A 72,089-nucleotide genomic window follows, 5' to 3' on the forward strand; every position below is an offset into this window, starting at 1 on the left:
TGAAAACATATCTTGAACCTTGGTGGGATGTGCCAACACAATGCCCCGAAGGGATTTGGGATTATGGGATTTGTGGTCCACAAACATGCTCAATGAACAATGGGCATGCTCATTTACTTACAGAGCATGCATACCACCCTTTTTTCATCCTTGCAGTCTACAAGCTGCATAAGTATGAAGACCCCCTTCCCAACAATCACAGTGTGAAGGCCCCCTAACCATACAGCATGGCAGGGCCCCCAGGAACTGTGGGGTCCATAGCACGTACTACATGTGATACTAGGATAAAACACTTCCGACCAGCCCAGAAATGCTTCTGCGTTATCTAGCCAACATTCAGGGACATTGCTGTGTGGACAATGGCTCAGCTTAGTATGGCAGCAATGGCTTTGGTTGGAGCCCACTTGCTGGCATCTGAAGCAAGGACCCCAAGCCCCCCTCCAACCCCCACAGAATGCTCCATGCAGCTCACATCCGTGATTCCAGAGCCTTGGTCAAAATTCCAATTGGGACCCCCCAGCGAAAGCTCTTGAAACTGCTGGTTAGGATCAGACCTCCTTGGTGAAGGGCTGCTGGTGTGGTTGATTTTTCAAATCGCTGGTGGTTATCCATCTCTGCAGGCAAGCCAGCACTTCCATTCCTTCAATTTTGTCTCTCCAAATAGCTTCTTCATATTTTATGCAGGAAGTGTTTGGCCTGGATGGAATGTCTGGGTCTATTAAATGGCAGCCAGTTTCAGAAAGCGGTGAGAACACTCCTCCACCCAGTAACACATGAAAAATGTATGTGTGGGGGTGGGGAGACAACCTCAGATGTGAGCCGGAGGCATTTCTGGTCTTGGGTTGTTGATTTGGGAATAAACTGGATTCCGATGTTGCAGATATCGCACAGCGATCCCACTAGCCTTGGCTTTATGCTGACTCATCATTGACAATTATATGACATTTTTGGTCTTAGAGTGATTATGCTTTTGAATTTCCTATGTATATATATTTTAATGCTGGATATTGGAGAATTGCCTTAGACCTGGATGGCCCAGGCTAGCCCAATCTCACCTGTTCTCATAAGAACACAAGAAGAGCCTTGCTGAAACAGACCAACAGTCCATCTAGTTCTGCATCCTGTCTCACACAGTCCTAGAGACCCAGGCTCAGATGGGGCCTTATAGGCCACCTACTTCAATCTTGGTTTAATGTAGGAAATCCATAGTTAGAACATCTCTACTTGAGGGTTGTCCTATGGACTCCACACTCCAAAGCAGCAATTTTCTCTATGGAAACTGATCTCTGGAGATGAGCTATAATTCCAGGAGATGCCCAGGTGCCATCCCTAGAACCTTGCAAGGTGACCTTGAGCCAGTCATGCTCTCTGAGCCTAACCTGCTTTAGAGGGTGGTTAGGAAGATGTAATGGAGGAGGGGATAAAGTTAGAAGCCACTGTGGGTTCTTGTTAGGGAGAAGAGTGGACTGCAAATGAAGTACAAAGTTCCTTGTTTCCTAGATTCTCAACTGGAGAGTCCTTTTAGCTAGGCAAAGCGTGTCAGGTGGGCTAGGGAAGGGCCAAGTGTTTGCTGAGAGTCAGCTGAGCAGCAGGGACTCAAGTTTGTTGTTGGTTTGGCTGGAGTTGTCATCCTCCAGGTGTTGACTGGAGATCTCCTGGGATTGTAACTGCTCTCCAGAGATGATAGAGATCACCCGAAGACAATGGCCGCTGGGGAAGGTGGACTCTGCGACATTATACCCCATTCAAGAAGAAGAAGGAGAGTTGATTCTTATACGCTGCTTTTCTCTACCAGGAGTCTCAAATCAGCTTACATTCTCCTTCCCTTTCCTCTCCCCACAACAGACACCCTGTGAGGTGGGTGAGGCTGAGAGAGCCCTGATATTACTGCTTGGTCAGAACAGCTCTAACAGGACTGTAACTGGCCCAAGGTCACCCAGCTGGCCACATGTGGCGGAGCAGGGAATCAAACCCGGCTTGCCGGGTTAGAAGTTTACGCTCCTAACCACTACACCAAGCTGGCTCCTCCCCTCTCCGCCCCAAACTCTGCCCTCATTAGGCTCCATCTCTAAAATCTCCAGGTGTTTCCCAACCTGGAACTGGCTTCTGCAAGAGCTGACAAGCTAGAGAGGCCTAGAGGGCACAGGCCTGATTTGCTACCCTTTTCTTTGCATCCAGCTGGGAAAGGCAGCTAAGGAGCACATGGCTGGCCATCTCCTGCCGACTGCTTCATGCCAGGGTGTTGGGGGAATGGAGATGGCCTCGGCCTGCAACCTCTTCTCCTGTTCTCTACATCCCTGAGGGTTGAGCCCGTGTCAGGGGACAAGGCTGGCGGTAATATCAGTAAATTAGCTAAACGGCTTTTGCCTCTGCCTGTCCATTTTCATGGCTTTCCTTGGAAGCCGTTAAAACTCATCACGGTTTTCCCGCTCCTCCAAGATGAGTCAATATTTTCAGTCAACTTGTGCAGGCTATTTCTAGCCCGCGAATAGTTTGTCAGGTATATTCCAGCAACTGGCCATGTGACGCTGGACGTTCCACTACGCCGGACTCGGGATTTATTGCCATTTGACAGACTCCAGGAACAATGTTGAAGTAAGATAGGGCTGGACTCAGCCCATGAGAGGCAAAATCTTCATAACAATCAGTGTTCCGTAATCCCCCTGGATGACGACAAAGGAAGATGTGGAAATGTTACGTTCCTCTCCATGCCTTTTTGGTTCAGTTTGTGATAAGCAAAAGAAGCATCCTTTCTCTGTAGTTTGGCTGTGCACTTCCTCACCAAGGAAGAAGAAGAAGAAGAGTTGTTTCTTATATGCCACTTTTCTCTACCTGAAGGAGGCTCAAAGCGGCTTACATTACCCCTCCCTTTCCTCTCCCCACACACCCCCTGTGAGGGAGGTGAGGCTGAGAGAGCCCTGATACTACTGCTTGGGCAGAACAGCTTTATCAGTGCTGTGAGGAGCTCAAGGTCACCCAGCTGGCTGCATGTGGGGGAGCGCAGAATCAAACCCAGCTCGCCAGATTATAAATCCGCATTCCTAACCACTACACCAAGCTGGAAGGGCAAGGGTACAGACAAGAATAATGGAGAGAAAGCAGGATCCCACCTGGACTTTTCCTGCTGTCTCTCCGGCACCTTTAAGACCAGCAAAGTTTTGTGCTGGGCATCCGATATCTGACAAAGCGTGCAGCTGCATCACAGCTCAGACCTTGAATCAAACTTGGTTGGTCTTAAAGCTGCCCCTGGACTCAGACTTTGTTCTGCTGCTTCAGAGTTCAGACCCACCCGCTGACCCACCCATATCTATCTACAGTAGAACAGTTATATTTGAATCCAGTCACACTTTGATTCTTAAATGCTTTGAAACTCTTGTTGGTCATCTAATCGTAGAATGGTAGAGTTGGGAGGGGCCATACAGGCCATCTCGCCCAACTCCCTGCTCAGTGCAGGATCGGTTGGTCTCTCGGGTGCTACGGGACTCAGATCTGATGATGTATGTGAAAATCCTCCTTGCTACTCAGCAGAAAAGCAAGCATCCTGCCTCCCCCCTGCCCCCAAGGTATGAGGGAGGGGAGGTCACCCTGGAACCTTCTGGGCCCCTTTCCATGCTCTATTTTAGAATATAAATGACACCCAGCCCCCTCCTCAATGCAACAACTTTCTGCAGAACACTCTCAAAAGATAAAGACTGGACAGAGTGCACTAGTCTAGCTTGCCAAGAAATCTAGAGCTTTGGCCAGCATTTGCCTTCTCCCTTCTGAAGGAGAATTTTTGCCTCAGCCGTTCCCTCCAGCCATTCCTCCTCGCTCCCACCCCAAGCACACCATCTGCAGCCCTTCCTTCAGGAGGCTGGAATCCTGGGCCTTACCTCCTCCATCCCTGCTGAAATAGATTGCTTCTTCAGCCCTCCCCCCTCTCATTCCCCAGCCCCCCTCTTTGCTGTTTCCATTGTCATGAATATTTGAACACAGAGAGTGTTTTAAACAGTTGGCTTCTGGATGTTTCTTGGCCTCCGTCTTCTCCACCACGCTCGGCTGGTTTCCTGAACATGGGAGGGGGGAGGGAGGTGTGTGGAGGGAAACAGAACGGCTTCCAAATCTCTCTCTTGGTTACTTATTTAACATGGCGTGTTGGGATCGATCGCGTTCTCCCCCTCCAGCAACAGGCTTCCCTTTGTGTTCCCCTGCCCCCCGCTCAGTTATTATGTCCATCAATATCTAAGTAATTAAAATCCCCTATTATCCTGGCTCTGGCTGCTTTACAAGCCTCATGGAGCGAAAAAAACATTTCCTGATGATCAATTTTTCTCAGAGCCCAGGAGGCCTGAGCCACTGAATTCTATTTACCGTATCGGATGGCCCCTTGTGGTGATTTTCAGGCTGCGTTCTCACAACCCCCAGGGGCAGTTCTGCATGGCTTTGGACTGCAGGAAAAGTCACAGGTGCAGTATTCAGCTTCCTGAGCACTGCAGCTTTCTGGGGTTTTTACGTGTGGGAATGAAAAGCCAGTTTCTGGCATTTGCGGCACTGCAGACATGCCTAGAGATATGCAGGGACAATGATGGTGTTGACAGAAGCCAAAAGAAGCAGTTGAATACAATTCCAGGGGGGGGGGGAATGGAGCTTGAGTGTGCCCTATAGTCGTTCCCTGGCACGGCAAACAAGCTGGTAAAATACAGGAAAGACAGCAGGATGTGCTACACAGAATCAGAAGAAATGGTTCAAACGATGCTCAGTTGCCATCATTTATACAGGTTTAGGTCACATGCCTGAGCTAGAACCCACCCCAGAATCCTTTACAACCAGAATGTCATGGTTGTGCTGTAGACCGGTGCCTCAGAGGATAAAGTGATCTGAAAAGGGACAGAAAATTATAAGAGACAAGGGGATGGGAGAAGTTACCTGCACCACTTTCTATATCTACGGCATCTCCTTGAAATGGAGTCGTCACCTTCTACAGACATATGCCAAAGATACATAACCCAAGAGGGGTGTACACTGAGTTTTCACCCTTTTGGGTTATTTTTGCATAGCTTATGCACTCTCCCCTTGGTTGTTTGGGTACCAAAGATACACAACCCAGCTGTTAACATTGCACATGGTGCTGCTTTGCATACCTAACAGCCCAGTAGAGATCCAGGTTCTAATAAGATTCGGGGCACATGCAGTTATGCCTTACTGAGTTATTTTTGCTAGCTGCCAAGATCACATTTGAATTAAGCTGATCAAGTTAAGTTCAGAGTTTTCTGGGAAAGGCTGTTTCTAGCCAGCAGAAGCAGATTGTAACTTACTGGAAAAAATGATTGACATTGCTTAGGGACAAGTATTGCCACAAATGCTTGCTTGCACTCTTGCAAATAAACACTTATGGCTCCCAGCAAGGGGGGGGGGGTGCATAAGCATGTGGGTGAGTGACAAGAAGACCCAGCCCAGCCTTCAACAATCTAGTTTTCTACAAGTAGGGATATTTTTAGCCTTGATTTAGGAGGGCCAATTGCTTACCCTCATATCCAATGGTACTTCTAAGGCCAGCTGGAGAGAAATGGGAAAAATGAAGGGGATGCAAGAATTGCACCAGCATGCAATGTCAATTTCAGTGAAGAAGAGGAAGTTTAAACATAGAGTTTTGGGCACATCCTAGATTGCCACCCCAACATAACATCACTTTGTTTTCTTAACATACCCGTTTCTCCCAGGGTATGTGTGTGTGTGTGTGTGGGGGGCTTGATGGCTGCAGTATATTGACTATCTTGCAGCCTGAAGTGATACAGTTGAGGACCAGTTGCCCCATGCAAAGAGCCTCTTGTGGCGCAGAGTGGTAAGGCAGCTGTCTGAAAGCTTTGCCCATGAGGCTGGGAGTTCAATCCCAGCAGCCGGCTCAAGGTTGACTCAGCCTTCCATCCTTCCGAGGTTGGTAAAATGAGTACCCAGCTTGCTGGGGGGTAAAACGGTAATGAGTGGGGAAGGCACTGGCAAACCATCCCGTATTGAGTCTGCCATGAAAACGCTGGAGGGCGTCACCCCAAGGGTCAGACATGACCCGGTGCTTGCACAGGGGATACCTTTACCTTTACCTGCCCCATGCAAGGGCCTGTTTGTCTAGCAAGTCTCCTAAAGAAACAGGCTGTAATGTGATAACCATCATGGGACTAACGAACATGCTCCATACTGGAACAGAAAAGGCAGCCAAGGGAGTTACTATTGTTTACACAAACGTCGACCGGAGCACGCACAGGTTTGTTTGGCTTTTTTAGGCAGAGGGGAAGCCAAATGGGGCCGGACAAGTTCTTACCACTTCTGTGCGTCGGAATGTTGACTTCTGCCTCCACACATGGCCGGATACTGCTCTATCATTGCACAGCCATTCAGGAACCAGATTGCCTGGACTTCACAGGAAAATCCAACAGAGGCTGGCTACCATAGTGCAGCAGCCATCTACGTGAGGAGGCAGGCAAGGAGAAATCGCATTGAGGGGCTACTTTGTCCTGCATTTATTGGAGGCCCTGAAAAGAACCATGTGGGCTGCTGCTGCAGGGTGGCTGTTGACAGAGGTTGGTCCCGGGACAAGCTTTGCACCAGGAGCAAAACTAGACTGTCATCGACAACCGGTTCTGCCTTGACCTTTCCAGACGATGCAGAGTTAAGCAGAATACCATTCCGAGGAAAAGGGTGTGGTTAGGGGCCCTCCTTTGACTCTTTCCTTAGGAGGTTATTTCTGGGAGTCCTGAGGACTGGGCGGATGCTGAAGTCACAAAGCAGCCACATGGAGACATCAGTCCGCTGCTGGGCCCGCCCTTCCCACGACCTCCGCACCCCAGCTGTCTCCGTGGGTATCCCTTTCCTGCTGAAGAGCTGGCCACGTGCAATCTGTGATCGGTTTGCTCTGTGTCGTGAGGAGAGAGGGGGAGGCTGACTGGAAATGACTGCTCTTAAATGCTTCAACTGTTGAGCCAGGAGCCAGAGTGTTAATCATCCACCGAGCGGGCTGCTTTTTAGCACCATTTCCTCAGGCACCACTCTTAACCAGAGTGTTGTACAACGCGTCGTTCTCACCCCCACAGAGGTGTAGCCGCTTGTGCGACTTTGGTCTCCTGCTTTTAAATCTGTTCAAGGGGTGTCATCCATCGAACACCTGTGAAAGCTTCACAAAGCCCATAAAATCGTCCCTGGTTAGTTATTTCTGCTCTATTAATAGGCTGTGGCAGGCTGCGGCAAAGTGCATCAGGAGGGGCTATTCCCCCCCTTCCTTCGGCTTGTGCTACGCCTCTGTTTGGGACAATTCCAAATGTGTCTTCCCTTCTTTGTCCAGCCTGAACACCCCTATTTCCATTTCTTTTCTTCTCTGTGGAAATTTAGTCAGTGATTCTTTATTCGTGTGCTATTTGCTGTTTCTTCGCCCCAGTCCTCCCCACCCAAATGTACACATTTTAATGATATTGACACACTGATAAATCAGCATTAGGCACACACTGTATGGATAAATGATGGACACCTTGGACACAGATCATCTTATGGCTCACCTAGCAACCAGTCTGTAGGTGGTGCAGTTTTAGTCCCCCCCACCCCCACTTCCAGGTTCAGGTTCTTTTCGTGTCCCATCAGCTTCTGAGGTGGCTGAGAATTTTTTCAGTGGCTGCCCTCCATTTTCCCCTTGAAAAGGTGGCACACACCCTTGGGCATTTTTGGTATCACTCCAACACTTCTAAAAAGTTTTTTTTCCCCAAGCTTTCAATTGATTCTGGAAAGTATTTCCCCCCTTCTTGTTGCAATGCTTCTGGCTATATTATGATTTTAATTGGTTGCTGTTGCTTTTCAGTTCCTTTTGTTTTAGTGCTATTGGGTGTTTTTTAATTTGTTTTTCGTTTTCATTGGTCTGAGTAACCCTTCTTAGGTTTTGGCCGTATTGTTCTATGGGTTGTTTTAATTTCGTTCTCTTTTTTCATGTTTAGAATCACGCTGAGCACTCATGAGAGGTGGCATGCACACATTTTAAACAATTATACAATAAATAAAATGTGCTCATGCTAAGCCACATTTTACACTGCTGTGCAACCAGGTGTGTGTAGGTTCAATGGGGAGAGCTAGTAAAAAAAAAAAAAACCCAGCTGTATTAATTAGCAAGTTTTGTGGATGTTTTCAAGAATTAAACTTTATATGTATCTCTCTGCGTATGTGTGTATGAGAAAGACTTCCCTTCATTTATTCAGCTCTTTCATCCATGGAAGAAGTTCTTCCCTTTTCTGTTTCAGGTAAACTTTGGACATTTAAAGACTGAATCCATTTGTGAATACAGATTTAAGCATAACAATGTCCTGCAAAGCAGGAGTAGTCAACCTGTGGTCCTCCAGATGTCCATGGACTACAACTCCCATGAGCCCCTGCCAGCAGTGCTGGCAGGGGCTCATGGGAGTTGTAGTCCATGGACATCTGGAGGACCACAGGTTGACTACCCCTGCTGCAAAGGACTACAATTTCTAAACAGCAGCATATAAAACAAGAAGTCGGGATTTGTTGGGCGGATTGGGGCCTTAGTTTGTTGACTCTGAGAGCAGCATTTTTGAAATGGCTCCTTCCAGTTCCTGGGGGCATTCTGCAAATGCCTTGTGTCTGGGAGCACAGTTGCCGCCTGGAGCTCTGGCACTGTTTGTGCAAGGAGATGATGGATTAGGTGATGAGCAGTGCTGTTTAGAGTGGCTGAAATGAGTGGTTAGTCAATTATCCCAGAGGAAGCCAGCCTGGATGCTCTTTGTTCCCTGAGGGAGACATAAACTGTAGCCCTTCAACCCGGGATTTCATCTGTCTGCCCTCTGTCCCAGGACCAGCCAGAGGTCTTCTTATTGGCCAAAGTAGAGAGATCTATATACTATTTCCCATATTCTACCCCCCACCCATCTGTGGGTATCTAATTCTGTCGATCAGAAAGGAAACAGATATTTCTGAAAATGGGGGTTTGCCGAAAAGTCCCCAAATTTGCCGAAAAGCCTTAAATGATGATGGGGGCTGGTGGCCATGAGAACCACCACTGCTATTGATGTGAGTGTGTATGGGTGCGGGGGGGGGGAGTTGCTGGACAGGCAGGAAAGTCTATGTCATTGTTGTGAGAGCCAGTGTGGTGTAGTGGCCTCTGATCTGGAGAGCCGGATTTGATCCCCCACTCCTCCTCCACATGCAGCCCGTTGGGTGACCTTGGGCCTGTCACAGTCCCCTCAGAGCTCCTTCAGCCCTACCTCCCTCACAGGGTGTCTGTTGCAGGGAGAGGAAGGGAAGGCGATTGTAAGGAGTGAAAAGTGGGGCATAAAAACCAACTTCTTGTTACAGTGAGGGCAGAAATTGCTGGGTGGGCTGGCAGCTGGGCGAGTTTAATGCCTCTAGGCGGAATTGGTCCCATTTGTTAAAAAAAAAATTGTAAAAGAAGAAGAAACTTTTTAAAGTTGACACCTGCCTCACTTCTGAAGACAGGTGCATAGAACAGGTCTTGAGAGCCAGATCTCGAGTGGCAGGCTGGACAGTCATTTCAAAGCAAAAGGTCCTTAAAGTACCCCAGCCCCAAGATGGCTCTCAACATGTTCTACCAGAGCCAGTATCCCTGCTCTGAGGTCTCATAGCTGCAAGTTCTCCTGGTACAACCATGTAACAGTCAGCTGGGGGGAGTGGCAGGATACAGGATCACTCCAGATATTTTCTGCAGTGGAAGGGTTAAAGATCAGATCTCAGAGAGATGAATGAAGACGGCTGGTCCCTGTTGGCTAGTTGAGACCAGCGTGTTTTTCTATTTTTAGCACTCAGCTGTAATTAGACATGTTTAGATAACAAGTTACTACATTAAATGTAATTATACTGACAGTAATTGGCTGCACTGAGCGACTTCCTGGCCAGTTTTCACTCTGATGAGTGGCCCACCAATACACTGCAATGTCTGGGTTGCAATGACTTGGCAAGGAGGGGATTAATGAGTTTTCTCCAATGCATGGAAAGGCACAATGTGAATGGTGCAGGAGGTGAACTCTCAGGGGCTTTTTGCACGCCTTCAAAATCGCACAATGGTTGCCAATTGGAAACGCTATTGATTTGCCATAACGCACGACGTCGTAGACAATCTGCCACACACCTGAAACCAATCTGCAAAAAGCGCTTCCTTGTAGCGCTTTCAGGGGAATCCCAAAAAGTGGATTCACCCTCCGGAAAGCGCTACACTCTTGCAACCAATCTATAACACTAGCGAAAAAGACCTGTGCGTTAACATTGTTGCGGTTTCTACAAAGTCCCTCCCCCTGGCTCTCTTCTCTGATCTTCCGGCGAAGCGATCGCCATTTTTTTTTTCTCCGAGCGAGCGGGGATAAACGCACCAGCGAGCCTCTTTCTGTTTAGAGGCTTCCCTGGCTTCAGTCCTTCACCTTTAGTCACTAAGCACAAACCACAGAAAAGCCCGTTTGCTGATGTATTTTCCCATTAATTTTTACACATTCATTCAGCCGAAAATCGGGCCCGTGAGAGGGGGGGGGGATTTTTTTTCACTCGAGGCAGCGTGGCAACGATCATACGATCAAACGACATCTCAAACACATTAGGCAGCTGGATGGGTCTCTCCGTTGCAACGAATCTACACAGATTCGTTACAATGGGTCTGTTGTTTTTTTTTAAACCTTTCTTAAAGGGAAAGGGGCTGTTTGGGAGCATGCTAACGGCTGCCCATTGGCTGCTTGACGGCCAGGGGCGGGACGAGCTTGGCAATAGCGCTTCCTTTCTAGCGATTTCTGCCGAGACCGGAAGCTGTGGGAAACGCTACAAAACGCTACAAAACGCAATTGGATTCCACTACAAAGGCAGGTATGCATAACGACGAATTCCACTATTTTAAATGGCGATTTTTCATTCAGTGACCAATTTGCAACAAAGATCCCGGTGCGTAAAGCCCCTCAGAACTGACACTGCCCCTTTCCCCAGACAGTCTATTCAATGATGTTGCAAGGCAATCAACCGTAGTGATGGAGTCACTTGCAGGCACACACAAACCTCATGCCAAGTGATCCGCTCCACTCCACTCCACTCCCTGTCATGAACAGGTAAGGGGTTTGCAAGCAACCTGTTTCCTGGTGTGTTGTTGCTAAGGCGAAAGTGCGAGAGAGATTGCAGGGAGCATCTGGCTTGCTCAGCTCACTGTTTAAGCAGCAGGGTTGGAAGGGACATTTAAGCCTGAGTCATTTTCCTTGGCGAGGTGCAGAGTGATAACACTCTGAGTGCAGATAGTCCGGAGCATTTTAGGCATGTCTCCCCCCCCCCCCCCCCCAGGCAATCTCAGATATTGGAATCCCACCCTTCCTTCACGACACATGTGCTTCAGGTAGGCATCCAGCATCTGCTTGCTTGTTCCAGATGTTGCTCCTGGCATCTGGAGTGGGTTAATTATTCTGTTGCTGGCTTCCTCAGCAATGCCGTTTCCGTTTTTGACATGGCGCTTCACGTGGGCGTCGTGCAGCAAGCAGGCCTTCATTCAGGCAGGTATTTTGGTCCCAGACAGTGTAGGTTTATTTATCCTGCCAGTTACAGTTAAATCAAAAGAGGGAGAAAAGATTTACAAACCCGTAATCCCACTGAGAGTGAAGCTGCTAACAAAAGCCACTGCTCACAATACACACACGCACACACACACACACAGTCTCTCTTCCCTCCTTGCCAACTGATGCTTAGAATGGCTCAGTGGCTCAGGAGGAATTTCTGCAGGAGAGACTCCACCAAGCATTTCCCCCACAGGAAGGTGAAAGTTAAAAGATTAGTTGCTTCCATGAGAAATGTCACCATTAAGGGCATGCATTGTGCTGAAAAGGAGGCAGCACAAAAGACGGCCTGAAGCAGAGACCCAACATGTGGCCTCCTCTTGGTAATTCTACACCACCTCTGCGTGTGGCCAGAAGATCCGATGCCTTCTGATCCAGACCCATGGCCAAAGAGCTGCCTGCCATCACCCAGCTGGAAGGCTGCAAGGCCAAGCTGGGAATCATGCAGAGATGTTGTGCGATGTAGGCAGATATATCTCAAGTCTGAATTATTACAGGATTGTCAGCTTCTAGATGGGGTCTGGAGATCTCCTGGAATTATGACGGATCTCCTGATGTCAGTGTTCAGTTCTCCTGGAGAAGATGGCTGGTTGGGGGGGGGGGGGCTCTCTGGTATTATGGTCTCTCCCTTCCCCCAGCACTGCTTTCCCCAGGTTCTTCTTACAAAACTCCTGGAATTTCTAAGTCAGAAGTTGGCAGCCCAGCTCTCCCCTCCCCCTTTCCGCTCCTGTTTCTGTGGTCTTGAGTATAAAAATGTCTTTCAACAATCCTTAACTCTATTCACGTAAAGGCCTGAGATATGACTCAGGAAAGCCTAGACTTGAATCAATGTTGTTAGGTTTTAAGGTACCTCTCAGGGGCGGACTGGCGATTTAGCTTACAGGAAAAATCCTGATGTCCCAGTGAGCTAGATGGCTGCTGGTGGCCCCTGAGAGCACAATCAAGCCTCGGCAAACTCTGTCAGCACCTCAGAGGACACTTTGAGAGAGCCAGCTTGGTGTAGTGGTTGGTGTAGTGGCTAGGAGCGCAGACTTCTAATCTGGGAAGCTGGGTTTGATTCCCCGCTCCTCCACATGCAGCCAGCTGAGTGACCTTGGGCTCGCCATGGCACTGATAAAGCTGTTCTGAGCAGTGATATCAGGACTCTCTCAGCCTCACCCACCTCACAGGGTGTCTGTTGTGAGGAGAGGAAAGGGAAGGGGATTGTGAGACTGTGAGATTGTGAGATATACTGCTTTGAGACTCCTTCGGGTAGAGAAAAGCAGCATATAAGAACCAGCTCTTCTTCTTTGCCCAAATTATTTGCAACAATAACCGGTAACAGCCCACCCATTGTCTTGAGGACTGCAGTCAGCATGGAGAAGGACGCAAGGGATCAAGTCATGCCCTTTGCTGGTGCTGCTGAGCTGAGTAACCCCTGTGCTTGGGGTGCCACAAGAAGGACTGTAATTCTGGCTTGTTGAAGGGCCATTTTCTCTTCCCGGGCCTCTCCTGGTTCCACAGGACTTTTGATCTGTAGCATCATCCTGTTTGCTATGTCTGTCTCAGTGGATGAGACACCCCTCCCCTCTACCAGATGCTTGGGAACAACCAAGGTAGAATTGTTAATTAATGAATTGGGGGAAACTCTTTTAATGGCTCAAAAAACTATTAACGGATTCATGGAATAATCAATGAAAGCCACTATCATGAGCTCATTTATTAGGGACTAAGTTGCCTTGTGTTTGGCAGCACTTACTTCTGAGTTGGGGCTGAATAAATAGGCCCCTTTTTTGTAAAGAAAAAAAATCACTCATATTTTAGGAATACTTTTAGTTCTCTGCTTTTCGCTGCACACTTTGTAGTCTGTTTGCAGGGCATACATAGTTTGTGAAGTTTTTGTGCATCTGGCAGTTACATGGTCAATGTTTGCTGTTTACATGTATAAGCTGAAGTATAATACTGACTTACCAATGCATAAATAATATTAAGAAATGCATACATTTTAGGGGTGGGGGACCAGTGCAAGGAGAGAAACTGGCAGAATTTTTAAAAAACCACGGATAGACACAGGAGCAACAGGAAAAAAAATTAATGCAAGGATCACTATTGTGAGCTTACATGCTCAGGATCACGCTGCACCTTTTCCAGGCTTGGGCTGCCAATTCCAAGCTGGGAAATTCCTAGAGATTTGGGGGCAGAGTCTGGAGGACCAGAGGGAGCTCAGAAGTGATGCAATACCCAGGGCTCCACCCTCCATCGCTGCCATTTTCTCCTCTGGAGCAGATCTAGAGAGCAGCAGTAATTCCAGGGGGCTCCACCATCCCCCAGCTGAAGGTCAGCAACCCTCCTGGAGCAAGGTTGCAGCTGCAGTGAACCCAAGAGGACCCTGTAGCCCAGTCCTAATTCTCTACTCTCTGCCAGAAGAAACTGTGCCATGGAGCTTTATTCTGTCTCTCGTTAGGAGAGATGTCACATTGGCAGCCAAAGAGAAACTTTCCAAGCAGATCAATCTCTGTTGGAGCCTTCTCCGTCTCTCTTTTAAGTCCCCAACAAAATTGCATCTTTCTTCTGGGAAATGGTCCTTCTTCTTACACCCCCCCTCGCCCCTATTCACGTACGCCAGCGAGATGCCTGCAGGCAGGACAGGGAGGGCTTCACGTTTGGCTTTATTCCACTTGGGGATTATTCCTTTGCAGTCTTTAGCTGGACTCCTTCCGCCAGCCAGCTTCCCATAGCGAGGCCTTGAGCTCTTATGCTTTCAAGAGAGGCTATAATGAAGGAGTTGGGATTTTGCCCAAGTAGGCCTAATGGAGTGGAAACAATATGTCTGCTTCTCACAGTGTACGAGGGCTGTGTGCTCCTGTATCCTCTAGTCCCTTCCTAATCTACAAGGGTTATGGATAGCTATGAAATATGCACTGCTGGTTCCCACAGCAGCCAGTGGGATGATGAAAGGAAAACATGCCCATCTCCCCCTGCGTATGCTGCCTACAGCCATCAGCCAGCTAGTGTCATAGAGCATCAAGAGTCTCAAACTAGGCCCTGGGAGGCTCAGGTTAAAATCCCCATTTGGTAGGGTTGTCACTTCTGGGTTGGGAAATACCTGGAGAGGACAGGGTTAGGGAGGGAAGGGGTACAATGCTATAGGATCCACTTTCCAAAGTGGTCATTTTCTCCAGGGGAGACCTGGAGACCTGGAGATCTCCAGCCAACAGCTGAAGACTGATATAATTACACTTTGCTATGAAACTCACTGGTTGGTCTTGGCTTAGTAATGTCCGGAAAGGAATAGTGACCATTGTTGCTAGGCAACCACAACAGTATTATCAACCTTCAAGATTTGGTTTCTGCCAGTAAGGGGCAGAGAGAGGTGGCAAGGCCCTTTCCAGGGCTGTCTTGGGAGGATTTGTTGAAGCCAGGCCAGTGGAAATCACTTGGTGACTCATGACCGTCCACCTTGCGTGACTCACCCAGCACTGGCTGCCTGCTACTATTCAACAGCAGTCACCCCACAAAAGCCAGTATTGTGAAGTGGTTAGAATTTCAGATTAGGATTTAGGAGATGTAGGACTGAATCCTCACTTTTCCCTCTTCAACTGCCACCCTCCCCGGGCTCTGTCCTCAAATCTCCAGGGATGTCCCGGTCTAGATTTGGCATCCCTATTTGCAATGAGTCACTGAATTAGCTGCATAAGACAGAAGGAAGCAGCGGCGATCCCTGCTGCGCCACAGGTAGACACTGGCAAGAAATAATGAGAAAGCCAAAGCAGAGGAGGGGGCCTGCCTTCTGTTGGTGTGGCCTGCCTTCTGTTGGTGGAGCAGTCCAGGCAAAGAACCTGAGAGCACAGGAAGGTTGTTACGTAAAATGCAGAGAACATCAGTTCACCTGTTTTTGGTGTCCTTTTCTCAAGGGAGCCCTTTCAATACCGACAAGCCTTAACAAGCTGTGGCCTGCCGCTCTTCATTTTTAAGCAGAAAGTGACAATGTACCCTGTCAAATTAATACGGCACAGGCACAATGCTCCATAAGGATGGAGGTCTTAATATTCCATCTGAAGAATAAATTATTCAGTTTAGGCAGAAAGGACAAAGCGTACCGAAAGCCCCTGGTCTACGAATGGAGGGCCGCTCCCGCAACATACATAGGGTAGAACTTCCCCAGTTGATTTTAATAAGCCTTGTTGCATCCTGTGCAAAAGCAAAGACATCTTTTTGGAGTCCCGCTTTCATTGCAGATCAGTTAGGTGAGCAAAGCTGTTAGAGAGTTGCTAAATAATTCAGATCACACGGATCGGGTTGGAGCAGAAGCTGTAGCTGAAACATAAATAATTATGCTGAAATATATGCCTGCCTATTGCTGTTTTTTTTGGTCTTAAAGCTGCCCCTGGACTCAGACTTTTGTTTTAGCTGAGGGGGACTGGATGCATTCAAGTGATGTCATGTTAGGACCACAGGATACTCCATATGGGGATTGGTGTTGCACAGAAGTACATCAGTGATGTGCACTTTCGGACAAATCCACTGGGAACTGCAAAGGCTGGCAATTTCGCCTCTATAAATTCCAGATCACTCTCTACAAAGCAGTCGGTTGTGTTCCACCATTAGCTGCATTTAGAATTACAACAGAGGATCCCTATCAATGTATGTTGGACCACTGAATTCATAAGCCCTCCTGATTTTCCTGTCTGCACAGGGGGTGATTCTGTTCTCATCATGACCCCACCCATTGCCATTGCTCACCGATGTCTACGGAGCTCTGCCGCCTTTTAATTCAAAACGAGCCAATTTGTGCTCCTTTTCCCTGGCACCCTATAACTAGTCCCCTGCACTGCTATGAAACTGCACATTGGCTAAATTGAGATGGAATTCCCAAGAAGCAATCTGTGTAACCTGCCCAGTTCCATCTAACTCTAGCTAGAAACTCCAAGCTCTCCCCTGACAGATTTCCCCCCAGAACTGAAACATGGAGAAATTGTACCTAATTTATTTTTTCAAAGGGTGCTAGCTGCTAATGCACTGCTTGGATGTTGCAGGTAAGATGAGAAACAGGGATATTCCTTAACAGAGTTATAGTGCCAATGATTTTTTTTTAAATGGGGGATTGGGGCAATTGTTGCTGCATTACTTGGTAGTACCGGTATAGGACAGCCAGTGGCAATGATCAGGAAAAATCAACCAGTACATGGAGGAGCTGTTTCATCACAGACCCTGAACACTCCCCTGAAGCATGTAGGTTATGGTTTTCTTCTAGGCTTTCTACAGTTGTAATTTGCTGGCGCATTGTCACTACACTGAATTAGATAGAGAAACTGAATCTGTGCCTGGCATTCTGCATTTGTGGTTTTCTCCAGCAACAACCAGGAGAATATTTGTGTCTTGGATTTTGCTCTTCCATCAGGAGAGTGGGCGTTTCCTTCTCTTGCTCTGCTCTCCCTTTTTAAAAACTGACCATGCGCAATAACACAATTGTGTCCTAATGCAATCAAAATGCCTCACCTTTTCCACCCCTGGCTTATTTTTGTGCCTCCTAGCTACTGGTGGGGGAAAGGACAAGCAGGTGCCTGGGGCTCAGGGTAGGAATCCTGTTTTATCAGCATTCATAGACCACAGAGCAAACAGGGAGTGCATTCGAAGATGTGCCTTAATCGCAAGATTTTTGTGTGAAATGCTTGTAATTCCATGGAGCATTGAGATGGCCATTGTGCTGTTTTGTGCAGGTTTGGAAACCGTCCCAGTATAAACTTGGGCATGGCCAGATTCTCTGTGAACAAGGAAGGCACAATCGGAGGAACTCCAGTGCTGCCAGCTGCAATACTTAAGCTATTGTTTCCCCCCTACTTTCCCTGTCTCCAAGGTGTATTATGCATCACAGAAAACTCGCAAAAAGACTGCCAAAAACAATGTCTTATTTTTTAATTAATTCTTAACATGGCATTGTTTTCACAGTGCAAAACCCATTGTGTTATTTTTTATTTTGCATTGCAAATACTGCCCACCATTCCGGCAGCATTTTATCAGCAAGGCTTCTGGAACCAGCTTTAAGTCAACTTTTCTTCTGTTACAGCACTGAGAACAGTCTTTAAAAAAAAAATTCTTAAGACCGTTATTAAGAGATGCTTGCAGTTTGACTTGAAAAAATCAGGTGTATGTTTCATACAAATTAAAAATGAGGTTATTAAAAATCACAACTTTAACCAGATATGAAACAATTTAAAAAACCTTTAAAGGTGTATTGAGAAAAAACAGGCCTTTAAAAAACATGTTTGTTGCTCCCAAAAGGAGACTGCTTTAGGTAAAAATAATAAAAATCCCATGCTGCATAGACAATGAAGAGAGTTCGAGTTATCAAGTCAACAGCAAAAAGCAAGCACTTAAGAACGGTCTTTTTTTTTGATGCATAAGTGTCAGCATGTTTTGAGTCTCCTCCCCTTTCCTGCTTGCAGTCCATCTACCAATCAGAGCTCTGAGTGCCTGCCGCTGATACTCTGCCTCTGTCAGAAATCACATGAATATTCCATTTGCCCTGGCATCTGAGCCATATTGCTATGTAAATTAGAAGAAATTACCCTGTAGTATTTATGGCATTGGAATGCTCCTGAAACTACAAAGCTCTGCCTCTGATCAGTGACCATGGTGTGTGAGTGTGTGTGTGTGTGGGGGGGGGGGGGCTCGAGGCGCCTGCTGCCGATTTCTGCTTCCTCAGTGTCAGAGATCATGTGAACATGCAATTTGATTCAGTCTCCCATTGCCCATAATAGCCCGAGGACTGCCTGGGTCTTCTGTGTGGCTTTTTCTTAGGAAGGAAGGGGCTTGGCCTTATCTCCAGGTGGCTCTCTGGCAGCCACTTTAGTGACTTCCCCCAGAAAGCAGTCCTTTGTAGCTTGATTTCCACAGACCAAAGCTCTTTGCCTTAAAGATACTGGCTTGAACTGAAATGCTAATTGCAGAAAACGTTAGTTGGAATAACATTGCCTAGCAATGGAATTCCATCCTCAAGCTCTCATCCTCCTATCAGAGTTACTGTAGGAACTTTTAAAGGTGCATATTCACTGAAAAAACAAACGCAATATCACAACACGTGAATGTTTCAAAAACGTTTTTAAAAGGATGTTTTAAAAGGGTTGGCTAACTGATTGCACTGAAAATTGATATATGCATGCATAATAGGCCCAGGTAGAAATCTGGGTGTGAGCATAATGCTGAGATCTTGAATGTGCTGGACCACTGGCTTCAACGCTGGCCCAAGTTATAGTTGGTTACTTTCTGTTTCATTTAAAGACCACCCACACCGTGAAATTGTGTTTTTATTTTATTCCATGGTAATTGAAAAAAAAAGATGCAACAAATCAACTGCAAGGAAAATTGCTTATGTAACAGGGAATGAATGGGGAAACTCCAGATTTTAACCAGAAGTGAGCCTCAAGATCATAAAGAAATAAAACCCATCCATTATTCAAACAATTCCAAATAGGCCAATAAGCTAAATTTTTATGCTAACTAACACAGATGCCCACTGAACACTGGAAATCTGAAACTTGGTGTTCTGAGCTTCGAAATGAACACAGAGCAAAAATGAGGCTGCAATAGAAACAAAGCTATACCCAAATTAGATTTCTGGTTGTGACACATGCATAGGGATGTCACTCCCCAGGTGGGACCTGGGGATCCTCTGGAATTATAGCTCATCTCCTGGGGGGGAAATGGCTGCTTTGGAGGATTGAACCATAGCCTTATGCTCCACTGAAGTCCCTCCCTGTCCCAAATGTCACTGACTCCAGGCTCCACCCCCAAAGGGTCCAGGTATATCCCAACCCAGAGCAGCACCCATCACTAGCATGCAGCAGCTAAATAAATAAATAAAAAACTTTGTTTCTTGGTAGGTTAGCAAATCTCCATTCATTAGCTTGATGAGTTGTTTTATTTTGCTCCAAATTGGAATGGCCTCCCTTTCTTGTCCGGGATCTCTAGGAGCTACAGTTCTTTGGTGAAGGCCAGGGAGCCTTAACAGAACTCCCAGCACCTTCTTCCAACTACAGTTGTCAGGTTTTCTGGGAGAAACTGTGACAGTCAATTTGTGTGGGGTGTGTACCTTATTTGTGTGGGGGGTGCCTTAAGAGGGAGATAAAAAGACAAAAAGAATCCAGTAGAAACATGTCAGCTAGGAACAAGGCAGGAAGAATGCTGACCTGAGGGAAGGTCATTTCCCTTAAATCTGGACTTTATTAATGCTGCTTGCTTAAGATATTTATAGCCTGCAGCTTAAGTAAATATCAATAACAGACGAAAACCACATTGCTCAGATCTAGCAAGATAACACAAGTACACTACTGTGTTTGTTCCAGCTGCTATTCCATGAAAGAGGCCTTGTTCTTTTTCTTTGGAGGGATGGCTAATAGCCATACATGGAATCAGTGAGGGACAGGCCACATGATACTTGAATGGGCAGCCTGAGGGAAGAAACCATCTAATGTTAGGGGGTGGCCATCAGGGACAGTGCCTTTTCAGTGGTGGCTCCCTGGCTTTGAAATGTTCACCTCCTTCCCTTGTACCTGGTGCTGTCCTTTTAGTGTTGGGACAGGGGTTTGTTTTGTAAAAAACATCTAGCTGGCTTTTAATTGTTTGGTGCATGGCATTTGTTACCCTCCTCTGATGCTTTTGGTTTAAGGTGACCAGATTGTCCCACTTTTGGAGGGGCATCTGGGGGCACCTGGCAAATTGTACTTATGTTGCAAGTAAAAAATATATATATTACAATACTATTTTTACTTTCTATGAAAAAAATTTTTGCTCCATATAGACCAAATTTTTAGGGCCTTTTCGCACGGGGATCTTTGTTGCAAATTGTTTGCGGAATGAAAAATCGCCATTTAAAATAGTGGAATTCGTCGTTATGCATACCTGCCTTTGTAGTGGAATCAGTTGCGTTTTTTAGCGTTTCCCACAGGCTTTCGGTCTCGGCAGAAATCGCTAGAAAGGAAGCGCTATTGCCAAGCTCGTCCCGCCCCTGGCCGTCAAGCAGCCAATGGGCAGCCGTTAGCATGCTCCCAAACAGCCCCTTTCCCTTTAAGAAAGGTTTAAAAAAAAAAAAAACCGACCCATAGCAACGAATCTAGGTAGATTCGTTGCTACGGAGAGACCCATCCAGCTGCCTAATGTGAGCTGTCGTTTGATTGTATGATCGTTTGCACGCTGCCTCGAGTGATAAAAAAAAATTCCCCCCCCCCCTCTCACGGGCCCGATTTTCGGCTGAATTTATGTGTAAAAAATAAAGGGACTTTATTTCAGCAAACGGGCTTTTAAGTGGTTTGTGCTTAGTGACTAAAGGTGAAGGACTGAAGCCAGGGAAGCCTCTAAACAGAAAGAGGCTCGCCGGTGCGTTTATCCCCGCTCGCTCGGAGAAAAAAAAATGGCGATCGCTTCGCCGGAAGTTTGGAGGAGAGAGCCAGGGGGAGGGACTTGGAAGAACCAGCAACAATGGTAACGCACAGGTCTTTAGCGCTACTGTTGCAGATTGGTTGCAGGAGTGTATCGCTATCCGGAGGGTGAATCCACTTTTCTGGATTCCCCTGAAAGCGCCACAACGAAGCGCTTTTTGCGGGTCGGTTTCAGGATTGTTGCAGATTGTCTACGACGTCGTGGGTTATGGCAAATTAGTAGCGTTTCCAATTAGCAACCATTGTGCTATTTTGAAGCCGTGCGAAATGGCCCTTAATCAAGAACCCCCCGGTCAATGGTGTCCCGCTTTACCAATGTTAAAATCTGGTCACCTTATTTTGGTTGCACGATGATTTGAATTGGTTACTATTGGTTTACTATTACTGCTTTTGCTGCATTTTAGAAGAAGAGTTGGTTTTTATACGCTGCTTTTCTCTACCAGAAGGAGTCTCAAGGCAGCTTACAATTGCCTTCCCTTCCTCTCCCCGCAATAGGCACCCTGTGAGGTAGGTGGGACTGAGAGAGCTCTGACAGAACTGCTGTGTGAGAAGGAGCTCTAACAGGACTGTGACTAGCCCAAGGTCACCCAACTGGCTGCATGTGGAAGAACAGGGAATCAAACACAGCTTGCCAGATTAGAAGTTGTTGCCACCAATGGTTTTTTCCCTAATTGGACTAATTTTTAAAATAATAATAATTATTTTATTTTTATTTCCCGTCCTTCCCTGGGCGGCTCAAGACAGGTAGCATCAAAATTAAACAACAATGTAACAAATTACGTATGTAATGAAGTTAAAGTTATAACTTGATTACATTTTTAAAATTCTATTAAAACCCACCTCCTCTTTACAGTTAACATTTTTTCTTGCTTAGAGTATATTGTTGTTTGGAGCAGCTGCTGACTGAATGACGTTGTTGTGAGCTGTCCGGTGGATGGCTGGCCACTGAGGAGGTCGCTGGCCAAAGGACCAGGTGACTTTTGGCCAGGCAGGTCGATAGAAACAGGCTTGGAGTGTTACTCTTTGGAATAGCCGGGGAATTACAGAGGCACACGCTAGTGTATGACGCACTTGGCAGATGATATCTTTCTAAACTTGCACAAAATGCAAAAGAACAGCTAGGGCCGTCTGGCTCTTCACCTTACTGGGAAAGTTCCCGCTTGTCCTGCGGGGCTACTCAGGGCCAGGAGCAAGCTGAACCCGGATGCTCCCATGGCACGGGTACCACCCCAGGGCCTGCTTGGTTTGGATCTGGACCACCACAGTAATCGCAAGGGTTGCAGGCTGAGCCCAGACTAGCCTGATTGTGTCAGAGCCCATGAACTAAGTACATGGAGGGGAGACCACCCAGGAAGGATGGGGTTTCTATGCAGAAGAATGGCAAAGCGCCTCTGCTCACCCCATAAGGCAGAACTTCTCAGGGTCGCCATGACTGTTTATGCACTGGGGGTTTCATGCCGGACTGCAGGCTGGAGTTTTAGTCCTGGCAGGTTGCCCCACCTCTTCCTGCACCCACACGGGGGAACATTTGGCCCGGTGTACCTCATCCACCCCTGATTTGTGCGCCTGCCCGGGAGCTGGGGCATTGAAGTTCCCAGAGCATAAACGGTCATGGCGACCCTGTCCATGAGTTGATTGTGCCTCGATGGCACCCTTGGCTTTGCTTATAGCCTCATCCCTCAGGCAAGCTTCTCCCACTTGCCCTCATCGCTGCAGGGACCAAAGGGCTCAGCTTGCTCTGGTACTGGTTTAAGGTCCCAGTCCGCTCCCAAGTAATATAGGAGACCACTCCCTGGAAGGAGTGCAGGGCACTCTGTGCTTGCTCAGCCTATAGTGCTATAGAATCAATGGCCCAGCCTATAGTACTCAGCAGGGTTGGACAGAATGGCTTGTTGTATGTCTCCTCTATGCGCCTCTGCACTAGGATGCAGCATCTAGGGCCGTCAAGGAGCAGCATCAGTTAGATTGCAATGCCTGCTTTTTGCACCTCTGCAGTCAGCGGTATGTATCCGAGAACTGATCCTAAGATTTACTGGGTTCATGGGAAGACATCAAAGCCACAGAGAAACACTGAAATAGTAGGTCTCAACTAAAAAAACAAAAACAAATCACAATCGGGATTCTTTTCCCCTTTTCTTTTTACATTGTGCCTTATAAGAGCTGGCGGTAGTGGCTTTGGTGGCAGACAAATACCTGGGGGGAGCTACGTGATCGTGTTCATGGGACGCTTCCAAATCCCAGATGCAACAGCTGGCTGAATCATCAGATCTTGTGGCTGGCCAGCAGAACGGGAACCTGTTAGCTGACCAAGCGGGACGATCAGATAGTCAATACTTGCCTGAGTGTTTGAGCATCACAGAAAACTCGCAAAAAGACCACCAAAAACAATGTTTTATTTTTTAATTAATTCTTAATATGGCATCGTTTTCACAGTGCAAAACCCATTGTGTTATTTGAGTTCTGTTTGAGCTCTGAGCTTGCCTTATCAAGCCATTTTAGATGACCCATGAACCAGAGCAGGTCAGAAATGGGGGCTCAGGGGGGGGGGGAAGCAGATGCTATTTTTATTCAGTCACATAGAATATTCTGTGATACTGCAAAGAAAAACAAGCTATTTTGCACGGACTATAAATATACACGCATTCCTTCATTTGGTTTCTTGACTGCAAACATGTTTAGTTTGAGATCACGACACTGTCCTCCCTCCCCCTCCCTTTGAAAAAGAAACAAAAAAGCCCCAGGCACAGATTTTCTGGATTTTTAAAACCTGACTCACTAATTAAAAATTAAAGAGAGAACAATTTATCTTCCCTCGTATGTAGCAATTTGTTTTTGTTTGTCGAACAAGGAAGATTTTGAATTCCGTGGGCTTGTTGAGCAACAGCTGCAGCAGCTGGCTAGGACTGTGAACCGACACTTTCAAAGGGAGTCTTGCTTGAAAAATGTATCAACCTATTAGGGTGGTGGGGCGAACAGACACAATTTAAATTTCTGCTTCTAAATACGAAGCAATTCCTTTCATGGGTGGCCAGATACAGAAAACCAGACCAGAAAGGACAGAACTTTAACCAGGGTATAGTCTGCATGTGGCTTTTCACCCACTGCCAGCTCGAATATATCCCTGCCATCTACACTGAATTTGATTTCCACTTTGATTTTGGGTGCTTTAAATTTTCCCTCTGCAACATGCATGATTGATCCGAAGTGACCCTACCTTTCCCCCGCGATATCCAGAAGTGGATATAACCCTCGATATTTGATAAATTGGCATCAGTAAATGTGCAGATCTCTGCTTTTTGTGAATTAATGTCCTGCCTCGTGCCTCCAATGCTGAAATTGATGTAGCAAAGCAGTCTTCCCTGATTGGCCAGGGCGTCAGTTTAAAGACTTCCTGGTTCCCGGTTGCAAGGCTTGTCTTAAAGTTACTGTGCTCCAGAAGCCCTAACTTTTCTCAGCAGAGATTTGCCTCATGGATTTATTTCCCCTCCTTTGCTGCTTCTTTTTCCCACCTGTCAGCCAAAAGGGGAACAGCAACATGGTCTTCCCAGAATTTCTAACCAACAATGGAATATTGATTGCTGGGGTTGTGAGACCAAACGGCCTCCTCTTTTCCCCTTATTGTCAGTGCAATGCAGCTGAAATAAAAGGCAGGAAGGGCAATTTGTCCCCTTTCCCTAATACACCCCCCCCCCCAATAGAAGGTCTGTAACTCCAGAATCCCGAGGCTGGAAAGGACTGGTGGGTGGAACAAGAGAACATGAGAAATATCTATGACTATCAGTGTCTTCTGCTGGTGAGTTACAGAATCTAACATTTTGGCTGTTCAACATGTTCAACATGTGAAGCAAGGAGTATTTGCTCACCCTTACTAAGATGGAGAGACATCCTCGATTTGTATTATGTCGGTCTCTTCCATGGTTACTGCTTATGCTTATTTGCTCTGTTTCTAGATAAAGGGGTGGGGTTAGTGGAAGCGATGAGTCAAAAACAGTAGTCAGGAGCGCCTGCTGCCTCCACTTCTGCTTTCCTGGAATGCCTCAGATGCAAAGCACACATCCAGACCAAATCACATGAACTCACAAAACTGCCATTGGTCTATCAAGGGATGCCTTAACAATTCTGAACTGGCAAAGACACATCATGTGCTACAAAATCCTTTTAATTCGAGATGCTGGGGATGGACCCTAGGACCTTCTATATCAGGGGTAGTCAAATTGCGGCCCTCCAGATGTCCATGGACTACAATTCCCTTGAGCCCCTGCTGGCAGGGGCTCGTGGGAATTGTAGTCCATGGACATCTGGAGGGCCGCAGTTTGACTACCCCTGTTCTATATGCAAAGCAGGTGTTCTGTCATCGAGCTACAGCCCCTCTCAGATAGGGATGCCGGTCACCAGGTGGGCCCTGGAATTTCCCTGGAGAAAATGGGTACTTTGGAGGCTGGGCTCAATAGCATTATACTCCACTGAGGCCCCTCCCCGCCCACTCCTGGCTCCACCCCCAAAGTCTCCAGGTATTTCTCAACCCAGAGCCGACAGCTTCCTCCCCCACAGATTCCATACACACCTACAAGCCTTCTTGCATTAAAAAAAAATGTAACAAACACTGCATTTGCAAGATGTATGTACCACCATCCAATAGTCTGTGTTTATTTACTTAGTACAGTCTGACCCCATCCTTTCCCCAAGGGACTCAGAGTGTTCCTTTTTCCATTATATATTCACAACAACCTAGTGAGGTAGGTTAGCCCAAGTTCACCCAGAGAGCTTCTATGGCACAGTGGGCATTTGAACCTGGTTCTCCAATCCTAGTCTCACCTTGTAAGCACTGGACTATACTGGCCCTGAAAGGCAGTGTGGAGAAAACAGACTGTCACAGTGGAATCTTCAACGGAGTTATACCCTTCTGAGCCCACGGACTGACATGGCCTCAGAAGAGTGCTCAGCTCTGCAGTGTTAGTCATTTCCATAAGTGTTCTGGTATCCCGGGTAGCCAGTTTGTAACTTCTGCTAGCAACCAAAATTAGCCATGGAGTTGGCTGAGCAGATACATTGCTGCCAGTTTACTGCCAATGGCCAAGCATGGTTCTTAAGTGACAGTGAAGCCCTGTTCTTCAATTAAAATCCTTGAATAGGTCTGTGTTGGTCTTAAAGGTGCCATTGGGCTCAACTTTTGTTGTAATCCATGTACAGGGGACACCTGAGATTTCTTTATATGTGGATTGTGTAATTCCGCTTGTACAGATGAACATGAAATCAGGCCTTTGTCCAGGTTCTGATCCCCCAGTTTCGTTTGTAAAGTGAATTCTTGTAGGCCCTTTCTTACAAATGCACATACAGACATTTTGCCGGTGGCAGAACAAATTTAGAGTCCAGTAGCACCTTGAAAGTTGGACTTAAAGGTGCCTCTGGACTCTAAATTTGCTCTGCTGCTTCAGACCAACAGGGCTCCCCACTTGAATCTGTTTTGAAAGTAGGTTGACAGTCACATGTGAACAGAGCTTTGGCCAGCAGGGGGCGACCACTGCCACTGCTGCCACCTTCTCCTTACTTCCCCTCTGATGCCTCCCCCCGCCTTTCCAGCACTCCTGACCTAGAGGAACCAAACTTCCTGCCCCAGGCGCTGCTGCTACAGCTGCTCTGGCTGCTGCTCAGTAGAGCGATGGGAGCTGAACCGGGGGGGGGGGCGGGGGGAGCACAACAGTGTGGCCACAACACCACTTCTGGTGCCAACCTAGAAGTGACGTTGCTGTGTTAGGGCACAGCGTTCTAGGACTTATTCCAGATTCTATGGATTTATTAGGTATAAGGCGGTGCTCTGAGGAGGCTGTGTCACTTCCAGGTCCATCCTGTAAATTAGCGATCCCCAACCTGTGGGCTACGGACCACATGTGGTCTTTCGAATAATTGGAGGTGGGCCCCGAAGGACGCCTCCCCCCCCCCCCGGCCCTTTACAACACACTTTGGGTGTCATTGTCTCCCATCACTCCCAGATGGGACTATCTCGTTGCAGAGAAACAAGCTCAGGGTTCCCATTGATTTGTCATTGTCATGAGTTAAAATTTCCATGAAAATAAAATGTTCCTTATGTTCATTGTTGTGGCGTGTCTGTATCTTATTTTGAAGGGATGTTTAAACAGTTTTAAACAGTAAAAGGTTGGGGACCACTGCTGTAAATGACATCACCACAATGATGACATTATAGTCTCCGGGCCATCCCTCCAACTTCTGCTAATTGCTGGGGCTCAACTGGCAACCCTCCTCTGAGACAATCTGGATGGGATCATAGGGACTTTCTGCCCATTTCCCCCACTAAGGGGGGAGCCAGAACCTGTGTGCTTAGGATTGCCAACCTCCAGCTGATCCCTGGAAATCTGTCAGAATTACAGGAGAGGGCAATGGTGGTGAGAGTGGGAAAGAAAATTTGGGGAAAGGAACCTTCTCTGGAGCCTGTTCCTGGTCCTATGGGAACCCTGTGTGGGAAACCTTTGAAATCACAATTGTTAGGACATTCTAACAGAGATAAAGTGTTGACATTCCTGCATGAGAGAACCTGCATGAGAGGCATATTTGAGAGACCACCTGTCACCTTATGCCCCCTGCAGACCTTGCACTCTGTGGGTACTAATCTGTTATTGGGGCCTGGACCTCTGGAGATTCACCTGGCATCGCTCCAGGCCAGAATCTTCAGTCCTTGCCCCATCCTGGTGGAATGAGCTCCTGGAAGATCCAGGGGCCCCGGCAGGAGCTTTTACAGTTCCATAGAACCTGCAAGACGGAGTTCTTCCACCGGGTCTTTGGTTGAGGGCAGGGTGCGGATGTTCAAAGGGACCCTTCCAGGCCAGGCTAACTTAATAATCTATGTACCTGGATTGTCGGCACCCCCTTAGTTTCCCCCTGAATCATGGAGAGGGGGAGTTATTGGATTTGGAGGGTGAGGGTCAGGACTTGCAGCCAGGTTATTATTTTTTATTGCGTGGGTTGAGTAGAATTTTAATTTCTAACTTTATATTTGTGGGATTTTATCTTATGTAACCCACTGCAAGATGGCTTTGCTGATGGCCAATAAATATAACAACAACAACAATATTGAGGACAGCATTCTTTCTTTTATACATCCAGTGTTGTTTCAGGAGGAAGAGGGCCACTTGTCTCTTAAGGCTTTACTTCACATGAAGCTAAGGCAAACATGGCAGTTTTGGCTCAGATGACACATGGGAGGAATTTCAAGGGGACCCAAAAGACCTCTGAGAGAGGAGTGGACATTTGCCAGAAGGGTCACGCCCTTGCCCATTTGCTGAAAGAGAAAGACAGACAGAAAGACTCTTAAAACGGGTGCAGGTGCCAGAGAATGGCCATCTATGCCCTTCTGCATAAAAAGCATTTCTTTTCTAAGGAAAAAAGACAAAAAAAATGGGGGTGGGACAAGCCGAAAGGACAAAGGTGGGTGTCTGAAGGAAGTCCGAGCGCTTGGAGACCGCCAGGGGATCTGAGTGCCACACTTTCATTGTTAAGAGTTCTCTGCTAGCGTCAGAAGAATATGAATACCAGGAAACAGACTTGCATGTCGGCCCCATCAGCCGCCCGTCAGTCTGTACCGTCCACCCCTCTGCCTGCCCGGCCCTCCCAGTGGCCTTGTAAAAGACCCAGCCACAGCGGCGTCTGGGCGCTCTAAAGCATTGTGACCGGCTGGGGAGGGGGAAATGTATGGAGGGCATCACGATGTACTTTGATGTGCTGAGCCAATGGGAAAACCCACGTTGCTGCAATTGCAATGCACAGCCTTTCCGATCTCCATGCTGGAAGCTGCAGTGGGCTCCCAAGAACATTTGTGTTGCTTTTGAGATCCTTGGCGATCAATTAGAAAGATCTAGAAATGTTTTCAGCCACAGGTGTTAAGGCTGTGCATGTTCAGGTCCCCTAGTGATCAGGATATGAGCTGTCTCACTCAAACAATCTATATTCCCCATATCCTGGACTTTAAACATTGTATTCCTCATGAGCACCAGGCCTAATGGTGCAGGCTCGGTGAGCCGCAGAGAGCGGTGGTGTTCTATCTTTAACTTCCAGAAGACCTGCCCACCCCCTGCGTATGCCTCCTGGTGATTTTATCCTTGCCATGTCTACAAAGAACCAGTTATTTACATCCAGGGTGGCCCAAAGAAGAGGAGGACATCTGGGCTGTTGATTGAATCCAGATAAGATGGAGCTGGTGCTTCTATACAGTATTTGACAAAGGGTGCTTGTGCTTGCATACAAAAGCAATATACCTTGAATAAAACTTGGTTGGTCTTAAAGGTGCCCCTGGACTCAGACTTTGTTCTGCTGCTTCAGACCAACACAGCTACCCAACTGAGTCTATCTTGATGCTTGATGGAAGTGTGGTGATCTAGACTAGAAGATTGCCTTTGCCATGTTGGGAGAAGGGAGTTCATACCTGGCAGACTTTTTAGACCTTGCTTTGTAGATGGAAAGCAGGTTGGTTTGATAGCCAAGAGTGAGAAAATGACCTCCTTTTTAAAGATGTAGAGGATTGGGCTGCCTTGATGTATGCAGCCATAACATGCATGCTAATTTACTGTAATGGATTCTGTGCAGTGCTGCTCTTGAAGGTGACTCAGAAACTCTGACTAGTATAAAATGCAACAGTTCCTTTTGCCTGGATTGAGTTTGCATCCACATATTATACTTCTATTAGCAGATCTTCATTGTTATTTATTTTATTGTGGTATTACATCTTTGGTAGACCATACTGTGAGCTGCCCAGGACTTTGTGTGTGTGTGTGTGGGGGGGGATGTGGGGTTAAAGTGTCTAAATAAATAAATCTACTGAGCTTGGAGATAGCATGGCATGCAGTTGCATTACAAAACCCGAAAAGAGTATTGCATATTTTGGGATTAACCCCAATGTTCATAATTTGGCCCTTCTATATTCATGTGTCAGCTGTGTTAGCTGACTGGCAGTGCACTCCTAGGCAGAGTTACAGTCATCCAAGCCCATTAATTTCCAGTGACTTAGCAGGGTACAATTGCTTGGGACTACGCTGAAAGTTTCAGTTCATGTGACTGATGAAGTAGGATACACTCAGCCATGAAGTTATACTAAATCTATCAGGCTTCAAGGCAGCCCAAGATACCATTTGCTATACAGATGTCCCTCTGGAGTTTGTCTCCAGAAAGTTAGTTTTTAATTTCTGCCAAGATCTCGCAGGTTTTCACCCAGGAGTTTGTTTTCCAGCCTGAGTTCTGGGGAAAAAGAAGTTTTGGAATGTGTTCAGACCTGACTGTGTCTTTCCTTTACCACTGGAGAACTGCAGGCTCCTTCCTTAGTGATCTTAGTGATTCTGGGGGCCTGAGCACAAGTAGGGATGCCAGCCTCCAGGTGGGACCTGGGGATCCCCTGGAATTACAGCTCACCATCAGACAACAGAGATCTGTCCCCCTGGAGGAAACGGCTGCACTGGAGGGTGGATTCTATGACATTATCCCCCACTGAAGTCCCTCTCCTCCCCAGCCTGGTACAGTGATTAGGTACACGAACTTCTAATCTGGTGAGCCGAGTTTGATTCCCTGCTCCTCCTCCACATGTACCCAGCTGGGTGACCTTGGGCTCACCACAGCACTGATAAAGCTGTTCTGACTGAGCATGTGTGGTTAGTTTTACATTGGATAGTTTATCCTATTTATTGGTTGGTTTTTTGGCTTCATTTTTCTTCCCACTGGAGATCTAAATGGGTGTGCAACATTCTCCCCTTCTCTATTTTATCCTCACAACAACCCTGTGAGGTAGGGTAGGCCAAGAGTATGTGTGACTGGCCCAAAGGCACCCAGCTGGATCCCGCAGCAGAGTAGGGATTTGAACCTGGGTCTCCCAGATCCTAGGTGGACACAGACCCAGGCTGTTTTGTACGTCTCATGTGATGAGAGCTGATCTCGGCCATGAGATTCTCTTTGTAAAGTACACTGAATTCTAGGAGATTGATTGGCTGTTTTGACAAAGGATTATCATTGGCTGTATTTGGTTGTGACACAGTCTACTGACATCAGAATTATCCCTGATGTAACAGAACTGATTTTTGCTATATATTCCCTGTCATGTAAGAAGATCATAGTCTGACGAATAGTGCTTGCACTCGAAAGCTCATGCCCTGAATAAATCTTTGTTGGTCTTAAAGGTGCTACTTAAAGGTGCTTAAAGGTGCTACTGGACTCTGATTTTAATGAGATTTTCTGTCTACCCAAGAGAACATTTACCCCTGAATTATAATATAACCATATTCTTTGCATTTTTTGTTTTGAGGCTCTGTTCTCTAGCTTTAACTTTTGTAACCTTCTCCAGTCGCAAGCCCCACGCTGGCCTCCGCGTGGTGCCTCCAAACTGGTCAGTCTGGAAAAAGGGGAAGCGGTCAGTTCGCGCAGACCTCCGCTCTGAAAGACGCGCTCGCCTTAATTGGCAACGGGATTCCCCCGCAGCCTCGGCGCGGCCGGCGCTTTCCGAAGAGACGGGACGCCGGCGGCGGAACTGGGAAGGCCGCCCCTGGCCTCCGGCCGCTGAGCTCAGCGTGATGTCACGGCTGTAACTTGAGAGTTGGGCTTCTGCTCGGGCCGGCCTTTAAATAGCCCTGCCTGGCCGCGAAGTCCTCCAGCCGAGCGAGCGAGCGAGCGCAGCTGCCGCGGCCGACGTCGATGCGAGCCAGGACGGCGAGCAGCCCGGGCCCAGCCAGCATGTCGACCTCCCTGCGGGTGAGCCCTTCCGTGCACGGCTACCGCTTCGACACGGCCTCGCGCAAGAAGGCGGCGGCCAACATCTTCGAGAGCCTCGACCAGGAGGCCCTGCAGAAGCTTTTTAAGAACTCCGGCGACAAGAAAGCCGAGGAGCGGGCCAAGATCATCCTGGCCACCGAGCAGGATCTGGAGGACAAAGCGCGGGCGCTCATGGCGCTGAAGCAGCGCACCAGGGACAAGCTCTTCCAGTTCCTGAAGTTCGGCAAGCACTCCATTCAAGTGCACTGACTGGAAGCCGGCCGCCTCGACCGAAGGCGGGGACAGAACGCACCGCTCGTCGGCCAGCTCCGCGCTCCCTTCCCCAGCAGAGCCTCCCCAGCCTCTCCGAAAGGCACCTGGCGTGTCAAGCTGGACAAGACGGCCACGGGTCTCACTTTGCACCCCTCAGTGCCGACTGCAAGGCACTTGCCTGAAGGACTCAAGAAGACCTGCGCACGGTAAAGAGCAGGCGGAGCAAAGGAGCCGGCCTCGGAGCGAGACTTTCCCCGGGTCGCTGGGATGAAGGGGGGACGGCCGCCCAGCCAGCCAGCCAGCCAGCCAGCCTCCGCGTTTCCCAGCCAGCCTGGGCCAACGAGAGATGAGCTCATTCTTCCTCTTAACTGACTGCTTGACAATCTTTCCTGACACTTGTTTATTGAATGTGCAAAGCCTCTCCTAAGTCCCACGGTTGTCTGCCGGAATGAAGGGATTAGAAAGAGATCAGCAGCTGTCTGTTTGCATTAGTTTTTAAAATGCATGCAAAGCACACCGGCCAGGTGTGGCATCCGCACAACGTGTCAGGGGATGGACTTTCTCTTGACGCCTCCTGAAGTGATCCTTACGGACTGTCGGGCCCCCAGAAGTGGATTGTTGAACTAGTTGCACAAACTTTTTTTTATTAATATTGAACTGTGAAAGTTTCGCTAGGACATTGGTTCCCGTAGCATCAATAACATTTTTATTATTTTTTAAATGTTTTTTTTTTGCCACAGTTACAATTCTTGTAATGAATTTAACAAGGCGACTAGCTGTTTGATGTTTTATGACGATGCTGTAGTTATGCCGGCATTAATTTATTAATATGCTAATCTGCATAGCCAATAAATTATAAGGGTGACACAAACGCTCCTGACTTGAAATGCTTTACTTGAACAACAACAGAAGTAGATTTTTGCAGAGTCTTTAATGTTGCCTTCACTTTTCATAACTTAATATGCCAGAGCAAAATTGCAGTAACTAGCAGGGACACAGAAAGGGTGGGGGTTTGTGTGTAGGGGGGGGGGTTATAAATAAGAGACAATTCTAATGTTGGATGGGAATAGGGTTTCAGTGAAACAGGGCTTAAGGTTTTGCCCCAGACCCCCTTTTCGGTGCCAAGGCTCAACCCTGGAATCGTGCTGAATTAAAAGGAGACAATGCCTTTATTTGCTTCGTGTGTACCTGGCCTTTCCCCCCAGTAAGCACCCAAAGCATCTTTTGCCCTTCTCCCCTCCTCTGCTTGCCCCACACAACAAATGGGGGAGCTTGGGGAGGCTGAGAGGAAACAGGTGGCCCATACTGACCCAGCAAGCTTCTGGAGCAGGGCTGAGATTCGAAACTTGGTGGTTCCTAGTGTGGGGTTCATTTCATAAATTACATTCCCTACTTTGAGAATGTAGAGTGCAAATTTCCCCATACCCTTCAGAAGCAGCAGGCCATCCTTGGCACCTCTGAAATTAGGGCACAAAAAATAAAGGTCGCCCATCACCCCACCCTAGGCTCTTCCAGATTTATGCCCCAGATATGCTTCTTGGAAATGGCTCCACCAGGACAGAATTCTATCACTAATATTTCCAGCACTTGTTAAAAAAATATTTTCCGATGCACACCTATTTGTTCTCTTAAGACACCTGACAAGTACAAACAGAATTATCCCTATTTGAGAGGAGAGGGGTTGAGGCTGAGATGCTCTCATTTGCTTAGTCTGTGCTACTCAGTTCCTTGCCAAGCAAGGGTCAAACTACAGGGCACTAAGTCATAAGTTGGAGAAAGGTGTAAATGGCCTGAATTTTCAGTGACTTAAGTCTTAAAATAAAGAAATATACAAAAGCGACACTAGATCCCAAGTTCCCTAGGTGTCAGCATAGAACATAGTCCACTGGAAGGTTCACTTGTGTACATTTTCTACAGAAATGCTAATTTCACAGGAACATGATAACCATTTTGACACCACCCCCCTCCAAACAAAATTTGTAGTTAAATTGTATCATCCATATGACAAACTGATTCAGTATTCAGGCTTTGGGGTTACACAGCACTCCTTTGCCTGAGATGAAAAGCTCCTCCTTCAGCCTTAGCCTGAATATTAGTCCCCCCCTCCCCTTCTGGGGCCAACAAGGGTGACCTTGGGCCCGGTTTGCCACCAGGTGTATACCCAGCATTGAGGGTCATAGATTAGCTGTGCTGCCCCTTGGTCAGCTGCAGTTTTCCACACGTTTGTCTGATAGATCCACGTGTTTGATTTTTACAATCCAGCCACATTTCTGGATATAAAGATGTAATGAACAAGTGACGTGCCACACCTGATCTTGGTTCCATGCCCAATAGCTGTCAGGCTTTGCCAGGACTCAATATTTTATTTGGCTCTTCCTTCACTAGGAAGCTATAGACTAATCTTACCCTGGTCTTCCTCCAGGGAGCTCAGGGAAGCACACGGAATTTGCTCCTCAGTTTATCATCACAACAAACCTGCAAGGTAGGCCGGCTTGGAGGAAAGTGGCTGGATTCAAGATTACCTGGATTCAAGATTACCTGTAAGGGCCATGGTTGGCTGTGGCTGAGTCTCCCCAGTCTGCTAGAACATTCTGGCTTTGACTTTAGAGATGCCAGTGCCCAGGTGGGATCCAGGGATCTCCTGGTTTTACAGTTCATTTCCAAGCAAACAGATCCGTTCCCCTGGAGAAAGCGGCTGCTTTGGAGGGTGGACTCCATAGCATTATGCTCCACTGAGGTCCCTCCCTGCTCCAAATCCTGTCTACTCCTGCCTCCACCCCCAAAGTCCCCAGGTATTTTCCATTTGACCAAGAGAAACATATGCATTCATTTTTTTTTCTTGAATGCATTAATTCAAGCCCAAACAAAGGAACATTTCATGATTTTGTGTTTCCCTAGATGAAGGTCGATCTTTTAAACAATTAATGACATCATATGTGGCAAAAAAGGGTCTTCCATCAGTTCAGTTACCAGGGCCCCACTTTGGGCTCCCCTTCTCACACTTTTCAGTCCGTGGCCCCCTTCAGATGTGCCAGGGACCCCCTTGGGACCCCCCTTGAGCATGGCTGCTCTAAACAGTAATTCTTGCAGCCGTCAGGTAAGAGAGCATTTTCTTCTTATTAAGCGGACAAAAAACACAAGTGATCAAAAATGAACCTTATTAAAGAACCACAAGATTGTAAGAGGATGGATGTCATGACTGAATTCTTGTGGTCCTCTGCCTTCAGGTGACTCTTAAGTCCAAAGCTTATAGAGAGTCTGATAAGCAGTTCAAGAGGGGTTCAAGCTTTGGGAGCTGTTTTCCTAATTTCCCCCACACAGTCCAGGGAACCATAAACATTGCAGACAACATTTTCCTGCAGGTATGCTGTTTTGTGACCGCCAGATTCCAGGCGCACCCATGAGTAGCAGCGACATAGACAGAAAAATGAAAAAGGTGGAAGAAAAAACCCTCTGCTTGCATCTATGCTGCAAAACTGCAAAGTTGTGCTTTTCTACATCATAGGAGAAAAAACAACCCAACTTCCTTTCCAATTTAGCTTAGAGTGCTAAAGGGCATTTAAAACTATGCAGCACTCATAGGGTTAGGTTTGAGGGGGATCTCTGTTCTTTTTATTAATGTTGTTGCTGAGGCTTGTGGTTTCCCTCAGCTCTCTGGTTATTGGTGCCAAGTTCTGTCCTTCACTGCACCATTGAGCTGGTGTTCTGCCCAAGTCAAGCTAACCCGCTGGCGGCTGCTTCCTGGCAAGGGGCAGGGCTGAGCAGGTCTGTCCATATGTAGCAATCTTTTCTCAAGTGATCTCCCTCCTTGGTGTCGTGGATAAGAGTGACGGCCTCTAATCTGGAGGATCGGTTTTGATTCCACCCTCCCCCTCCACATTCAGCCAACTGGGTGACCTTGGGCCAGGTCAAAGTTCTCTCAGAGCTCTCCCTGCCTCACCTACCTCATAGGGTGTCTGTTGTGGGGAGAGGAAGGGCAGGCAATTGTAAGCAGAACTGAGACTCATTTGGGTAGTAAAACGTGGGATACAAAAAAACAGCTCTTCTTCTTCTCCTGCACATTTGAGCTGGCATCAGCCTCTCCCCTGCCCTTGGAGAAGAAGAGGAACCTCATTTGGGACACCCAGCCTGGCTGGTTGTGCTTAGCCCAAGGATACAATCTTGTATAAGAAGACCCGGACCTTACTTTTGTGAAAAAGAGAGTAATGATTTTAAAATGACAAGCAATCACTGACAATTTTCATTAGGAAACAAAATATTTCAAAAGTAAATGGAAGAAGAGTAGCCTTACATTTTCACCTGAATGTGGCGTTATTTTGGGGGGGGGGCAGGAGGACAAGGCCCTGTGGAGCAGGGTCAGACTAGCATCTGAACCCCCCAGTCTGCTGAGAAGCCTCCCTGGATGACTTGGAGCCAGTCACTCTCCCTCAGCATAACCCCCCTCACACGGTTGCTGTCATGGGAATAAAACGGAGGGAAGGAGGAAAACGTCAATCAGTCTGGGTCCTCATTGGAGAGGAAAGCAGAAGATAAAAACTGAAACAATCAAATAGAATGTCAGAATGCCGGTCTGAAATGTTTTTACTGTTTATGGATTTTGCTGCATTTGTTTCATGTCAATTTTCAACATGATTGCTTATGGCCTTGACCTTGTTGCTTAGCTAAGCAAATATATCATGGAAGCCGGAGACTCACTGGGACACTTGGCAGAACCTTAATCGTGTTGTCTTGGCCTGTCCCCCCATACTAGTTTTCCTCCAGTCACTGTGTGGCAAGACGGGAGCAGGGATTGAGGCTGTCAAGGGAGGGATGGCTTGCCTCTGGCCGCCTGCCCCGTGACATCATGGCACAGCTGAGATGTGTTGCTGGGCATTTCTGGCACGAGTCCTCTTTTGAACCATCACATAGCCTGGGCTCACCAGGACTCTGTTCCTGCAATGTTATGCTGTTCCTCATTTTTTGAAAACAGTGGCTAAGTCTGTGTAAATCAACTTATTTTCCTGGGACTCAGAGGGGTTGTGCCCTATGCATATCAGCCTTGGAGAACGGGCAGAATACCTGAGAAAGGTGGCAATTAAAAAAAGAAGACTTTCCGCAGCGCCAGTGTTTAAGGGAAAGCCATGTGCATTGTATCAGTCCCTTCCTGAACTCCGGCTACTGCCGACTCAGCGTCTGTCAGGGCGATCATGTGGCACTCGTCAGGCAGAAAGTCTGCTGGAACAACAGAGGGTGCATTGTCAAGGTGTGGCTCAGAACAAAAAGAGGAAACGAGTTGGCCGAGATACTTCCTGCCTGCAGAAGCCACACGCTTCCATTAATTCTTTCAGGCGAGTCAGAGAGGCTGCACTGGGCATCTTCCGTGGCCTCTGCTGAGCAACTCATTTCATGTGGGTTCGTTTATGCTGTTCCAGGAGGAGACGGTGTGTTGACAGCTACATCGTGAGGTGATTTTGCACAGTGTGAGACCAATGATGCAGCAAGATGTCCCAGGTGACCAGAACTGGAGAGATGGTGAAGTTCACCACTCAAAGAGTAAACAATGGTGATTTTTTAAATAAAAGGGATATAGCCTACTTAAAAAAGAATGTGTAAGACAAGGAGGTGGTTTAATAGCCTTTCAGAGACCTCAGTTCTCTGCAATGCTGCACAGGAGTACGCAAGATGGGACAGCAGACTTAGACATCTGAGAGACTGCCCCCCTGAAGAACACTCCATTCTTAAATACAGACCAGTTGGAGGGCCCTGGCCCCCAAGGAGGTATGTCTGGCCTCAGCCAGGACCAGAACATTTTCGGTCCTGGCCCCTACTTCCTCTCGTTTGGAACCGAAGGCAAAGAACAGTTTGAGAAGTCTTACCCTTTGGGCCAGTACAGGAGAGGAACAGGATGTTCAGACTCTGAACTATGGGTCTGCCTCACTGTAGTATCCTAGGTGTTGCAGGCAAGAAGCGAGATTCTCTTCTCACTGGCAAGCCCAGCATAGTTGTTTACTCAAACAGTGCAAAAAGCGAGTGCCTTTTCTTCTTTTTTGGAGGAGAACAAAAGAGATGCAAGAGTTCAGCAGCGTGAAGATGTCACTGTTTATTACCGCCCCAAGGAGACTTGGCACTTTGCACAAACAGCTGAACTGAACGCTGGGGACACTCTCGTGTGGAGACCAGCTGAATGCTAATGGCACTCGGAGGCATTCCGGCTCCGCTAACTGAGTGCCACGGATATGTCAGTCCTGGTCCCAGCAGGATAGATGCTGATAAACATGCCACAAGTATTTGCTTCCTGACTTGCAAGCCGACTCTTGGAAAGCTAAACAAAGGACGGCGAGCGCCTCCGGCTACTGCTGCTGTGGAATCAGGACCCTGCTCCCTTCTTCCAAGCATTTCACCAAAAAGAAAGGAAACAAGCGAGACAAAAACAGGGTTATCAGCTATTTCGGGGTCACGGGTCTGTGGAGAGGGGTCTAGTGTGTGCGCGCTTAAACCAAGTCTGTGCTGGTGGCGGAGAGGTCACTTAGACGTCACGCGAAAGGCCATGCAAACACTGTGCCATGTTAACCCTGCACTGACTGGGGTAGCCAGCCTCCAGTTGGTGGCTGGAATCCCCTAGAATTTCAACTGATCTTCAGGTAAAAGAGATCCATCCCCCTGCAGAAAATGGCTGCTTTGGAAGGTGGAGTCTAGGGAGTTATACTTTGCGGACACTTTGGAGGCTGAGCTTGGAAAATCCAAATATCCTGGTCTGTAAACATTAGGAAAAGGTAAAGGTATCCCCTGTGCAAGCACCGAGTCATGTCTGACCCTTGGGGTGACGCCCTCCAGCGTTTTCATGGCAGACTCAATACGGGGTGGTTTGCCATTCCCTTCCCCAGTCTTTACTGTTTACCCCCCCAGCAAGCTGGGTACTCGTTTTACTAACCTCGGAAGGATGGAAGGCTGAGTCAACTTTGGGCTGGCTGCTGGGATCAAACTCCCAGCCTCATGGTCAGAGCTTCAGACAGCATGTTGGCTGCCTTACCACCCTGCACCACAAGAGGCTCTATTTGTAAACATTAGTTGGGTTTTAATTCTAATTCTTTTAATTTTTTCTAACTCTTGTTGCTTTTTGCATTGTTTATGCTGTGTCTGACACTATTTTATAATGTTTTGTTTTCTAATCTGGCTGTCTGCCTCTCAAGTCTCCATAAGAAAGGTGGGCTCTCAATAAAACCAAAGTCAAGAAAAAAGTAATACCTGATTTGAACCAGGTGATGGCAAAACAGGGATGCCACCATTTATTTTTATTCCTTCACAGCATTTTATGAAAAATCAATGAGCACATTTTTTGGGGGGAAATTAAGTGAATTTCTTACCTACACCGTGGTCCTTTTAAATGGCCCTGTAAAAGGAAATTGGATTCACTTGGCTTAATAGGATAGCAATTGCTTACCAGCTGTTTTGAAAGTTTACTGAATTTTTCTTGTCAGCATTGCTTTAATTGTGGTTTAAAGCTTATGAGTGCGGATATGTGTGTCCACATTTTATACATACACGTTTATGCATATGTATGGATACCCGCATTTATTGTTACATTAATTTTGTGGATATTTGATAATTTTGAGTCAAGGATGAAGACTTTCTTGAACTGCATATGGTCATTTGTTTAATTGTAATATAATTAGTGTGTATATTTGATTGAATTCGTGTGACTGTTATTTGTTTATTTAAGCCTTGGTTTCATTGCTTTCTAAGTACAGTCACATCCTTTCCCCTCAAGATTTTCCAAGTTTCAATAGATTGGTCACTTATTTCCCCCCTCCCATCATCCTCTCAGTCAATCAGCCAATATTTAATTGCTCCCTACAGAGACCAAACATGCCAAATGGTGTGATACAACAAGGGTTCTCAACCTCCAGATGGGATCTGGAATTCTCCTGTAATTACATCTGATCTCCAGACTACAGAGATCCTCTGGAGAAAAGGGCAGCTCCAAAGGACTCTATGGCAGGGGTAGTCAACCTGCGGTCCTCCAGATGTTCATGGACTACAATTCCCATGAGCCCCTGCCAATGAATGCTGGCAGGGGCTCATGGGAATTGTAGTCCATGAACATCTGGAGGACCACAGGTTGACTACCCCAGATCTATGGGATCACCTCCTCAGGACCGGGATTAGAGTAAGGGCTGGTAAAGCATGCTTCTCATCCTTCTTCACACCATGAACTGAACCAGCACTCTGTCTCTACTTAACTGGGACAGGGGGCATGAAGGAGACAGAATTGTCTGTTAGCATTCTGTAAAGCCTCTGGACAAAACTTTGTCTTCTACTAGGCTTGCCAGCTTAGGGTTGGGAAACACCTTTAGATCTGGGGGGGGGGGGTGGAGCCTGAGGAGGGCAGGGAAGGGATCTCAATGGGGTATAATGCTATATAATGGCTGGAGGCTGGCAACCCTATCCCCTACTTTCCTTTCCAGTAAATGCAGATAACAGGAAACCTTACGACTCTAGAAGAACCACGCCAAACAAACGTCATCAAGGATCAAAGTTGGCTTTCACAGTCAAACACATTTGGTCATAGAACGCAGAAGTTAACTGCCTCCTTAAAGGGTTTATTGCTCAGTTTACAGCTGGGTTTGTGTTGACTAAAACAGATTCAGGCTGCCCCAAGGCCTTAGTGTGATGCAGAGTGGGTGCCCGCCTTATTCCCTTGCCACACTCAAGGAAGGAGTGCAAGACTGTCCCAGAGGGCATTTGGTTTAGGGCAAACTGCTTTAGCTGCACCAGAGTCAACTGGTTGTTGTGGGCTTTCCAAGAAGCATGGCCATGGTCTGGTAATTTTAGTCCCTGATGTTTCACCAATGGCTGTGGTTGACATCTTCAGAGGTAGGACATAGCAAGATGGGAATCTCTCCATGCCAAAGTGTGGAGTGTGTGAACAGTAGCTTTTGTGACCTAATTGGATGTTTTCTTTGAATATGACCATGATATCCAAAAAATGGAAGTTCTTTCTCAATTTCTTTTTTCCTGGTGAATTGTATGTTCAGGTGGATGTTTTTGAGACAATCCAGAAATGTCACTAATTTTTCTTTGCCAAGGTTTCAAATGGTAAAAGTATAATCAATTAATTGGAACTAAATTGTCAGTTTCTGGGGTGCTAATTCCAGAACATGTTGAAAATATCCCATGTAAAAATTTGCTATAACTGGGCTGAGCGGACTTTCTGTGGCAAGTCTGTCTCTCTGCTTGTAGAGGTTGTCATGCATTAAAAGTAGCTGGTCACTGGGTGATGTTGAAATAGAGCTGTGATGTCTTCCAGAAAGATCTGGTTAATGAGTGTGAAGGTGTCCTTTAACTTGGTGAACAGGGAGATGACATCAAAGCTAGCCAAAGTTACTCGTGAAATGTCAGGAACTAAAACTACCAGACCATAGCCACACAGACTGGAAAACCCACAGCAAACAATCAATTCATTGTACCCAATAAGAATTCCAAAGAGAAGAAAATACCTTCTACCCCACAGACCTGGGGGTTAAGGGCTGCTATGAAAAACAGTGTCTAACCTTGTGCAATGCACAGGATGAGAGGCAGAAACCATGGCCGAGCTTCATCTTTCTGCCTTGAATTCAATTACATCTCCAGCGTTCTCATGCGACTTATCAGTCCAAGAGAAGAGCTGTTAACAATGAAGTGGAGACAGCCCAAATCACAGTGCTAGTGAGTAAACAGTAAAACAAGCCCAAAGAGAACAATAGACTCTATTCAACAGTGAGCCCTCTGTCCTTGTATGGGCAAACACGGCACAATAAGCCACTTGCTTATATTTTCTTATGTCATTGTGAAAATACACACACACAACTTGGTCTTTGGCTTTTGAAAATTTGGGACAAGAAGCCTACATGCCAACATGTAGGGACAGACCCCTATTATCTGGTACAAACATCTCTGGTAAATTGCTGTCTCCATTTTGGCTTTTGGGGTTGCTTTCCAGTTTGGTGTAGTCGGAGTGTGGACTTCTAATCTGGCATGCTGGGTTCGATTCTGCACTCCCCCACATGCAGCCAGCTGGGTGACCTTGGGCTTGCCATGGCACTGATAAAACTGTTCTGAGCAGTGATATCAGGACTCTCTCAGCCTCACCCACCTCACAGGGTGTCTGTTGTGGGGGAGAGGAAAGGGAAGGCGACTGTAAGCCACTATGAGCCTCCTTTGGGTAGAGAAAAGCAGCATATAAGAACCAACTCCTCTTCTTCTACTCTTCTTCTTTCAATATATTTTTATTTTTATTTATTTCTTGTGAGGAATTGGACATGTGCGTTTTCATTTGCCAGATTTCTACCCCTTCCTAGGTTTCCGTAGGATCACTACAAGTAAGAAGCAACTTGACGGCACTCCCCTCGTCCGTCCCCCCCAAAAAAACAACAACAGTAGGGCTACCGACCTCCAGGTGGGCATTGAGTTCTGTAATTATAACTGATCTACAGACTGCAGATCAGGTCTCCTGTAGAAAATGGCAGCTTCAAAGTGGGAACTCTAAGGCATACCACAGAGTCTAGGAGAAAAGTATGTCCCTCCTCAGGTATTACCCCTAAATCTCCAGGAATTTTCCCGTCCACAACTGGCAACTGTACACTCTTCTTATGGCATCTGGATAGGTATTTATTAAAGCACTTAGATTCTTCCATACCAGCTGAAAACACTGTGGAGGGGGACAGGGAGATCTGTGTACCAGAAGGCCAGTTTTCTCCTGTTGTCAATCTATACATATACACAGGGATACGGGACCGTCTACTGGCAAATATCTATGCTGCACTTGTCCATTTGATCAATGCCTCCTTTAAAAGGCTGTAAAAGGACAAAATTTCTACATAATTTGCATATGCTGACACATGTAACCTCAGTCCTCCCACCAACTCCATCATAGAATTGTGACTGAATGGTACAGCGCCACCAATGATGCCGGGACAACAGTTCCAGATGCTCTATAAGTGATGTTCTCACAGCCGGAATTGGCAATTGCTCCCCCATTTTTCTCCTTCTGCCCATTTGAGTAGCCACAGGAAGGGGGAGCAGGAGGTCTCCAGCAGGCGGCAAGAAACTGGGATCCCTGTCTGGGAGCTGGCCATGCCCCCCCCCCTCTTCCCTGGTGCCCAGATATAAATCTGAATCTGAGCAGTGGTTATTTAGATGAGTCAACTCTCTGTCACAGCGTCCTGGAAACAACCACGCTCACCCTATGGCTCAAAATTCTTCATGCTAGCCTCTTACCTAATAGTGTTTAGAGAACAAACAGCCCTGCTGACGTTGCTAATCACTGCCTATTTCCTGTCAGGTTACTTTTTGAGCTGAAGAAAATACACTTTGAAACCTGATTTGCCCCTTTCCTATATGTTGGAGACACCTTTCCCTGCTCCTCCAGCTTTTGAGCCTGAGGGCCCAGAAAGCCCTCACTTTATACTACACATCCCCTCTGCTTAAGGTTGAACCTTACACTGGGAGACTTGATTCCCCTTGCTTGAGGATCACGTGTCTGTGAACTGCTTTGTCTCTTTTGGAGACACACACAGTCCCACAAATACAGACTCTCATCCATCAGATTAAAAGGCCTTAGTCCAAATTGAATTTCCCCCAGGGAACTGCCACACATTCAGGGATGAGTCCAGAGTGGTGTTTGTTGCTTTCTGATTAGTTTCTGAAAGTCCCTTGAGGCAGCCCAAGGTACCTTGTGCTGTCATCATGCCAGAGTGGGTTCTTAGGCACTTTTCGGAAGGGGTGATTTCACTGGAGGAGGGGTGGGAGTCCTTAATCCTTCTCCCACAAGTCACTCCCCCCACCCATTCCCTCCAGCTGGTTTTAGCTCTGCCTAACTTGCCACCTAAAAACTCCAAGATAAGGAACGGCACTGTAGGAAGTGTAAGAAAATGATGCATTAAGTGTGCCAGACCATCAACAGAACTTTATCACAATGTAGCATGCTTGTGAGGTGTTAAATTAAAAGTCGCTTTTTGCAGTAACAGTGCCTCCCTTCTGGGAAAAGAACATTACATTTCCTCTGGTTAAGTAGCGTTTCTTCTAGGTATTCGCATTATATAAATGAGTCTCAGCCCCCATTGGTGGGGAAAGGCAAGATTAGAAAATAAACAAATATATAAGTTTTAGAAATACTGAATAAGGAACTGTTCCTTGAAGTGGCAAGCTGCACCTGGAAGCTTCCAGGGGAAACGGGCCAGCAAAAAAGCTGGATAAACCTTTGATTCGTTCTTGTTCCCCATTCCAATGAAATGTCCCCCTCCTGATGCCTTTGGATACTTAAAAGAGCCAAATGAGATGTCATGGCATCTCCTCCGACTCTTGGCTGCTGCCCATTCAAAATTTAAATTAATGGCCCAACTCCTGAGGGAGAAGAGCAATTAACACCTGGGTGCATTCCTGCTTTGACTTACTCCACGGCAATAACAAAATATTCTGATGGGAGAGATTTGTATTCTTCCTCGAAACATTTCACTAGAAAACTTTACAATCTGAGAACTGGTGCACCTTGTCCTGCCTGGATTTGTGCTCCCACAGAGGAGCCGTGGCAGCGAAGTTCCCAGTGCGGAAATGATACTGCCTGAGTGTCACTGGAGTCTGCTTCCATGGCAAGGCTTCTGTGGACACCATTCCTGCCAGTTTTGCTATTTGCCATGGTGGAGGAAGCAACCCAGTAGTGGTGGCAGGGATTAAGACTTCCCCCTCCCTCTCCTGTGCTGACCTTGATCACCCCCTCCCCCATGCACACCCACCCCTATATCACTACCTTGAAAACAAAGCTTCAAAGATCTGCTCAAGGATCTTGAAGTTTCTAATCTAGGTTTACTCTCAGAATCAGTGGAAGGAAGAGCTGGAACATGGAAACCCTTCCCACTCCCCAAAAAACATTAGCATAAGAGCTGCAAAACTACCAGCATTTCTCAGACGAAAAAAGGGAATGGTGTGTCTGTGGACATTCAGAAACCTCAAGCTTGGAGCAAAGACTGAAATCCTGAATTCTTTTTAGGGACTTACATAATCTAGCAGTAAACAGATTTACAGACCTGTTACACAGGCTCCTGCTAAGGGTCAATCTTGTGTCTTGGGAGGCATCTCAAGTATGCATATATAAGCTCCCCAGTTTTGCTTGTCAGTGTCCAGGAAGGCCGAGCATCAAAGGCTTTTGAACTCTGGTGCTGGAGAAGACTCTTGTGAGTCCCTTGGACTGCAAGGCGAACAAACCGGTCAGTCCTAGAGGAGATCAGCCCTGACTGCTCTTTAGAAGGCCAGATCCTGAAGATGAAACTCAAATACTTTGGCCACCTCATGAGAAGGAAGGACTCCCTGGAGAAGAGCCTAATGCTGGGAGCGATTGAGGGAAAAAGAAGAAGGGGACGACAGAGAATGAGGTGGCTGGATGGAGTCACTGAAGCAGTTGTTGTGAGTTTAAATGGACTCTGGGGTATGGTAGAGGACAGGAAGGCCTGGAGGATCATTGTCCATGGGGTCGCGATGGATCAGACATGACTTCGCAACTAACAACAACAACAAGTCCAGTGTTTTATGTTTCTAGTAAAGTGGCTGTTTGGAGCTGAAGCGTCCGCCTATTCACTGAACCCACGGATTTAATAGGGAAATGTTTTGCAAGACCCCAATTTTGATACTGTGGCTCAAGAGCTTCTCCCCCACAGACCACACATTGCTGAAGACTCTGCTCCACCTTTTGAAACAGCACTAATTAATTCTGCCATCACCTGCCTCCCACCTATTTAAAAACCAAGCAGGTGTTTGTTCTTCAGGTTAAAGATATGCTCAACAAACACAATGCAGTTCCAATAGGTTATCAGCAGCTCAAAATATGCCTCAGCAGTTTCAGGGTATGATATGGGAGGCTGTAACCTGGAGGCTGTAACCTGGGTGAACTGAAACTAGAGGCAATGTATCTGCTCCCAACATGGGGAAAATGATTTTTTGGGGACACCCAATGATGGGTAATCTTGGAATATTTTATGTATTTATTTTCACATTTTTATGCCATCCTCCCTGAGGGCTCAGGCCAGTTCACAGCATATCATGAAACTAGGGGCCAAGCCCTTTGCATCCAGGAATACAATGGGTGCTAGATTAGGGGGGTGGAGTGGAAGAACTCTGCAGACGGCCACCCCCAGGACCTGGAAAGGCTTCAGGGAGCTGTTAGGGAACTCACTGGCAGGGGCAGTTCTCCGGCGGCAGGGATCTGCAGCCTCCAAGCCTCCGAGGGAAGTGGAAGGAGGAGGGGGTGGTCAGGGGTAGGGGACAGAAAGCGACTGGCTGGCCACTGGACAGATAGGCAAGCTGGTTGGAGGAGGAGGCATTCAGGGGCGGGACAGCTGCTCTGAGTGGGTGTTAAGGGCTGAGTGGCACTTTAGCCATGAGACACCCTTCTCCTCCAAGGCCTTACTAGAAATATTAAGTGGAACAGATAAAGCAATGATTAAAACATTTGAAAGCAATTCAATTTCGATTGGAACAATGGGGAGCTCACCACCTTCTCTCCAGTAGGGGGGAGGGGGAGTGTGTGCTTTGCTGTTACACCATCCTGTTTTCTTCCAAGTTTTGCCTTTGAGAATGCCAAGGCACTGCCAGACCACAGCATGCGAATAGCCTGTAAACGTGGCTACACAGACAGTTTCCATGCTGAATGCTGCCAACTGCAGGCTTAAAGCTGACTGCCATGGCATGTGTTTGGGATAAGGTTAGCAACCTCCATGTGGGGCCTAGAGATCTGAAATTCCAGTGGATCTCAAGATCATAGAATCACAGAGTTGGAAGGGGCCATAGAGGCCATCTAGTCCAACCCCCTGCTCAATGCAGGATCATCCCTAAGCATCCCCTGGAGGAAGTGGCAGCTCTGGAGGGTGGTGTACCGCACCTCCTCTGCACTGAGCTCCCTCCCTTCCCCAGACGTCACCTCCAAATCACCAGGAATTTTCCAACATAAAGGTGGCCACCCTGATTTGGGGGAGGGCCATGGATCGGTGATAGAGCATCTGCTTTGACTGTAGAAAGTCCTGGGTTCAATTCCTGGCACATCGAGTTGAAAGAACCAGGCTGTGAGTGATTTCAAAGACTTCTTGCTCGACACCCTGGAGAGCTGATGCCAGCTGGAGTAATTAGACTTTGGTAGACCCATGGTCTGAATGTCAGGAAGCTTCATGAGTCCAGATGGAATTCTGAATTTTGGACAATAGAGGGAAGTGTTCCAATGAGGGGTCTGGCTCACAAGTGAACAAGCACTTCAGTTATAGCAAATGCAAATGTCAATTGCATTTCTTGTACTGTAGCCTTACTAGCCACAAGTCATGTGCATCTCCTTGTTGTCCGCTCTGAATCGCCTGGTGTAAATCAGAAGCAGAAGCTTTCCTTGCAGCGGCTGAAGACTGTGTAATTCCTGCTAAAAATGAACAAAATATGTCACAAAGGCTAATGAGGCAAACCCTTGTAGAAAATCCAATGATAAACTAGAAACAATAGATTGCTTACAGTTGAGCCTTGTCCAATGTGGTGTGTCTCGCCAGAGACAATCAGGTTGCTAAAATCACTCTCTGCCAAATGGGTTCCGACTAATTAATTCAGAACCATCTCCTTCTTACAAGAATAATCCTATCCCACTTCTTGAGAATACTGATTACACCTTGTGCTGGGATGAACCAATTATAGACAGATCGAAGAATAGAGAGACTGCAATATACAGGAGATCATTCTGGCACAAGGTACCAACAATCCGAAACATGGTTCTTAGACATAACAGTGAAAAATGATATATAATGCACACATCACAGTTCAGCCTTGGAAACACACAACACAATGCAGCATGTGTGGAAGCTGAAGATACATTCATATAGCACCCCTCTGAAAAGAAGCAGGAATTGTTCCTAGTTCTGAAGCACAACTTAGAACAGGGGTAGTCAAACTGCGGCCCTCCAGATGTCCATGGACTACAATTCCCAGGAGCCCCCTGCCAGCAAATGCTGGCAGGGGGCTCCTGGGAATTGTAGTCCATGGACATCTGGAGGGGCCACAGTTTGCCTACCCCTGACTTAGAATATTCATGTGCTGCTGTTTCTATTAAACACTATAACAATGACATCAGCATCCCCAAGCCCCTGGAACACTTCAGGTCATGCCCTTCAGCATGATATTTGGGTAAATTAAGGGCCACAAATGCAATAATTCATTCTGCGGTCTGCAGCATGATTAGCAACTACCCTTCATTCACCCACAAGATGAAAGGTTGGGAACAAAACTCCAGGTTAAGGTTGTGAACTTGGACTTGGGAAATTCCTGGAGATTTGGGGGCCTGGTGTAGTGGTTAAAAGCAGTGGCTTCTAATCTGGCAAGCTGGGTTTGATTCCCCACTCCCCCACAAGCTGGGTGACCTTGGGTTTATCACAGCCCTGATAGAGCTGTTCTCACAAAGCAGTCCTATCAGAAGCTCTCTCAGCCTCACCTCCCTCACAGGGTGTCTGTTGTGTGGAGAGGAAAGGGAAAGCAATGGTAAGCCGCTTTGAGACTCCCTCTGGTAGAGAAAAGCAGCATATAAACAACTCTTCTTCTTCAGTCCCTGGGGGAGGTGGAATGTGGTAAGGTGTATCTTGGTGGGCATGTAATGTCATAGAATCTGCCTTCTAAAGCTGCCCAGTATTTCCTCCAGGGGAACTGTTTCGGATGTACATCAACTGCACTTCCAGAGAATTCCAGCCTTCACCTGGAGGTTGATAACCTAACTTTTTGTTTGGACTGTTGTACCCTAACTTGAGACACTGTGTCAGTAATGTCACTTCACCACAAAAAGCATGGAACAGTGACACTACTGAGCCAATGTTTCTTCCAGTGTGAAGTTGCAGAGAATCTTACCCCCCACGCTTGAGGATCAGTGAGGCTTTCGGGGCCTTGAGGATAACTCATGACCGCAGCTCACCTTGAGCCACTGTGCTCCATTAAGCTGGTTTTAGGTAAACCTTACCTGGCCAAACTAGTGACTTGGGGTGCTTTCCAATATAATCTCTTCCCATGCAGTCCTCTTCCCTTCCATCTGCACTGAACTTGGTCACTGCAACCTATTCCAGGTCATGCACCAAGGTTGCATTTTAGCACCATTTTTCAATCTCTATGTAACTGATATGGTGGACTCTTACACATTTTTTCAGGTTAAGGCTTGGCAGCAAGGCCATTTATGTTCTTCTGTATGTAGAGCAATTCCTCATTGCTCAAATGCAATTTGGTTTCAGAAGATTGTTGAACCAATTTAGTCTATATTGTAAGAGTAATCCACTTCAGGTCAGCTGTGCAAAAACAAAGATTATGGTCTTCAGCAAGAGGATGTGAGAGGACAACGGAAGGAAATTGATTAGAACAGGTGACTCCTTTTAAATATCTAGGGATTTTTGATATCTTCCATCAGTCAGGATCTTGGACAACACATATTGACTTCACTAGACAAAAACTTAATAGCATACTGTCTGGGTTACACAGATTCTATTTGACAAGAGATGGTTCATTAGTAACTCCTACGCTAGAAATTGTTAAAGCTAAATTACTCCATCAGATGTTGTCCAGTACTCTAGTCTGGGGATCTGGAAATCTATACTCAAGAAGTTATACAAAATAAATTTGGAACTATGATGCTGGCAGTTCCTAATTCCACAACATCAGATATGGTGAGATCAGAATTGGCTTTGCCACCAATATGAATAATAGTTCATAAACTTGTAATATATTTCTGGTTGAAGATCTTTTTCTTCCAGACATCACATCTAGTAATATTGGCATATGAAGAAAGATACCAGGAAAATCGCACACACTGTCTATACTGGCTAAACTAGGATTACCCGAAAAATATTTAAGAAGTTTTCATCATGAAGTTGCTAGATGCTTAATTAAAAAAAAAATCACAAGTAGATCTTGGGCTTCTTAGAACCATGAGTTCAGCCATTTCATACACAGAACTTGTATCTTTTCCTATCACTCACCCAATTTACCTTCATGACCTAATGGTCATAGAATATAGAAAGGCATTTTCTGAGGCTCGGAATGGATATTGAACAACTAGCAGCAATGAAGGGCTGATATGATCAAGGATGCTACTGTGACTACAAATCAATTGAAGATCCGGCTCACGTTATATTTTGATGCTCAAGATTTGTAACTGTTTAGGAGAAGTACCTTAAAAGTATTTTACATTTGCTCGGGAGGTCAGAGCAAAATAAATTATTTACGTTACTGGCAGATAAGGACAGATGCAATTGGCACAATACAATTGGCAAAGTTTGTGGGATCAGTTACCTAGATACAGTTAAGATTATTAAGGTAAACTATATTGATATATAAATTTACTTATTTATTTGTTTGTTTGTTTATTATTATATATCACCCTCCCTGAAGTCTCTGGGCTGTTCACGTAAAACAGAAACAATAACTTATTTTTTACTTATTTTTACAATAATAAAGTGACTTAAAATTTAGACTTATTGATAAGATTATATTAACCAGTATTATTGTTTTACTGATTATTGTACGCGATAGTTTTGACATTATAATTTGGGATTCATATTATTGCATTTTCTTTCATTGGTGTTTTGTTGAATGCTATGGCTGAGCTGAAGCAATACAATTAACCACCCACCCACCCACCCAGCCAAACGGAGGGAGCATTAAATGCCAGTTAAGTCAATCAAATGCTCTGCCCAGAGTCAGCACAAAGTAATAATGCACCCAAGATAGTGAGTCCAAACATTCCTATTTGGTCTTCTCAGTGACTGGCTTATTCTGTGATGTCAAACCAGGGTGGCCAGTCTGTTTTTGCTTCTTTCATGGCTAGAGGAAAGTCGCAGGAGGAAATCCCAAACTTCTCTCAACAAGGGAATTATTAAATTATATCTAAAATGCCTTAGAAAAGAGGCTTAGAACACCTAGTTCCTATATCAGCATACATCAGGATCAGGGGCAGACTAGCCATTGAATTCTCCAGGAAATGTCCATGTGGACCACCATCCCAGAAAGCAGAAGAAGCCTCCCCTAGGCTCCCCAGGCCAGGTGGCTGCAGGCTCTGCCCACAGGGTACATCTCTGGCACGCCCAGCTTCTGTCCCAGCAGATTTTCCCCACACCTGGACAGGGACCAAAAGACCAACTCCAGACATGGATATTGAGAGTTCTGATCCTTCTCCAGGAGGACAGAAATCTTGTTGGATATGCCCAAGCTCTGTCCAAGCAGCTGGGTGCACCAAAGAATTTCCCTGTGCTTGGGAAGGGACAGAACATGATTTACAGGCCCAGGGAACAGGTCTTCTTCAGCAAGGAGACAACAGGAGGGGAAAGAGTTAAAAACCTTATATCAGTCTCTCTCTAAGAACTGGAGCCCTACTGACTTTGTGTTGTGTCTGTGGGAAACCCTTGAGGACAATAAACACAGAATCACTCATAACATTTAATTTTGCCCTGGGGTAATTTAGTTGCTGTCTGCCTCACAGAAATATAAACCTGCCCTGAGCTGCCAGAGAGGATGGGAAATAAATTCATATTCAACAACAATATTGGCCTACTTTACAAGATTGTTGTGAAGCTGAGGAGGAGAAGGTATGTGTTGGACATGCTTGTGACAAAGCAGCAGCAGTATTCTTACTACTCCATTGCTCAACACAGCCAAAGTTTTTCCTAGCAGGATTTGGTTCGTCTTCTTTTGCCCATACCATAAATTTTTATATGCTCGAGTGAGGGCCTTATAGACTTTTCTGCCGTAAGTAAATAAATTAGCTTGTAATTTAATATTTAATCATAAGATTTACTATATGGGCACTTTACAGCTTCTCAGGTGAGTGCTTTGTAATTGAGCAAAGTGAACAGCGCCATTAATCCTGTTCCTCTTCCAAGGTAGGAGAGTCGGTAATAGCTTCTCACATCGTATGAGTCCAGGCAAATGAGTAGCTTAATGAGAAATGTTAGCTCTTGTTTTCTCCTTCCTGTTCTCCCATTAGACAGCCTTGAGGGCTGGAAGGCCCATGGATCCTATGGAACCCTCAGTGCTGAGAGCGTTAAACTGGTCAGAGGCCAGGACAGAAGAGCATCTGGTTTATCCTTAGGTTTGAGGCAGGGAATATACTTAACAAGGCTATGGGCAGTCCTCACTGCAAGTGGAAGTCTCAGCTGACTTAATGCCCCTCCTCACTCGCCAGAAGTCCATGCCCTCAGTAAACCAGCAAGTCAGAGAGAAGCATTCCAGCCTAGTCTTCTCCTTGACCTGCTAGCTTTCTTTCTGCTAGGGCTGCCAGCTCAGGGTGAGGGAGTATCTGGAGATTTGAGGGTGGAGCCTGCAGAAAGTAATCTTTCAGGAGGGGAGGGGTTCTAGTGTTGGAATGTGCGAGATCTACAGCATACCTGATTGAGCAGCATATGAAGAGTGTCCTGCAGGGGGCAATAGAGGAGATGTGTATTTGGCATAGTTAGGATCGGAACTTCCTGATATTTTTCAAATAATCTCCTCTGTGTCCAAATGGGATCAAATGGAGACTTTCTGCTTGTTTCAGCACACTTCCTTCTTGCTTGCACCCAGAACCACAGACTGAATAAAGACAACAGAACAGTTAGGCCGGCCTCTCTCTCTCCTCTTTCTATACACAGTTATTTCTCTTCTAAATAAAATTATTTTATTCTTTAAAACAGGTGGTGCTGAGCACATCTTTGCATATCTAAGCTCCGCCAACCAGAAGGGCACAATGTCATGGAGGCCACCCTCCAAAGTGGCCATTTCCTCCATTAGGGGAACTGATCTCTGTTACTTATTCCCTTCATTTATACCTCATCTTTCTCCCCAACAGGAACCCAAAGAGGTTCACGTCTACCTTGTGAAGGAAGTTAAACTGAATGTGTGCAAGTGACCCAAGCCCCCCCAGGAAGCCTCCGTAGCAGAGTGAGGATTTGAATATGGATCTTCCAGGTCTCACATTCCATTAAACCTCAGTTAAATGGGCAGGATATTGTTATTCCAGCTGGCAACTCTGTAGAATGAACTTGAACTGTGATTAAATAGATGGAGAACCCTCAGAGGTATTTATTGCTTGCAAACTCTTATTCCTTGACGCTTGGCATAATCTAGCCCCATCAAGATGGGGAGGGTCTTATAAGACATTCACGTCACAAATACAGTCGCCGGGGAGGAACTGGGGAAGATCCTACTAGTTAGCAGCATTTGAATAACATTTGCTGAGTTTGTTTTTCTCCTTGGATACATGTATTTAAGGCCTGGGTGTGCCCAGAGGTGTGAGTTTAAGTGTTTTTGCTCTTTGGCTCTTTGCCTGAGGTCAGAGTAGCATTGCTAATTCTAGGTTGGGAAACTCCTGAAGATATGGAAGTGGCACCTGGGGAAGAAGAGGGTTTGAGGAGAGGGCATCCCCGAGAGCGGTATAATGCTGTAAAGTCCAGCCTCCCAATAAGCCATATTCACTCAGGGGAACGGCTTGATCTCTATTGTCTGGAGATCAGTGATAATTCCAGAAAATCTCCAGGCTCCGTCTGGAGTTTGTCAACCATAACTTGGAGTCTAAAGCTGGGCTGAAGATCAGCCGGAGGAGAGAGAAGACCTACTTAGCCATCTGAAGCTTCCCCTCTCTTTCTTGTTTGTTGACCTACCTTCTGTCTCTCAGTGTAAGCCATATTGGGGAGAAAACCACATGTGCTAAATCAGTGGTCCCCAACCTGCGGGCCGCGACCCGGCGCCGGGCCGCAAAGGCCATGGCGCCGGGCCGCGGCTCCCTCTCCCCGCCCCCCCCCCCCGCAGTAAAAAAATTCCCCGGCCGCAAGCTTGCGGCCCGGGAAGCTACTTACTGCGGGAGGGCGGGGAGAGGAAATCAGGGCCGGGCCGCGCCCGTGCAGGCCGCGCCCGCGCGGCCCGATCCGCGGGCGCGGCCCGCGGGTGCGGCGTGATCTGCGGGCGCGGCCGGGCGCGGCTCGCGGGTGCGGCCGGCGGGCACGGCTCGCGGGTGCGGCCGGCGGCCGCGGCCGGGCGCGGCTCGCGGGTGCGGCCGGCGGCCGCGGCCGGGCGCGGCTCGCGGGTGCGGCCGGCGGGCGCGGCTCGCGGGTGCGGCCGGCGGGCGCGGCCGGGCGCGGCTCGCGGGTGCGGCCGGCGGGCGCGGCCCGCGGGCGTGGCCCGAAGCGTGGGCGCGGCCCGCGCGGGCGCGGTCCCTGCGGCCGCGGCCCGATGCCCTGCCGGTCCCCAGCCTAAAAAAGGTTGGGGACCACTGTGCTAAATAAATAATAGCAACAGGCTGAACATTAACACAAGACAATAGCCTGCAGCCACTACCAGTAGAAAGGTTAGGGGGTTTTTAAAGCCAAAAAAACAATCTGAATCCAAGAGATTTTTTTTTAAATGCATTTGTCGGAGAATCCAGCAAAGGCAGAGCGAACAAATAAGCGTTGACAATCTTTCTCAAGGCTGCCAGGAGGGCTGCTAATAAAGCCCCTCTAGTGCGCTACTGTGGATTCTCGGCCTACTGAACTGCAACAGGGAGGTGTGGCTCACCAACTGTGGCCTGCCAGTTTCTGCTTCACGGTCCCACAACACAGCCTCTTTCAACACTTTCGAAAGCCCATGGGACGCAGCTGTGACGTTCTATTGTCAAAAGGAACGGCACAGCTTCATCAGAGGTGACTGAGCTTGTGGGTCAATGGACTGTCCCTCACTCTGCTGCCCCCCTCTATAGCTGTCTCTCCTCAACTCAGGGTCAGGAGGACCTTTCTGTTGGTCTGAAAGGCTCCACTGGACTCCAGTGTTGTTCTATGACGCACAGTCCAACTTCTCCTCACCTTTCCCCCTCAGGGCAGCCATTCTGTTTACTGTAGTATCTAAACCTCAGGCCACTGTTATGAAGCACTGAAAAGCAGTTTAGACCAGTTTGTGACGCCCAGGCTACTGAGTCATGTAGAAAGGGCCTGTTTTTTTTTTTTTCTTCTTCTTCTCCTTTTCCTTTTTGGCTTTGTTTCCCCTTGGAGTGGCTGACACTTGAGAAATGCAGTCGTAGGTGTTTAATGCATGATTCTGAAACCCTGATGACTAATAAACGGTTGAAAGAGCATTTATCTAGCCAGTTTGATGTAAAAATCTCTACATGACCTTTTCCTCCATGATAATATCCCTGGTTACTTGCCAACAGAGATTTCCCTCAACAGAGCAAGAGTGTTTCCCAAGAACTGTGTCAAATGCTCCCCACCCCTCGTTTTTTCCTCTTGCATTAATACTGGAAATGAGTCCTGGAGTTCTCCTGGAATTGGAACTGACCTCCAGATTACAGAGATCAATTCCCCTGGAGAAAATGGCTGGTTTAAAGAGAAGACTCTGTGGTATTACACCTCACGGTGAACGATTATGCACGGCAGTGACATGCCCTGCCACTTCCCAAGTACGCATGGGGGATGGATGCCCCCGGTGCACACGGACTGCCCCAACGTTGTGCGTGCACACACACAACATTGGGGCTGGGAGATCCTATTGTGCCACGCAGCAGCAGCAGGGAAGGAAACAGGAGGCACGGGGGCCCCACCGCACAATGGCAGGGGAGCGGCATACTACTACCCATCCATCGTGGGGGTGGGAGACTGCCCTGTTTGGCTCCACAGTGCTGCAAAACTGTCCAGGGCATGTGATGTCGTTTATGCACAGGGCAGGCCAGGTAGGGCTGCAGATGGTGACCACGGCATCACAGGGAATGCGGAAGTATCTGTGTTCCCTTACTGTAGGCTATCCAAGTCCCTGAGTCGGGCCAAAGCTGGACAGCAGTCGGGATGGCGGCGACATCATGCATAATTGGGGATTTGCCCTGCTGCCCCGTCACTGTCAGCCCAGACTTCCTGCCCCATGCATAATCGGCCTGCGATCCCTTCCCTCTCCAAACTTTTTACTCATGAATCTCCAGGATTTTCCAACCTTTGAGCTGGCAACCCAGGGACATTGTATCCCTCCAATATTCTGCATGAATCAATAATCTGGACATGTATTTCAAGTGAAAATAGGTAGGCTTTATTAATTTCATTTATAAACTGTCTTATGTTCTGAGACAGTTCTGGGGAGAAGGAAAGCCATGATCTCTAGCGGAGAGGGTTGTCTATAAATTTAAAGAAAATAAATACATAAAAATAACCCTATTAAGCCCTTAGGATTTTGCTGTTTCAGCCATATGAAAAGGGACATCCCACCACACATGACCCTCTTGATACACCCGACCACCATTTTGAATGCCTAGGAAAATGTATGTCTTTTCCAGCTTTGGTATGCACATTAAACATTTTTGAAGGTCTGCATTCCAACATATGGAAAAATATGTATGCTGCTCTATTTTGCTCAAAAAGTCCACCTCTATCAGGAGGACCATGGGTAGCATACTTTTCCCACTATGCAAGACTGGGGAGTGAAAATTGTAACAGCCAACATGATACTAGTTCCCTAATAAAATTGGAATGTGCAAGTCTCCTCATTCTCCTGTGATCCATTTTCCCTGGAATCCTTTATATTTAATTGGGAGTTCTGCCAAGTCCCCTTCAAACTCTGGGTGCCTGATCCCCTTAATCCTGTATGTTCTTGGTGGTAAGTACTGTTCTTTCTTTACAAAGTTAGGCATTATTAAGGCGACTTCTGCCCCTGTATCCCTCCAGCCTATTATGTCATTGTTTATGTCTACAGACTCCAACTATTCCCTGTTTAAATCTTCCCACACCTTTCAGATTAGTTGTCTAGGTAGCCTCTCTGGTCTTCTTCTGGTACAGAGCCTGGCGAGAGTTCTGTGACTGTTTCTGTCCTTTTAACTAATTTGACAGTATTGGCTGAAGTTGACTATTCAAGGCTCTTTGTTTCTGCAAAGAATTAAACCTTCACAGTCCTTCAGCTGTTTGCATAGCATTTCTAAGTGTTTAAGAAGTGCAGTCCATCACTGGTCGGTGGACAGTCCTGGTTTGTGTATGCCATGTTTCCTGGGGCTTCTCGGGCTTGATTCAGATGAAATCAGGGCTGCAGCATGTGGGGAGAGGGAACTGAAGTCTTTCCCCCTTTCCCTGTGCTCTGTGATCTGACCTGAACTGGGCCCATACCCAACTTGGAACTGTGGAACTCCTAGACCATGTCTTTTGACCTAACCCGGGGGACATCCCAGAGAAAAGTGTATTGGGTAGTGAGATTACATCACAACTGGAAAAGCTAGCAGGAAGCAACAGAGCTTTAAACTGGAAAGTTCAGAAAGTTTCACCTAGGAATGACTTCAGTTTTTACCTCCCTTTTGTCCGGACTCCCAAATCCTCATTTTGATTCCACATACGCCTTGTGTGAATGGGACCTAAGACTGCTTATTTGCACAGTTTTCTTGTCTCCCCATCCCAGTCACCACCCTGCCATAAAATATATTCAGCGTTCAACATAATCAGCATTATAAATTTATTCTCTGTATACAATAATCACAGATTATAAATAATATGCTTTGTTCAAATACATAGCATTTAAATTGCTTTTATTATTAACTTAAAGGAAAGGGGGAAAAATAATTGAATCCCATTACTGCCCTTCCTGTTTCCATGCAGCTGCTCTGGAAAGACTATTATGCAACCACTTTCAACCTTGTGCTCTGTCCAGTAGAGCTTTATTTCTGCCTTTAAATCAACACGCAGCTAAAAAGGAATGACTGATTTCCATGGAAAAGGCATTCCCTGCACAAGCCTGCTTATTACAGTCAGCCTTGCAAGGAGCCTTTGCTCAGCTTGCCTGCAGGGATAGCTTCGGTATTAAATAGAGTCACCTTGGGACCATTTAAAATAAAACAAAATAAAATAAAACTTCCCCTCGCACAGCCCTTGAGGTGCACCCGCAGGACAGCTGGAGAAAATTACCTTTTAACAAAGCAGCAATTCAAGGTGGAGATAGGTGCCTGTTTATTTTGGGGTGCTGACAAGATGGAGGGCGGGGGCTCCTTTACCTCTGAAAGATGTTCAGAGGACATTTCAGCAGGTCTGTTAAAGGGGGGGGGGCACATCTATTGGAACTCTCTGTTCTCGACAGGCAAATAAGAGATAAAAATTCTTTTTTACAGCTAGAGCTCTGGCCCTCCCCCTGAGGGTCATGGGAGGGGGATACCCACATTTTCACTTCAAGATACCATCAGCTTTAGATACCATAAATGCATGAGAACACCAACTTTATCACCTCTTTCCTACTTTCTTTAATCAGCTCTTAGCTTCTCACACTCTTCTGTGCCTCCTAGGGCCTATTCAGTCCTCATTAGCCTGTTTTTGTTGTTGTTATTGTTGTTGTTTTTAAATCACTTTACAAAGCCATATTTTTCTGGGTATCAAGGGTACTCAGAAATCCTTTCCTTGTCCATGGCTTTGCTGTTTTCAAACCTGGCACGGCTCACCCAATTTACTGTTAAAAAGAGCAATAAAATAACAGCACAATGATGATTGAATGGCTTAATTCCCGGAAATGAGAGTGCTTTGAATTGTTGAGAAATCACACCTTGGAAGCTTTTAAATTAATATTGATTATTTATGTAGTCCTTGCAATGGCATTTTCCAAGAGAACATGGGGGAGGGGAGAGAGAGATTATTCTGATCCCGAGGAGGTTATCATCTAAATTTAGACTGGAAGAATAGGGTAGCCAACTCTGAATTGTGAAATTCCTGGAGATTTGGAGACAGACCCTGGGGAGGGGGCTGAGAAGAAGAAGAAGAAGAAGAAGAAGAAGAAGAAGAAGAAGAAGAAGAAGAAGAAGAAGAAGAGTTGGTTCTTATATGCCGCTTTTCCCTACCCGAAGGAGGCTCAAAGCGGCTTACAGTCGCCTTCCCTTTCCTCTCCCCACAACAGACACCCTGTGGGGTGGGTGAGGCTGAGAGAGCCCTGATATCACTGCCCGGTCAGAACAGTTTTATCAGTGCCGTGGCGAGCCCAAGGTCACCCAGCTGGCTGCATGTGGGGGAGTGCAGAATCGAACTTGGCATGCCAGTCTGCACTCCTAACCGCTACACCAATGCCGTTTCCCCCAGGGGAAATGATTCCTATAGTCTGAAGATCAGTTAGCATAAGGTTGCCAGTCACTGGCTAGCAACCTAAAGGTACAAGTGAGGGAGGGGGGATAGGGAGAAGGAAGAAGACGTTGCACCACTGGGACAATGTTATGTGCCAGCATGCTTTTGGTCTTTTCCCCCTTCCTTCAGTTTGGCACCTATGCTCTGGGCAAAATTCCATGGTTTTACCATAGAGTTTTGTCCAAATCCTAGAGCATCACAAAGATACCGCAGCAGCACATGGCATCATTTCCAGTTATTGACTGGAAGTAGCATCATGCCCTTGGCACCATGTCTTTTCCAAACTCCCCCCCCCCTCCTGCTGTAAATTGTTGGTAGGCCCAACTGGAGTTTGGTGATGCTAGAGAGGGGACATGGAGGGGACAGCAGTGATGGGGAAGAGAATGTGGACATGTTATTATATGTACTTAGGACTGGTATCAGCAGAGGATGACAAAAAGTTCATGAAAACAGTAGATTTGGAGGAAGGAATTGAATAATGAGTGAATTAGACCTGAAGAACCACATGGGGTAGATGTTTTGGGTAGACGTTCCAGGAACTGGAGACAGGCAGGAGAAATGGGAGGAATTATTTAAGATACTCCCTTAATTTCAGATATGTGAAGTTGGGGTATGCGGATTTCTTTTTCCCTTGCTGTGAAATCTTACTAAATTCATCAATATACATATTTTATAAATTGTATGTAAACTTAAATGGACTTTGAGGAATGGTAGAGGACAGGAAGGCCTGGAGGATCATTGTCCATGGAGTCACGATGGGTCGGACACAGCTTCGCACCTAACAACAACAACAACAGGTTGTATGTAGTTGTGATATCCTTAACTGCAGTTCATGTTCCAATCTCATCTAATGACTTCAAAACAAGGGGAAATGGCCTCTTGGGAACAACACACCACCCAAGTCAACCTGCAATCCACTAATCAGAGCTGCACACTCTTATGCTCATTTTGAGGAAAACTACTTCTACGGCTGTTCCAGAACAAAGGGGGCAGTGCCCCACATCTTATTTTGCTACCTGCTATAACTCTTGGTAACTCTGTAATGTTACCAAACCTGACTTGCTGCATGTGGACTGTTTGCTGTGTTTTAAGAATAATGACGCTATAGGCCAGGGGTAGTCAAACTGCGGCCCTCCAGATGCCCATGGACTACAATTCCCATGAGCCCCTGCCAGCATATGCTGGCAGGGGCTCATAGGAATTGTAGTCCATGGGCATCTGGAGGGCCGCAGTTTGACTACCCCTGCTATAGGCTGTTTCAGTGTTTTGTATAACAGTAAACTAATCATTTTCCTTCCAATTAAACCTACACATTTCTGATTAAATTGGGCTGTCATTTCATTCTTGTTATAGTTTTATTGTTGTTTATCATTGTGTTTTATATTACAGTGAAGTTACCAGTATTCTTGCAATTAAAACTATGCATCTCTTATTAATCTGTTGCCATTACATTCTTGTTAGTTTTTGTGCCTGGGTACTTTTGAAGCACAAAGATTATAACAGGCAGCACCGGACCAGTGGGTGCAGCACCCCATTAGGAACCCTGATTTGAGCCACTTTATAAACACTAGATTTTTAAAATTCTGGGGAATTCCATTTTTAAAAGAACAAGATATTTTAAAAGAAACAGTGGTGTCGAGTGGTAATGCTCCCAATTCTGCCTGTCTGCAAATCCTTTTCAGCCTGCCCAGGATCATATGTTCAGGGTGGATAGGGACTTCAGTGGGGTACAATGCCATACAGACAGCCTTCTATAGCATCAGTTTTCTCTAGGGGAACTGATCTCTGTATTCTGAGCTGTAATTCGATCCCCAGGCCCCTTAGAATCATAGAATCATAGAGTTGGAAGGGGCCATAGAAACCATCTAGTCCAACCCCCTGCTCAACGCAGGATCAGCCCATAGCATCCTAAAGCATCCAAGAAAAGTATGTATCCAACCTTTGCTTGAAGACTGCCAGTGAGGGGGAGCTCACCACGTCCTTAGGCAGCCTACTCCACTGCTGAACTACTCTGAGTGTGAAATTTTTTTTCCATGTGCAGCCTTGCATCCCTAGCTATCACAGGCTCAGGGAATCTCTAATTTGTGCCCCAGGTAAGAAATGTATACAACTTTGCCAGAAGGTTCCGCTGAAGCAGGATGGTTTATCAAGCATCTTACAAACCAGAGAAACTGTCTCCTAAAACTTGGTGGAACGGAACTCCCTTGGAACGCTGGAGGGGCTTTTTGTTTATTTGTTTGTCTGCAGTCTGGATTTCACTGGTTGAAGCAGGATATGGAGAAGTTGGAAAAAAGTCAAGAGGGAGCCAGAAGAATGATAAAGAGCTTACAAGATGAATGATACCAGGAAAGGCAGATGGAACCGGGTCTGTTTAGCCTTGAGAAAAGAAGATGAAAGAGGGCCATGTTGACACTTTACACTGAAGGCAGATATACTGACCCATTCTGGAAGGCAGGCTTCCAAGTCATGAGTCCTGGTTTGCATACTTGAAATCATGTACCCAGGGAGAGCTAATAAAAATTTATTTCCAACATTCTTGTCCAGAACATACTTTCTAAATTTCGAAGTCAGATATTCTCCAGAGAATCTCTGAATATACAAGTCTGAGTCTAGCAGGTTCTAAGGATAAACTTATTATCAGCCACCATGAGCCCTTTTGGGGAAAGGCAGAATAAAAATCAAATCTACAACAACAACAACAGCAGCAGCAGCAACATATTTGACCAATGCTTCCTGAATACTTGAGGTCTGGATTTAACATCCTGTGATACTGAGTTTCAGTATTGATGTTTAATGGTATAATGTAACTAACATGTAACAGAAGGTATCATTTTAAACCGTGCAAATAACTACATGCTTGTAGTATGTAAACAACCCCTATAGCCATTCAAGCAGGGAAATTTTTTGCCATATCCAATTTTTCTTTTTCAGTTTTTAGGTCACAACATTACGTAAATACTACCTGGTAAAATATTTTGCAATGTTTGTATTGAGTAGGTCATTTACCTTCACTTTTAATTGCTCACAGCAGGAATATGATCCCATCCTGCCCGCCTTATGAAGCTGTTGTTAACTTCAGGAAGCTAAGCAGCATTGGCCCTGCTCAACTCTTGGGTGGGAGACCATCAAGAAGTCCAGGGTCATTGCTACCCAGACGGAGGCGATGGCAAACCACCCTGAAATGTCTCGTGCTTGGAAAACACAGCCGCAGCAGGCAGAGCCAGACTGCTGCGTCTCCACTGGCCCCAAATTCCTCACCCCACTATTGTCCCCAAATTCCTCACCTCCCCCCTAAAGCCTTTCACCATTCCAGGGTGTGTGTGTGTCTCACCCATTTTGGGAACCTCTAATCTAAAACCACCCAGTCTGTGGCACAGAAAGTATTTGACTGGTGGACTTTCCAGATCCCTGTTCATCCTTTTGGCCATCAGCTCTCACTCTTTTTTTCTTTTGCCATCAAGACATAGCTGACTTATGGCGACCCCAAAGGGTTTTCAAGGCAAAAGACATTCAGAGATGGTTTGCCAATGCCAGTCTGCAGTAGCCCTGGACTTTCTTGGTGATCTATCCAAATGCCAGCCAGGGTCGCTTAGTTTCTGAGATCTGACAAGATGGCTAACCTGGGCCATCCAGGTCATGGCCAGCTTTCACGACACCCTTCTAAACACTGATTTCAGAGGCAAGAAACGCATCCCGTGCTTTAAAAACTGCAGCACCAGTGCCCTCTAGAGTCTCTGGAGTAAGAAAACACATGCTTTACTCAGTTGAGAAAGGGTTCTCTCTCTGTAAACGGAGCTGTGTCTGTGTCAGCAAACATATATTTTGGAGTTCTGCACTAGAGCAGTCCAAATTCTATACAAGAAAAAAACTGGGTCCTGCCATTTCTGTACATCATACACAAGTAAGTGAATTAGCTTCTGTCTGCTGCTTTTTGCAAACTTCAGTTCCTGCAGCGGCACATAGTGGCACCTTCTGGGACTGCATGTCTTCCGCCAGGTGAAAAGCCATGCTAGAAAAACACAGCTGTCCTGCAATGCATTAGCAATAGCTCTAATATGTGTTCATCTCAATTTTCTAATTATACAGCCTCAACTAGATGCTTGTTATGGCTCAAGGCATAAAACAAGCAGAAATGATAAATGCAGTTTTTTTTTAAACTTTGCAATTAAAAAAACCCAGCAATCTGTTCCTGCCTAAAATATCTTAAAACCAGAAGAGCATCACCATCAGGATATATGGTAGTAATGTAAGACAATATAAAGAATTCATATCTGAGACGAAATATAGCACTGAAATATAGCTAAAAAGATATTTGCAGGGTTTAAGATTGTAGTGGTGTAGTCCATCTTTGAGCTTTGAAAGTGTCACTGCAATATGAACCAATGGGATTTATGGCCGATTATGACTTATCACTAATTGAAATGGCCTCATATATTCAAACAAGAAATACAACATGAACGGTGAGCCAATGGTGGAACTTAAAGAAGGGTCATTGCAGCCCAAGATGCTACTACAGTTTTGATGTGATGCAATGAATGAATTAGATCCTTGAGGCCACTGACTGTTAAGAATGTAAGACAATCTAATGGAATGGGATGGAATACTAATGTCGTTTGATTGTCTTTGATTATGAAAAACCAAAGGCATATGCTTGAGGACACTTAGTGACATCAGAATGGGCCGCACCTCTGCCTATCACCTCCCCTCTATCTGAAACTGAGAAACAAAACTAAAACAGGATTAGATCAATCCTAGGTTTCTGGCACTAGCAGCAGAACATTTTTTTAAAACAGGAGTTGAGTTTTCATTGTTAATGGCTTTAAATTCTTTTATGTACGAGTTTTAAATATTTTTAGCTGTCCTGAGAGGGGAGGCCTAAAAATCTAATAAATAAATATAAATAAAGATGCAAATTTAGACTCTATAGGCAGGCCCAGTCCAACTGTTTCCCAAAGTATTACTGGGCTATGCCGTAAATATATCAACTTAACTGAGTACTAGGGCTGGAACAAGTATCCATGATTTTCAGTTCCCAACGTGAAAGTGTTATATTTGCAAGTATTATGGCGAGACACAGCTCTTCAACCAGCTTCGTATTTCTGCAGAAATTAAAGTGGGAACTTTCCACGCAACATGACACACAGTTGAGTCAATGGTGGAACTGCCTGCTCCATGTACAACCCAGTGCCATGTGCAATCGCTAGCCAGTCTGCAGTCAGAATGGGAAATAATGCTCATGCACACGAACCATCGGGGAAAACGCATCTTTGCAGAAACCAAATACCCTCCTTTGCAGTAAATGTCCCCAATATGAGACACCACTTTTTGGCAGAACTATCTGAGGAAATAATAGGGATTCTTCTGCTGATCCGAAAGTGCTGCTCAGCTGGTGCATTCCAATATCATCCCCAACGTGTGAGGATACAGCAAATTTGATTTCCTGGCCTTGTCCAATCAAGTACATTCTGGAAAGAAGAAAACAAGCTCCTCCAATTATGCTGTGCCATTTCCCTGACATTTTCATTATCTGAGACACAGTACCCATCGAGTAGCAGCATGTACTAAAAATCATTGCTGTCAAATTAAGTTAGAAGGAATTGGGGGTGGGGGCTGACTAAAAGCTCCACAACTAATCCTGCCACCTGGAAAATCAGCAGAGAAATATAATTTTGTAGACTTCCAAATTAAATCAAACGCCGTCCTCTGTGCTGATGAGTTAATCCAACATTGAGCGGGAATGGTTCCACTCAACCATGACTACGCTGAGAGGGGCTCAATTCATGGTGGGGCCATTCCAGAGCAGGAGGGGAAGAAAATGCTTCTTTAAATGCATGTCGCAATGACTTCCGCTCCTGTTGCCCTTGGAAGCCACCGGTCTCCATTCAGAGGGCACCTACAGTTTTTAATTAGCTTTTAATTAAGAAAATACAGAACTACAAAAATACTCATCTAGACATATGAGGCAGACATTGCTACTGTTAGCCTATAGGATCGCCAAGAATCGGACACAACAGAATGGCTAACATTATCTTCATGGGTTCCGTGTGCAGCACTGTAAATTCACTGGGAAGCCATCTGCATTAGTGCAGCCGTCACTGTCTCCTGCAGAAAGGGGTCCCATATGAAAACTGCACATAATCCTGCTTCCTTCCCTCAGCAGTCCCTAGATCTCAGCTCCAGGACTACCTTACAGGTGACCTCCTTCATCTTTTCCAGCTCCTTTGGCAATCTTTCTTCCTGTGAACCTGCTTGCCGCCACAGCCAACTGACAGCCGGAGGGGAACACGTCATCTCGTTATTGCAGAGTGTTACAAAGAAAGGTCTGTTTCCCGCTGACGGCAGATGGAAGTGGTACCCTGTTCCTGGATTGTACCACCACCTCAGTGCAGTTTCGGGGGAATCTCAAAGTTGAATAGAGTGGGAGGAATTACACCTAAATGCATGCATGAAACACTCACAATCCTCTCCTGAATGCTAAGAATTTTTTCCCCAAAATTAGATGGGACTGGTTGTGAGCGGTCAAGTCACCAATACCGTGATAGCCCATTATCAAAATCCATACAACACCATGAAGATTAACTAGGCTTTGCAAACCACAATGAAATATCTAATCATCCCCCCCTCATCATAGCACTTTGTTCATTACAGGAAATCACTTACAAAACAGGAAACTCTTTCCTGTTCCAGACAATTTCTTGGGCTTATCTGCCATGAAATGTCACCTTCTCAGATGAGGGAGCAGAAATTTATCACAATTAACAGAAGCTCTGACATGCAGGGCTTGTAAGTTAATGCTGGCTGCTTTGAACCCTGTGTGCCTCTCCTTTTCCTGGGTCCCATGCAATCCGTGCACAATTTATTATGCTTGTAAAAACACGCGTTCTCAAAAACTACTTGCATAATTTTTATTGCTTCCAGCCGTGCCGGCTGCAAAGAGAACTTTGCTAGTCTTTAGACTTTGGCAACCTAATGAAGCATATTTTACGGTGAACAAATGTATACACGTCGACACAACGTAGAGTGTTCTCTGTCTGGTTACTGTGTCCTATTAGCACCTGGAATGTGTACAGCAAGTGAGAACAGTCATTTAATAAACAAAATTGCTTGTCCTATTATAGTATCATTAATTGGACACTGAGTGAGGCAAGCTCTGCTTTTGGGAAAGACAGTTACAGCCTGTTTCTCATGCCAATGTTCTTCCCCTCTCCCACTGCTTCTTATCCTTAGTGATAAGCAGGACCAAATGTACTTGTTAGGGGGGAAAGGCATTAATAATCACTAATAAACAGAATTTCCAATGACAAGATGGGAGAGTGGGTTTGGGTGAGGGACCCTCATGAGTATAATGCTCAGTATTATTCACCCTCCAAAGCAGCCATATTTTCCTGAGGAATTGATCTCTGTAGTTTGGAGCTAGTTATAATTCTGGGGGATCGTTAGGTCCCACTTGGAAGCCCTACTACTAATGAAGATAATGATAAAGATTCCTCCACACTCCATCTTAAATGTGCATGATGGATTACAACAGCAGTAACTCCAGCAATGTTCAAGCTACATCCTGGTAAACTCCAATTCGTTTGCCACAAAAAGAAGCCATTCATTTAGTTAGTTTTAGATTTATATTCCACTGGGGATTCGTAGCAGTTTACAATAAGACATACTAGTTCATTAAAGCCCCAATAGAACCACCAATAAAGCCCCCAACTAACCCTCCAAGCATGGTAGCCCAAGAATCCCCACTAAAATTCCCAGGTTTGCCAACTCCACCGTTTTTCTTAAGCAGCAGGATTAAAAATTTCTTATTTGGAAGAAACATCCTATTTTTTTGTGGTATCTGTGAAACTTTAACAGACCAGTTCCTCTCACAGGTGGAGCACAACCCTTCTCCCACCCTGGCGGGCCCACAAGAAGCTTTTCCCGCCATTATTCCATCCAGGGATCTTGATGCAACCACCTTAGTGATCCCTGCTGTGGTGCCCAGATGTGCCTCCTGATGCCCATTGGCTTCTTCAGTATAGCATCTCAATTCCAAAGGAATGAGATAAAGTTGGCTTTCTTCCATCTAGGCTTGAGAAGTGAGGCATGAACATCTCAAATAAATAAAACTGGTCCAAGAAAGAACATGGCTACAGATTGGAGGATGAAACTAAATGGGTCTGACTGGAGGAACCGAGGAGGGCAAGCCCAACTCTACCGGAAAAAGAACAGTTGGTTCTTATATGCCACTTTTCTCTACCCGAAGGAGTCTCAAAGCAGCTTACAATCGCCTTCCCTTTCCTCTCCCCACAACAGACACCCTGTGAGGTGGGTGAGGCTGAGAGAGCCCTGATCTTACTGCTTGGTCAGAACAGTGCTGTGGCAAGCCCAAGGTTACCCAGCTGGCTGCATGTTGAGGAGCAGGGAATCAAACCTGGCTTGCCAGATTAGAAGTTGGTGCTCCTAACCACTACACCAAGCTCGTGCTCCTAACCACTACACCAAGATCTTTCCTCCCACCATTGAACATGATATGAACACAGCAGCTCCCCCCCCCTGCTCCATCAAGCAAATCTCTACAAAACGCATTGCGTTGTATTTCTACTTCTAAGGCAAATTCCTAATGTCACCTGAGGGGGGGGGGGACAGGGAAGGGAACTGTTGCTGGGGAACATTTTGCAGCTGCATACCATCTCAGCTGTGTCTTCCCCCTCCTTCCTGTCTTCACACATAAGCATTGGATATGGTTTGCCAACCTTCAGGTGGTAGTTAGAGATCTCCTGGGATTATAACTGAACTTCAGGAGACAGTGCCCCTGGGGGAAATGGCCACTTTGAAAGTGGATTCTAGCATTGTACCCCATTAAAGTCCTTCCCCTCCCCACACTCTGCCCCCTCAGGCTCCACCCCAAAAATCTCCAGGTACGTCCCAACTCAGAGTTGGCAACCCTAGGGCATGGCTGGAGGTGTAAGCCCTTGGACTAGAGCCAAAGAATGCCGGTTCTTAGTCTCTGACTTGGCAGCCCATCCCTCCAAATGCACCATCCACTGTAACCAGGGCTGGCCCAAGACCGAAATATGGATCGGTGTTTCCTTTGTTTATTAGTTTATTTATATTGGGTAGCTTTTCTTTTGCTGTAGGCTGCTTTGGGTCCCTGAGGGGATACAAGTAGGATATATGTAATTAGTTGATTAATTAATTATACTTATAGGCCGCCACTCCCATCCTGCCGGCTTGCAATGGCTAACAGCAGGTAAAAACACAATACAAAGTACCTAAAAAGTGTATCATTTCCTAGTCCGCAGATACATTTAAATATATATGCCACCACCAAAAATGTTATTAGTCATACCCATTCTACTGAGATTTATATTACCTGTCAAAACTCATCATAGACTTGCAACCTTCTGAATTAGGAAGTTTTGATTTTATGTACGTCTTACCCCCATCCTTACTGTCTGAAGTCTGTTTTCTTGAGTCGCCCTTATCTATGTATCAGAATTTACACACACACACACCCGTGAAGAATTAATTATTTTAAAAGGGGGAGCCGAGTTGTACCACTCTTGTGTCGCACAACGTGGCACCCAAAGGAGCGTCGAGCCAGAACAATATTTCTTCAAATCCACAGAAAGCTGAGCGAGCCTAAAGCATTTAATAACTCATGCTAAGCAACTCTCCGACAGCCTGATTGAAAGTCCAAGCGCCATCCGTCCCAGCCCTGGCTCCAAAGACAATTTTTCTTCTGATAATTGAGTCAATTCTCCAGTGTCAAAAGCCCTGGGTGAGCATCCACTTAATGGCAAAGCAGCCCAGCCCCTCCCCAAAGCCACGGCCTGCCAGCTGTTTTACAAAGCACCTTTGGTCTTTCGAGTCAGGCCTGGCTTCCCTAACTGGAGTGCCTTTCCAGGTGAGCTGCTGCTGGGGGTTAGTGCCCAACAATGCTGGTATCTCAGGGCCTGTGCTGATTTTATGGGGTGTGCATTATTTGAATGATCTCAACCTGTACTCGCCGACAAGAAGCTCCACGGTTGGAATGCCAAGGACTTTCCCCTTTGTAAGTACAAGTTCTATGCAAGGGGACACCTATTAGCTCAATATGCTCTTCACTATTTCCACTAGCTGCCTACGTTTCGCCAGAAAGTTCTCCTGAGCAGCAAACAGCGTGTGCTTGGGATCATGGTTCTGCTTCGGCACTGCTGTCTAAGTTAAGCTAGGGCTGTACTCAGGGTGTGTGTATGTGTGTGCAGGCAACAATTCCATTCTGTCCCCCACAAGAGCTGTAGAGGTGGTCTGGTGGTGAGCAATAATGGAAGCCGTGGGGACCAGGGGCTGTGGGGGCCAGTGCAACTCCTGGTAGAATATGCAAGCCCCCCCCAATAAACCCCATATCCATTTCTAGCTTGTCCCAACTTACTCCTGACTCCTTGAGATAAAACAGCAACTGGCTACTGCCTGAAAACCACTTTCCTGACGACTTCCAAATGCCACAGGCCTCTGTAAGAACACCATAAAACATGATATGGAGTAAATTAGTACAGAACAGTCATCTCTACATGGAGGATGCTTTCAGATTTGGGGCCCTGGTGTACAGTTTGTGCTCAGCAAATAAAAAAGAAACAAGAAAAGGGCACAATCCACCAGGAATTTCTTTGGAATTAGGCTGGGCAGAAGAGATTCAGTCCACGCTTGGCTCTTATGGGCCTTTTTTGCGTGCCCAGGGAAATACCAATTGCCACTTTGGGATCAGGAGGTGAATTCCCTCCAGGCCAGACTGGTCAGGGATTCTAGTTTTTATGGAAGGGGGCATCATCTGGGCATGGAATTGGGGTCACTATGGATGGGCAGGTAGTTGTGGATTTCCTGCATTTTGCAGGGGGTTGGACTAGATTAGCCTGGAAGTCCTTTCCAACTCTATGATTCTTATGATTCTAGGACTGTAGCCAGCCTTGTTTGATAGATGGAGCTGCCATATTTTGGGAGGAGGATCAAAGAAAGGAAAAGAGAATTGGTGGTATCTTCAAAACCAATTGAAACATCTAGATCAGTCTTGCACGTCACAAATGTTTATATTATGACTTTTTAAAGTGTTGAAAGCTGAATTAGAACACTTATTTTTAAGATGACAGGTTTGCAATACTTAAATCATAAATTACTAAGCTATCCTTAAAACGTTTTCAGTACCCTACAAGACTAGTTACAAAAGAATCATTTGATTTAAGAAAATTTAAGAATGAAGATGGTCAAGCTTTTGAATAATCTTCCATGAAGCAGAAGAAATCTGGGATGGGTTAGGTGGGTTAGTGGGGAGAATAGGGGGACCAATAACATCATCTTTCCCCTCATCCTCACAACGACAGCCCGGTGGGGGGTGGAGGTGCTCGGCTGGATTTCTGGAACTCAAAATAGGAGGTTTGAGACCCCTGCATAGTTGTAACTCGCTCACTGTTGCATGTTGACGCTATAGGCAGGGGATTGCAAAAGTCCCTTCTGTTTGAGAAACCTGTTTGAGAAACTTGTTATGAGAAACCTGTTGACTCTCACAAACGCGCACTACATTCCCCATTCTTCACTGCAGCACCGGCTGATCCTCAAAGTGTATTATTTTATCATCCTGAGACTGACAGCAAGCCTCTGGTGTGCCGTGGTCCTGAAAACGTCTTGATTGGCACCGTTAAAAAGAAATGTAGCTGGTAATTACAGCACTGAATGCTTATGCTAATAATTAAGTGCAGTACTTGAAAGAACATAATGGAGGAATAATTTAATGAGCGTTTGGATCATGCGTTGAAATGGACAGGCCTCCGGAGAGAAGCTTTTCTCAGCAGGGTGATGTACATGGATCCCTTTCCCTTCAGAGAACTCTTCCTGCTTCCTGCTACCCTCCCTGGTAGCAACATGGACCATTCTTCCATTCTGCTCATCCTGGTATGTTCTTGTGGACTTGCATGAAAAGAGATGGAAAGGATCTTGTACACTAGAAGCTCTACCTTAAAGGGATTGGGTGTCTTTTCAGGGTCCCCAGGAGAAGCAGTACAATCTCAGTATGAGCAGCCACAAGCAAGAGGAGGGCTATTTCTATGCTTTTTCTGAGAACTTCTGCTATGTGTATTTCAACCATCACCCAAAGTGACCCAGATCAGATAAGCCATGCCCAACCTATACCTTTCCAGGGCAATACAAGGCTCTCCCGCATTCCCTGGCCTACATACTGCCTAACGCTGGGGGAACCCCAAGGCCTTCATTGGAGGAGGGGCTATGGCTCAGTGGTGGATTAATTGCTCTGCAGGCACAAGGTCCCCGGTTCAATCCTCAGCCTCACCAGTTATAAAAGGATTTGACACAACAGGTGATACGGAAGACCTCAGCCTGAAATGTGGGAGAGCTACAGCCAGTGAGAGCTGATGGTGATCTGAAAACAAATCTTTCCACTCAAGCCCATGCCACGTCAAACCAAGAATCTATTGCCTACCATTAGAGTTGCCAGCTCTGGACTGGGAAATGTCTAGTTTGGGGGAGAGCAAAGCCTGGAGAGGGCACGGTTTGGGGGCGGGGGGGGGGGGGACCTCAGCATAGTACAGTGCTGTAGAACCCCCCTCCATTGCAGCCCTTTTCTCCAGGGAAACTGGTCTCTGGAGAAGAATTCCAAAAGGAGGAGCTCTCGAACACCACCTAGAGGCAGTGTCCCTCACTACCATTAGCTGCTCTCAGAGGTGCAATTCCATGCCCGTTCTCTCAAATCTGAGGATATTTAGTGGATACTATCATCATCATCGACAGAAACAACATCTGGATCTTGCAAAGCACTGCAAAAGTAGAAGGGGCATAAACAAACGGGAAGTCCCCCCCCCCCAACACTCAGAGCGTTCTTTGGAGGATATTTGATACTCTTAAGGGCTTAAGCATACCAGTATCCTCACGCATCTCCCCGCCCCCTCCTCTTTTCATGGATTCTCTTCCGCGTAAGAATTTCAAGGGGGGGGGGGGATGAGCATGCTCAGTCTTTAATTTAAAAGGTCATATTTTTCTGTATGCTTAAGTAGCACTCCCGC

General features: G+C 46.4%; 1 protein-coding gene across 1 annotated transcript; it reads left to right on the forward strand.

Annotated features, from left to right (window-relative positions):
- The first annotated feature begins 31,529 nt into the window (after positions 1–31,529).
- On the forward strand, positions 31,530–32,858 carry TCIM (transcriptional and immune response regulator). The gene has a single exon (XM_077306124.1). The coding sequence runs from the start codon at positions 31,658–31,660 to the stop codon at positions 31,982–31,984; it is 327 nt and encodes a 108-aa protein (XP_077162239.1). The 5' UTR covers positions 31,530–31,657; the 3' UTR covers positions 31,985–32,858.
- The last annotated feature ends 39,231 nt before the right edge of the window (positions 32,859–72,089 follow it).

Source organism: Paroedura picta, chromosome 12 (assembly GCF_049243985.1).
Source record: "Paroedura picta isolate Pp20150507F chromosome 12, Ppicta_v3.0, whole genome shotgun sequence".
NCBI lineage: Eukaryota > Metazoa > Chordata > Lepidosauria > Squamata > Gekkonidae > Paroedura > Paroedura picta.

Excerpts from the sequence above, each read along its gene's own strand:
- TCIM (XM_077306124.1), top strand. The coding sequence starts at position 31,658 with ATGCGAGCCAGGACGGCGAGCAGCCCGGGCCCAGCCAGCATGTCGACC.